The following is a 72,089-nucleotide window of genomic DNA, read 5'->3' as shown; positions in this document are numbered from 1 at the left end:
ACCCTGGGGCATCTCACTTAATTTCTCACTGCCTCAGGTTCCCTTTTTGTGAAAAAGGGAACAATACCTACCTGTGTGATTGAGGGTGGAGAGATAATGTGGGGATAAAATTCACCAGACAGAAAAAACCTTTAAATAAATTGAAATGAACAAAGTAAACTCTTTAGTCCCAAGCCCAACATGTGGGTTCCCACAGAGATGGGAAGGGTCGGAAGAGACATCAAGTTTCTTAATTGGACTCAGTGTCACAGAATGAATCCCCTCAACAAGAGGGGACATGGAGGTGGGTCCAGAGCTCCTGGACTTCCCATAATAGTCACTGTGCTCTGGGGAAGGGGTTTGTTTTCACCATGAGATTATATGGAACAGTGTCCCCCCCCCACCACACACACATGGCTCCCCATCACTATACAGCTATAATTGCAGTTAGGGGAAGCTCTCTGCTCTGAGGCTTCTGATGTCCCCTCACCCCCAGGATGGAGTTACAGCCCCTGTTACTGGAGAAGAAATGTGCTTTATAAAAACGGAGGATAAAATATGCATAACCCAAATCTGCAGTTACACTTTGTAACCAGCAGGTAAATGCAGATGTGGAAAAACATTTTCTCTAATTCCTTATGAGAAAGATTTGAAGCGGGTGTAGGAGGACAGTTCTGGGAGGAGCAGTGACTCAGACAGCGGAGGAAGGCAAGTAGCAGTGAGTGGCAGGGGGCTGCATGTGGAAGCATGGCACTGAATGGGCCGAGCAGCAGCAAGTCTGAGGGGAGGGGGAGCAGGATAGTGGGATATGTCTGGCTCTCCATGTTATGTTCACAGCAGAAACACAGAGAAGTTAGATAAACATATGAAATACTATTTCTGGAAGATTGCAATGTAATGTGACTCTATTACTTAGAATGCAGAACCCTCACACACAAGAACCCCAAAACAGAGAGAGACAAAGTAGACTGCTTCACAAGTCAGAGAGGCACAACTTACCCCACCTAGGTTTAGGTGGGCTCTCTGCAGTCTGTCTGCTGAAGGCCCAGATTGCCAATTCCTTACAAAGCTCTCGGTCCTGAGCCTGCAAACAGGACCAGGAAGCCTCTTACTCTTAAAGTGGCAGCAGGTTGTCATTTTAACAGTTTTCAATACACCACACTCCTTTCCAGGCAGGAGAGGTTGTTGGAGATGGTTGGAGGAGCTGGTGCCAGGGAGAGGTGGGGTGGGGAAACATGTTTTGGTGGGGAAACAAGTGAGTGATGGGGGAGGAGGGTCGAAGGAAGGAGATGGGGTGGTGAGGGAGGGTGGTGAATCACACAGCAGTGAAGGTGCTCACGGTCCACCAGCCCAGAGAGCTCAGAGGGGAGGAGATACCTCATGCTGTCTCCCCAGTGACAAGCCTGACTGGGGGATCAGGGAGTAAAACCCAGGGCCCTTGTGTGATACTGTCCAAGCCAGAGGGGATGGGCTCTGCGCTGTCTGCAACCCTGCTCTGTGTCTCTTTGAAGGTGCTGATGAGCTGAGACTGGTGAATGGAAGCAGCCCCTGTGCCGGGAGAGTAGAGGTTAAACACCACGGTCTGTGGGGGACAGTGTGTGATAATGCCTGGGACATGGAAGATGCTGAGGTGGTGTGTAAGCAGCTGGGATGTGGATCTGCTGTCAGTGCCCCTGGCTGGGCTCATTTTGGAGAAGGATCTGGACCAACTTGGCTGATTGTACCTGATTGTGATGGTGACGAGTCAGCTCTCTGGGACTGCAGACATATAGGATGGGGTGCAGTCAATTACTCTCATATTGCTGATACCGGAGTGATCTGCTCAGGTAAGAACTCCACCAACATGCCCCTGTAGGAAACTCCCCATGAGGGAGAAGGGACAGAATCCATGTGTGACATTCCTGGTGACTCAGAGCTGGAGGGTGCCCTGCACTGAGGTCTGTGTGGAGCTGCCCAGTCTCTCCCTGAGCTGTCCTGGGTAGACTGGGGATGAGCAGGCTGTTTCATCCTCTGGGCAGGTCAGACAGCTATCATGGAGTAAGGGTGGGGCAGGGGGCAGCTCCATTAGCAGGTCTGTGCTGGTAGGTGCCTATGTATAGAAGCCCAGTGTCTCCCAAGGGCAGCAGCAGCAGATGTGACCCTGCCTGTGGCTGCTGGAGCTGGGACGGGAGCCGGGGGGTACGACTGCTGTGGAGATTTCCCTAGAGTTCCCTGAGGCAGCAGGAGAGGAGCCCTGAGCTTGACAGTGGAAAGGGGGAGGGGCCAAAACAGCTGGGGGTAGGTGCAGGGGGCAAAAACTGGCTATGCTTCTCCACATGGCTGCCCTCCTTCCCCGAATCCCCCCACAGGGTCAGGCAGAAAACTCCCACATGGTGCGTAGCTCTTTGTTCTGCAGCCCACCTGGCTCCTGCCAATGTAACTTGCCTACTACACCGACATAATAACTCCACCTCCATGAGAAGTGTAGCACTTAGGTCGATGTAGTTCGATCAACACAGTGTCAGTGTAGATGCTGCATTGCTTACATTGACCGTTGCTGCCTTTCTGAAGTCATCCCAAAATGCTCCACACTGACAGTTAAATCGATGCAAGCATGGGCAGTGGGTATGGTAGGCCAGGGGAGGCTGTCTCCCAAAACAGCCAGCATGGCCCCACCCATGCTCCACTGCAAACCCCCTCCGGCTTCCTGCTGCTTCCCCCTGGTCTCAGCCCAGGCAGGCTGCTCCTCTTCCCCAAGGGGGCTGGGGCTAGCATGTGCCAGCCTGGGGCCCCGGGACTTGGGGCAGTTGGGGACCCCAGTGCTCTGGTGCTGGGGACGCTCGGGTGGGCTGGTCAGGGTGGCCCGGCACTGCAGCGGGGGGGGGGAGTGGCCATGGTCGGGGGTTCAAGGTTCTGGCAGGGGATGGGGGGCGGAAAGGGTGGAGGAGGGGCAGGGCCTCAGGCAGAAGGGGCAGGGATAGGGGCGCCCCTGGTTAGGATGCGCACCACCAACACAAGGAGTGTAGTGTGGACACGCAAAAGCGATTTAATTACAGTGGCAGCTATACATTCACATAACTTAGGTCAACTACATTTTGTACTGTAGACTTGCCCTCAGTGTAGGACATTGGTCGCTGCAGCTGGCTGAACAGTGACAACACCTCTTTGTTCTGATTAGCTCAGTTTGCATCTCTCTGCTAGTCCCTGATCATTGCTAATGGTGAGGTCACGTATGATCACTGGGGTCAGTGCTTTGTATGTCTCCCCCTCACACCCTGCCACTCACTTACCATCCTGTTGTAGCAACCAGGCAAGGTACTAAAAACTTCAACAGGACTTTATTTTTAAAGTGGAAACCTCTTTACCAAGCTGCTGCTGCACCCTCGGTAGCTCTCACTCCGCCTCCTCAACTCCCCCTCTCCTTCCTGTTTCCTGTCCTTTCAGACTCCCAACAGCCAGTGCTCCCAGTCCTAATAATTACAAGCAGCATCTAAACATTACACATCCTCAGTGACAGTATCCCCAGAAACTATGGGGGAGGTCACCCCTCCCCTGTGCCCTCTTGGCCCTGTGTCAGAACACAGGGGCCACAGTCACCATAAGCCCCCCCAACCTTCCTTCAGAAATATGCCGGGCACAGTGGGGGCCTCCTCAACAGGGCCTAAAGTGGAGTAACCCTCAGCACATGGAGATGCATTGGCTCCCCTCTCAATCTCTGTGCCAGGCTCAGCACAGGTGCATGGATCTACTGGGGCTGAGGTGAAGGGTCTCTCTCTGGGCTTCATTCTGGGTTTCCTGTGTGCAGTGAGCTCTGCAGCTGCAGTGTCTCAGCTGAGGTGTAACTGCCTGAGCTGCACCACCCTTATTTCCACTGTTTCTATACCAGAAATGCACAAGTGATACTAAACTGGGAGGAGTGGTAGATACGCTGGAGGGGAGGGATAGGATACAGAAGGACCTAGACCAATTGGAAGATTGGGCCAAAAGGAATCTGATGAGGTTCAATAAGGATAAGTGCAGGGTCCTGCACTTAGGACGGAAGAACCCAATGCACAGCTACAGACTAGGGACCGAATGGCTAGGCAGCAGTTCTGCAGAAAAGGACCTAGGGGTGACAGTGGACGAGAAGCTGGATATGAGTCAGCAGTGTGCCCTTGTTGCCAAGAAGGCCAATGGCATTTTGGGATGTATAAGTAGGGGCATAGCGAGCAGATCGAGGGACGTGATCGTTCCCCTCTATTCGACATTGGTGAGGCCTCATCTGGAGTACTGTGTCCAGTTTTGGGCCCCACACTTCAAGAAGGATGTGGATAAATTGGAGAGAGTCCAGCGAAGGGCAACAAAAATGATTAGGGGACTGGAACACATGAGTTATGAGGAGAGGCTGAGGGAGCTGGGATTGTTTAGCCTGCAGAAGAGAAGAATGAGGGGGGATTTGATAGCTGCTTTCAACTACCTGAAAGGGGGTTCCAAAGAGGATGGCTCTAGACTGTTCTCAATGGTAGCAGATGACAGAACGAGGAGTAATGGTCTCAAGTTGCAGTGGGGGAGGTTTAGATTGGATATTAGGAAAAACTTTTTCACTAAGAGGGTGGTGAAACACTGGAATGCGTTACCTAGGGAGGTGGTAGAATCTCCTTCCTTAGAGGTTTTTAAGGTCAGGCTTGACAAAGCCCTGGCTGGGATGATTTAACTGGGAATTGGTCCTGCTTTGAGCAGGGGGTTGGACTAGATGACCTTCTGGGGTCCCTTCCAACCCTGATATTCTATGATTCTATGATTCTAAGTGCAGAGAGGAGCTCCTTTGCATAATGGGAGGAGCCAAAAGTGGGAGCCTGGCAGCCACACCCCCATTCCCTGCTGGGCCTGTTCTTGTCTCTGCAGCCGCAGCTCTGGGCTTGTAAACCCTGAACTTCTGGGCCTATTGGTGCTGCTTGGAGGATTTGGGGAGGATCCAGAGGGTACAAAGGAACTCGACCAGCTGTCTGGGAATTAGGCACAAGCATTTACAAGGTAGATGCTGAATAAACATGAAATGGAAACCTACTTGTCTGAGAAACCCTAACTCCATCCATCCTACTCCAGTGTACCTCCTGTAACTCATCTTGGTACCAAAGCAACCAATGAACTGAGTGTCCCCTCACAGTTACTATTGACAATAATTTACCTCAGAAATAAAGAATCATTGCTCTGAGGTTACAGAAAGAGACATTTACACTAAAGGAAAAGATTCCTTGGCATTTTAAGTTCCCTGCATGAATGCTCAGTGTGTGTCCTTCATTTTGGGTCTGTATCACTGTCATAAATATAAAGAGAAGGGTAAACCCCTTTAAAATCCCTCCTGGTCAGAGGAAAAATCCTCTCACCTGTAAAGGGTTAAGAAGCTAAAGGTAACCTCGCTGGCACCTGACCAAAATGACCCATGAGGAGACAAGATACTTTCAAAAGCTGGGAGGAGGGAGAGAAACAAAGGGTCTGGGTCTGTTGGTATGCTGTTTTTGCTGGGGATAGAGCAGGAATGGAGTCCTAGAACTTTTAGTAAGTAATCTAGCTAGGTATGTGTTAGATTATGATTTCTTTAAATGGCTGAGAAAAGAACTCTGCTGAATAGAATGACTATTTCTGTCTGTGTGTCTTTTTTGTAACTTAAGGTTTTGCCTAGAGGGATTCTATATGTTTTGAATCTAATTACCCTGTAAGGTATCTACCATCCTGATTTTACAGAGGGAATTTCTTTATTTCTATTAAAAGTCTTCTTGTAAGAGAACTGAATGCTTCTTCATTGTTCTCAGATCCAAGGGTTTGGGTCTGTGGTCACCTATGCAAATTGGTGAGGATTTTTACCAAACTTTTCCCAGGAAGTGGGGTGCAAGGGTTGGGAGGATTCTGGGGGGAAAGACATGTCCAAACTACGTTTCCCAGTAAACCCAGTTAGAGTTTGGTGGTGGCAGTGGATATTCCAAGGGCAAAGGATAAAATTAATTTGTACCTTGGGGAAGTTTTAACCTAAGCTGCTAAAGGTAAGCTTAGGAGGTTTTCATGCAGGTCCCCACATCTGTACCCTAGAGTTCAGAGTGGGGGAGGAACCTTGACAATCACACATTGGCACCACATTTGGCCCTTGGTAGACTGAGAGCTCTGCTCCCCAGACACAGCTGCTGTAAAGTTGCCCTGAGTCTGTGCTAGGGTAATGCTCACATGTACTAGTCTGCACAATGACCCTCCCCACACCTGACAAGTGCTGGCTGGATGTTGAAAGGCCCTATTTTACCAGTCAGTAATCAGCTCAGTGGCTTTGCCACTTTCCCTCTCTCCCACTTCTGATGTCTGCATGGCCCCTCCCTGGCTTTCACACCCTGCACCCACACAAAACCTATCTGGCCAATTGCCTGTATTGCACCAAGGGAAATGCATCACATTTCCCTTCATCTACACACCAGACCGCAACCCTGTACACACCAGGAGGAGAGCAGAGAGGCCAACACACAGCATGGCATTGTTAAATATTGCTATGGAATAGGATCCCTGTCCACCAGCTTTGCACTTCTCTTTTGAGCAGCCTTGTGGCTTCTCCAGTTTACACCATCCACTTACATCCAGGCTCTCATCTGCAAATAAGCACAGTATGGATTTTGCTAACAGCTCCCTTCTGGAGAGTGCCTCTCATCTCACAGAGCCAGCTGGTCTTGCTTCAACTACATCTACTTTTCACAGGCAACAGTCAGCTTAGAGGTGGCGAGTGGGTGCAGTTGACTAGCGGTGATGTGTAAGGCCCACTTTACACCACTGTTACACCAATGCAGCTTCCTACACAAAGCACTATGGAGGACAGAGACCTCTGTGTGCACATAGCCCTGCAGTCACTGCTAGAGTTGAACATTTCTCACACTATTTATTGTCACTGGTGCTCTCAGAGACAGGAGGCCATTGTTCGTTCATTGTGATGAAGGCCAGACTCTCCTTACTGCCTGTGGACAGACAACTTTGCATATCAGTAACTGTGGAATTAAGTTAAAATTCACTAACAAAAATCCTCATTAATGCACCTGGTGGGAGATGAAGGCAGTCTGTGTGTTTAATGATGGGTTTACCTAGGTTCCTGGGGCTCCGTATGCTAGTACCTCAGGGAGAGGCACTGTACCTGGGAGTCAGGGGGCAGACCCAGAGTGTGTGAGGCTACCAAGAGAGAGAGTGGAGAGATGGGTGCCGTGTCCGTGATAGGTGCCGTGTCAGGTCAGGGGAGGATAGCAGTTGTATCTGGGTGGCCACCAGCCCGCTGCTCAGAGGAGGGGCCATGTCTGAGAGAAAGGAGGGGGCAGAGTCAAGTGACTGACAAGAGAAAGCCTGGGAACATGAGCAAATCTGACCAATAGGATATGAGATGCCCAGCACTGGAGAGACAAGAAGCCAATTTCGAGCAGTCTGGAGCCAGCTATGGAAAGGTCAGGACTGGCTGTGTGGTGAGTCCCAGGCCTGCGTGCAGGGTCCCCCTTAGAACTGGCCCCTGGGCAGCAACATCCCTCAGCCTGGGCCTTTCCCTTTTCAAGGTGACTCCCCGGTTGAGGAGTTTTATTGGGAATATTCCCCACCCAGCCAGGCTGAATTAGTGCTTCAGCTACCAAGGTAAAATCCACCACCACATGGCAAACTTTGCTCTGACTGCGAGTCAAAGCTGCCTGCCTGCTATGAGTGTGTCTGAGCACTAGGGAAAGAGACTAAAGTTAGGATTTTTAGTAATGTTATTGCAATGTGCACCTTGAGCCCTGCACCCCTTTGTGATGAGGGGAAATCCCAGGAGCAGAAGCAGCCTGACTCCTGCATGAAGAGGATGCCTGAGAGCAGCGATCATCAGCCCCTGTGCAGTGACTGAGGAGTTTAGATTCATGGGAAACTAATGGGTACTATCAGCATGGGCACCAGTGGCCCTGAGAGCAGTGTTTTACCATGTTGTGCTATATTTACTTCCTGTGAAATGTAATTACTGTATTGAATATGTTGTATGTGTTTGTGTTATTTCTTGGGAGTCTCCAACTGTCTGGCAAGTAAGTGGGGGTTACCCTCTGGTTAGAATTTTCCTTCCAGCTTCCATATGACCCTACTAGGAAGGAGTGAAGAGAGTGGAGGCACTGCCAAATAAATTCATATGGGAAGAATATAAGGAAGTTGAACCCTGCTGAGCTGGAGGTGAGATTCAAAAGAACCCAGGCCTATCCCTCAAAACCTGTAAGGAGATTGGTGCCAAAGGAGGTAATTGAGTGGACAGGGGGTCCTACATAAGGGTGAATGGGTTGTAAGAGGATTTTCACAGGGTAGCTGGTCCCTGTGGATAGGCTAAGCCAGCTACCCTGGACCAGAGTAGGTGAGTCCAATCCAACCAATTGAAGAGGGCTGAGTTACACCTGGGCCTGTAAAGGGCTGCTCGTGGGCAGTTAGGGAAGATAGACTGAGACAGGCTGCAGCCTGGGGAGGGGAAGACACACCAGAGTGGAGTTAGCTCCTGTGGTGTATCCCGCCAACAAGGGGCCAGGGGCTTGTGGAAGCAGCTAGGGTCCGAGAAGGGAGCAGAGGTGACTGAAACTGGGAAGCTGCCAGGAGCAGCAGTGCCAGAGACCCCTGGATGGGGTGGCCCTGAGACCAAGGAAGGAAAAAAAAAAATTCCTGTTGGTTTGCTAACTGGACTATCGAGATGCTCAAAGAGAACTCAAAGACGATAAGGCCTTTGCAGAGAAACGAAATTAATTCTTTGCATCGGTCTTCACTGTTGAAGATGTGAGGGAGTTTCCCAAACCTGAGCCATTCTTTTTGGGTGACAGATCTGAGGAACTGTCCCAAATTGAGGTGTCATTAGAGGAGGTTTTGGAACAAATTGATAAACTAAACAGTAATAAGTCTCCAGGACCTGATGGTATGCACCCAAGAGTTCTGAAGGAACTCAAATGTGAAATTGCAGGACTACTAACTGTCCATCTGTAACCTATCATTTAAATCAGCTTCTGTACCAAATGACTGGATAAGATGCCAATTTTTAAAAACGGGCTCCAGAGATGACCCTGGCAACTACAGGCCAGTAAGCCTCACTTCAGTACCAGGGAAATTGGTTGAAACTATCGTAAAGGAGAAAATTGTCAGACACATAGATGAACATAATTTGTTGGGAAATAGTCAACATGGTTTTTGTAAAGGGAAATCATGCCTCACCAATCTACTAGAATTCTTTGAGGGGGTCAACAAGCATGCGGACAAAGAAGATCCAGTGGATATAGTGTATTTAGATTTTCAGAAAGCCTTTGCCAAGGTCCCTCACCAAAGGTTCTTAAGCAAAATAAGCAGTCATGGGATAAGAGGGAAGGTTCTCTCATGGATTGGTAACTGGTTAAAAGATATGAAACAAAGGGTAGGAATAAATGGTCAGTTTTCAGAATGGAGAGAGGTAAATGGTGTCCCTCAGGGATCTGTACTGGGCCCAGTCCTATTTAACATATTCATAAACGATCTGGAAAAAGGGGTAAACAGTGAGGTGGCAAAATTTGCAAATGATACAAAACTACTCAAGATAGTTAAGTCCCAGGCAGACTGCGAAGAGCTATAGAAGGATCTCACAAAATTGGGTGACTGGGCAACAAAATGGCAGATGAAATTTAATGTTGAAAAATGCAAAATAATGCACATTGGAAAACATAATCCTAACTTTACACATGCCGTGATGGGGTCTAAATTAGCTGTTACTATGCAAGAAAGAGATCTTGGAGTCATTGTGGATAGTTCTCTGAAAACACCCACTCAATGTGCAGCGGCAGTCAAAAAAATGAACAGAATGTTAGGAATCATCAAGAAAGGGGTAGATAAAAAGACAGAAAATATCATATTGCCTCTATATAAATCTATGATATGCCCACACCTTGAATACTGCCTGCAGATGTGGTCTTCCCATCTCAAAAAAGATATATTGGAATTGGAAAAGGTTCAGAAAAGGGCAACAAAAATGATGAGGGGTATAGAACGGCTTCCATATGGGGAGAGATTAATAAGACTGGGACTTTTCAGCTTGGAAAAGAGGCGACTAAGGGGAGATATGATAGAGGTCTATAAAATCATGAGTGGTATAGAGAAGGTAAATAAGGAAGCGTTATTTACCCCTTCTCATAATACAAGAACAAGGGGCCACCAAATGAAATTAATTGGTAGCAGGTTTAAAACAAACACAAGAAAGTATTTTTTCATGCAATGCACTGTCAACCTCTGGAACTCCTTTCCAGAGTGTGTTGCGAAGGCCAATACTATAATGGGGTTCAAAAGGGAGCTAGATAGATTCATGGAAGATAGGTCCATCAATGGCTATTAGCCAGGATGGGCAGGTATGGTGTCCCTAGCTTCTGTTTGCCAAAAGCTGGGATTGGGTGACAGGGGATGGATCACTTGATGATAATCTGTCTGTTCATTCCCTTTGGGGCACCTGCCATTGGCCACTGTCAGAGGACAAGATACTGGGCTTGATGGACCTTTGGTCTGACCCAGTATGGCCATTCTTATGTTCTAACTTCTGTTAAGAAAATAAACATTCTCCCAAAAGACTGGGTGTGACAGTGCATTCTTTGGAGCTGGGGGAGAAGCATGATTGGGTGACAAGGGTGAAAAAAGGTTGTCAAATTTAACAGGTTTGTGGTTCTTTCTGGGGGTACACTGAGTATTTGAGTGTTGGACAGATGTAGGGTTGTGAGTATAGGCTGTTCAGTACAGTTCACCTGAAAACAAGTTGTATCTTAACAAAGAATATGCATTTGCTTCAGTGATACTCTTGTCATGTGCCCTATTCCCTGAGTGATATTTTCAAAGGCAAAGTGTGCATGTTTGTGCTATGGCTGTGTTGGATCACAGCTCAAAGAGGGGAGAGTTAATGTTGCATGGGTGTGCACCTTAACATTATGTTTTCAGGGGGTTGAGTTTACTGAACTCAGCATTCTGGAAGAGCACAAGATACCTCCGGGCAACCTTACCCCTGCACTAATGAAGGTTTCCGTCAGTGAATTTCTTAGGTTTTTTTTTAAAAGAAAGAGAAGTGTTTGTTGTCAGAGTTGGTGATCATTTATACAGTTGTAGTACTCACCTAGGTTTGCAGTTGACACAAACTGTAGCTAGGTAATGACAAAAAGACCTAAATTTTATATAGCGCTTTTCATCACTAGATCACAAACAGCTTTACCTCACTATCCCCATTATACAGATGGGAAACTGAGGCACAGAGTGGTGAAGTGATTTGCTCAAGGACACTTAGAAGTCCAGAGGCAGAGCTAGGAATAGTCGCAGTCCAGGGGTCTCTATACTAGGCCACATGGTTGCTTGGTGATTCCTTAGTGCTCCTACCCGCCTTTGTACCTTTTGTCACAATGGAATGGAAATACTGCTTGTGCTTTGAAATGTTTGCAACGGGTATTTGCTAAGAAGGTCAGTAAGAAAAATTCCATCTGTCTGTCCCAAAACCATTAAAGTCTTTTTTTCACATGGTTGTTACAGTAACTTTGTGTGTGAGAGGAGACTGCCATTTTTCTCTCCTTCTCCACGCCCTGCCCCACGAGTCTCTGTAAAATTTAGTCCTCTTCAACGTTTCCAGCTCCCCCTCCCCTTCCTATCCCAGTAAGCCATTAGTTGGCACTCTAGAAGCCATTAACATGTAAGAAGTTGTTCCTTGCTGTCTCCTGCCCTATGTTACTGCATAAACATATCACAGCAGCAGATCACTGGAGGGCTACACCCTACCTTGGTTATGTAGCCTGAGCCACACATTGAGCTGGGGCCCCCATTCCCCTGACCGACCTGGGACTCCTTCCCCAGCCATGCCCCAGGCCAATCCAGTCCAACCCCCTCCAAACTGCCTCCCCCTGCACACACCCACCTGTGACCTGTACCTTCACTAATCATTTCCTAAATTTCAGAGGTGGAACATTTAAAATGGAACAGCTTCAACAGGAGACATTGAGAGCCTTCCAGCCTGGAATAGTTCACGGCCTGGTGAGTAGCACACTCACCTGTGGATCAGGGATAGAGTACCTGAATTCAAGCTCCTGCTCCTGAGCAGGGATTCAAACCAGTGTCTCCCAGACAAGTGCCCTAATCACTGTCTAAAGGTTATAAGAGGGAGCACACACAGTTTCTGTATGACCTACAATGCACTCTTCTGATTTGCGACAAGTTCCAAACAGTTTCAGGGCTGAATCAAATATTATTTCTGATTTTTCGGTTTTCTGTCTGAACCAAAACAGCAATTACTGCCCTGGATGTAGCTAGGACTGGTGACATGAGAGGACTGGAAGCAGTGGTTAGTATGGGTGTGGAGGTGGACAGAGTTGGTGGGTGTGACACTCATAGCGTCTCAATGCCAGGGGGCAAAGGGCTCACTGGTATCAGGTAAAGAGTTTGAGATGTCCGGGCCAGTTCAGTGTCCCCAATTCACTAATGTCATAATCTGTGTCTGATAGGTGGCATGTATAATATTGGAAAACTAATATGTCACTGATATTGATATTCTTACATATTGTATGTATGAAGTGTATACAAGGAGTTATGAGTACAGGCTGGAATAATGACTAAAGTGTGTTTAAACCAGGCATGTCAGGGGGAGTTGGCAAACAGGTCTGCCAAAGGAATGTGTTTGCTTCTCTGACCAGCCCGGTCATCAGGTAGAGATGAAAAAGGTCCATTTACATATTAGGCAAAACTATGAAGCTCCAAGTTGGGGAGGAGACATCATGGCATCAAATGCAGCAGGCGAGAGAAGCTTGGTCTGAGTTTTACTTCTCAAAGAGTACATTGCAAAGGTTTACTGGGCTATAAAGACAGGGGAGCTGAACCTCAAGCAATAAGCAATTGAATCAACTGATTGTATACAATATTATATACAATATCACTGAGTGAGATGTTCAATGAAAGCCTATGACACACATAATATCATCATGAAATCTCTGTATTACAACTATATGAAGAATTATGGATTCTCAGTGATATTGGGGTTTAAAGTGTGTGTCCAAACAAAGGGTTTCTCACAGGCAGGACGGAAGGCAACTATCTACCTGTCCTCAGTGAAATTAAGCAAAGGGTCCCCCAAAACAAGGGAAGCTCTATTTGCATAGAAATCAGCAGGGGAATGGGAGTCCACAGGAAAGAAAAAACAGCTTAAGGTCATCCTGCCTCTGGAAACAAGATCATTGAACTTTGGAAGATATATGCAAGAACAGAAACCATCTTTGCCATCCATCACTAGACAAACACAAGACAACAGTTGAAAATTGACCCAGGTGAAAACTAGACAATGGTTAGGCTGTTGGTGTGCTGAGAGCACAATCTGTCATGCTGACCATGTACTCCCCTGTCCGTCTGTTTGTATCCCTCTGTTGTTTCTTGCCTTCTACTTAGATTTTAAGTTCTTTGGGGTACAGACTGTCTTTCTCTTCTGTGTTTGTACAGCACCTAGTACAATGGAGCCCTAGACCATGAGTAGGGCTCCCAGATGCTTTGATACTACTACTAATGTGCCTGGTGTGATAAGTGCCTATTGGATGTTGCACAACATCTGTGAGACCCAGGTTGAAATCCTGGAGGATGGAAGGGGTAGGAACTGGATAAAACTTCTCAAAATTATGGGCAGCCAGAGAGGGCCCCTTGCAAAATGGTCCAAGTGGTTAAGGGAAGAGAGTGAGGATGTCTTGTGCTTCTGCTAGGATGCCACAGGAATTTGTGGTTAATGAACATTGTGAGCAAGTAAAGGAGTTTTGGTTTGATTACATTCTGAATTAATAGCATGGGATGGGAGGTATTATGCCATTTACGGGCTGAGCTCTGAGTTTTTCAGACAAAATGGTAGCTAACAGAGGAGAGCAACAAAAGTGATTAAAGGCCTGGAAAACATCAACTACGAGGAAAGATGGAAAAAATGGGCTGGTTTAGTCTAGAGAAGAGAAGGTCGATGGGGGGACATCCTAACATTCTTCAAGTACATAAAAGGCTGCTATAAATAGGAGGGCACTAAATTTTTCTCCTTAACAACTGAGGATGGGGCTAGAAGTAAAAGGATTAAATTGAAGCAAGAGAGATTTAGATTAGACATTGGGGAAAACTTCCTAACCGTAAGACTTGTTAAGCAGTGGAACAAATTACTTAGGGAGGTTGTGGAATCTCTGTCATTGGACATTTTTAAGAAAGGGTCAGACAAACATCTGTCGGGGTGGTCTAGATAATACTTAGGCTATGCTTTCACTGCAGACCTTACAGTGGCACAGCTGTAAGGCATCCCATGTAGCCACTCTATGCCGATGGGAGAGGTCTCTCCTGCCAGCATAATTAAATGAGCCCTAACAAGCACCAGTAGCTATGTCAGTGGGAGAGCGTCTCCTGCCGGCACAGCTCTGTCCATACCGGCGCTTTTGTCAGTGAAACTTTTGTCAGTCAGGGGGGTAGTTTTTTTTACACCTCTGTCCGTCAGAAGTTTCACTGACAAAAATGCCAATGAAGACATAGGTTTAGTCCTGCCTTGGTGCAGGCGACTGGATTAGATGACCTATCAAGGTCCATTCAAGTCCTACACTTCGATTATTCTATGGAAATGAATTTTTTTAGTTTATCAAAAAAAGGAACTGTGTCTTTTAGAGGTGTGAATTTTTCACAGCCATGACCCATGGAGCTTGGGTGACCTAAGTTTTAGGAGTAGATCAGTCCAAAGAATGTTGTGCAAACTGAAAAACTTGGGTATTGAGGGAGAGCCCCACCGAGGAGTATTCACCCCTGACGGTGATGCATCAGAAAGCGTTCTTCTTCTCCATCTCCTGTGGGACTGAATGCAGTGGGAAGGATCTGTGCTAAGGTTGTTTGGAATTGTGCTCTCAATATGGTGCGTTCTCCATAGTTTTCAGGACATTGGAGCGTTGGGACACAGTGCTTGGCTTTTGCAGCAAAAGGTGCTTTATCACAGTTGTTTGCCTCTGCATTGTCTGCATCGTGTACCTCCCAAGGGCTGTGCGCTCCATTCTGACCTTTTGTTCATGCTCCAGGAAGCCTTTCCAGCTGTTTTCAGAGCTGTCTATTGGGATTAACTGTATGCTCCATGGAACAAATCATGTGAGGTAACATCCCCTGTAGACAAGCCATAAGGTTAATTGAGAAGGGCTTCACACTGGAACCGGTTTTCCATGTGTCAGGCTCTGTTGGCGTGAGGCCGACACACGAGATCCTAATTCCAAGCAGTTGGAGCAGCTCTGGTCTCTGGCATCATGCAGAACATTCCCCTGCTTCCTTCCCACTAGTACTGTATCTAGTCTGTTCTAGACTATCTTCAATCACAGTGACTCGGTCACTTCCCCTTTGTGTCTATCCCGCTCTACTCCTTCCACTGCTGGGGACTTATTCCTCCTCTCTGCCCTTTGCTTTTCCCTTCTGAACTCTCAGCCATTATTTTAGTATTTTCAGATAATATGAATTATGAAGCTCCTCCTCTCCTTGTTCTCAGCTCTGTGGAGACACTTGCTATTCCTTGCCCCTTAATTCTCCTTTACTCCCCAGTCTCACACATTGAGCCTCTTTCAAGCCTCCAGGCTTCATCATTGAATAGTTTCCTTTCTTTGAACTTTTGCCAGTTTTTCAATAGCCTTCCTGTAATGAAGGGACAGAAATAAAATATTCCAGCTGAGGATGTACTTAGACCATGTAAACACTCATCAGTCCCACCTGCACATTCTGCTTTGTGTCTATCTGTTCACTACTGAGAATTACTTTGTTGCCTACTCCCACCCCCCAGCAGTGTCACACATTGCCCTTTTATTCAAACTCTCTCTCATCACTGGAGCACAGTGTTGTTACCAGATTTGCCCATTACTTTGGGGTACATTCATTTATTAGGGCTACTCTTTGGGGGGGGCAGGCTCTGTAATTCTATCAATGTACTAGTTGTGTCACTTGTGTTTCTGGGTAAACTGATGGCTCAAGGGAATATTGTTAAAGTTGTTGTGTTCAGGCTAGACAATAGGAACTGCTCTTTCCTGGCTGTGGGTGGTGTTCTTTGGAGGGAGCTCACAATGCAATTAGGGAGCTTCAGTATTTTGGATACCAGGAACAGATTTATTATTAGAATTGGTCTGATAACTACTGAGCTGGGTGTGTGCAGGCGTGGGTTCATTAACATCTGGAGCAGAGATCCCCCATCATGCAGTGCTTCCTTGCTTTTCAGGTCCCAGAGTTCCATGTGGCTCTTGCTTTGGAATCTCTGGTCTCCATTCTGTATGCTAATAGAGATGCCTCCCTGTCCCATCTGCCATGCAAATGAGGCTAGGGGAGTTTCCTTAATCCTGTCACCCTTGTCCCAGGGGTTTAGGTGTGTCTCCCACTTGCCTTTTCATTGCTTTTTGTAAGTCTTTCTTCTGATCGGTTTTGGTTCAATCAGAGGCTGCGGAGGAAGGTCTTTCATGAGTCAGACAGGCTGAGTACTATGCCCTGGTTCCCCAAGAACACAGAGCTGACTGGTAAAGGGCTCCTGCTTATTTAACAATGTCTTTGCTGTTGAGAGAAGAAGGTTCTCTTCATTTCATCCCCAGGAAGGCCTGGGGAAGGTTATGGGATGTCAAAATAACCAACACTGATTGATGGATGCATTGACTCTTTAGGTCTCATCGAGGTCCGTCTGATTGGAGGGGACACTGACTGCTCAGGACGTGTTGAAGTCAAACATGGAAAAATGTGGGAGACAGTCTGTGATTCACACTTGGATTTCAACACCGCTTATGTTATCTGCAATGAATTAGGGTGTGGACAGGCTGTAGCCACCTTGGGAACAGCTCACTTCGGAGAAGGACATGATCTGATCTGGAAGGAAGAGTTTCAGTGTGTGGGGAATGAGTCTCTCCTTCAGAAATGTCCCAGGATGTCCCGTCCCAACCACACATGCTCCCACGCAAATGATGTCGGCGTATTGTGCTCAGGTAAGAATTCAAACTGGTGAACCACTAACACTGTAGACCCTACAGCTGAGTCACTCAGTCTCTTTTCTCCCACTTCCAATATCCCTCACGTGAACCCACATCCCAGAAAATTTTGCGTGTTTCCAAGTTGCTCCAAAGGATTCCTGTCTGCTACAAAGGATGGTTCCACTTTCCCCCCACCCAGGGGGAGCCAAGAAGACATAGTGGGAAACCCCATTATCTCTCTCATATTCCTCTCTATTTCAAGTGTCTCCAGTAAATGGGGACAGTTCTATTTACCTTTCTCCTGATACAAGAATAGGGTCCCAGAAGAGCTCTGATTTCCCTTTTCCTCCACTAGGGATGCATGTTCTCCACTGCTGAGCACTCTCCTCCCTACTCAGATACATCTGTAAGGGGAAGGGGAAAGGTCTAGTGGTCAGAGCACAGAACCAGACACCGGGAAACAGGGGTTTTATTTCCAGTTCTGGTTCTGTATTCAATAATGCCTTGTGCCTCAGTTTCCCCATTTGTGAAACAAGTTAATTTCCTACCTCAGAGAGTGGCTGTGAGGCTTAACTTCACTTGTGTTTGCAAAGTGCTTTCAGGCACTTAAATACATAGTACTATATACGGGCCAGGTTTTATTATTTTAAAACTTTCTTGATGGAATTGGAGCAGTTGTGGCCACTTTTATGTTATTGCCCTGCAACAGGGGTTGGCGTTGTGCCACCCATTCATGCAGATCTGCTTATTAGAGACTAGCTGGAAGCCTGTGCTATTGCACGGGTGTAATTTGTAAAGTCCTGTGAAGCAACAGTGACTGCTGGAAGAAAATATTAAGCAAAAAACATAGAAAGAATATGAAAGCAAAACATGTACATTGTCAAATTGCAATGTACGCACGTCACTGCTTTTTCTCATATCATCTGTCTCAGATATATACACCTCCCTCCCAGTTGTTTTTTAAATTACTTAGGACAGTTAATGTTTACACAGAATTGTGAACCACCCATTTCATTTTTGTTGAAAGCATGCAGCCATTTTCATTCTGAAGCAGACATTAATTGAAAGACAAGTGCTTGACAACTTGAACACCTGACAGCTCTCTCTGATTTGAAAATGAGACTTACTTATTACCAAGGTGCCTTTCACCAAACTGAGTCTATCACTGTACCAATACTGTATTTATTGCTAAAATAAGTTGTCATCCTAGTCTATCTTTGGGCTTTTTAACTGCCCTCTATTCCCCTGCCAGTGTGAGTGTGTCATAATTTCAGGTTGGAAAGTCAACCTTGTAATGCACACACAAAACACCCCTCTCCCTGGCTGCTCAGCTGGAGACTGCACTTGCCCTCTTCTCACCCCTGAGATGGGGGAACTGCCCTTCATTCCCTCTTCACTCATCGCAAGACTTCCCTACCTCCTGCTGCCCTGGGACACCACCTAGAACCCAGCTACATCACTTCCCTGACTCCCCACTCCCCCGCCTCCTGGGCCAAGCAGGTTTGTCTTCTGCCTGGTTCCCAACTGGAACAGTTTACCAGCTTCACCCTCCCTTGCCTCTTGCTGCCCCAGGACCCTCTCTCTGCTCTAGGGATATACATGAAGGCAGGGCTCAGTGGCAGGGCAGGTCTGTGTCCTCAGCCCTGAAGCTCTCGTACAGAGCTTGGTCCAGCCCTGAAAACTGGAGTATTAGAGGAGCTTCTTGTGTCATCACAGCAGCTCCTCTGATTTTTTGTAGGCAGCAAAATCCCATGACTCCCAATCAGCTTGTGAGATCTGGAAACACGGCAAGACTGCCTTCCCCAACTGCTTGGAGGGGACTCCCCACCTCCACCACCAACCCGAGGCTGGTGATCTGCCACCTAATCCCCTTCATCTCTCACCCCCATTGCTGTATTCTGCAGCCCCCTCAGCCTCCCTGAACTTCGCATCCCCCTACATCCCTCTCAACCTCCCGTCCACCTTCACCTCCAGCTGCCCTCTGCCCCCCACGTCCCTCTGCCCCCCAGCCTTTTTCCTGCCCCAAATCCTTCTCCGTGCCATTCTGTTCAAAACCCCTAAATCTGCCTCCTGCCCCTCCCCTCCCTGTTCCCTGCTCCCCGCAGGCTTGTAGCTTGTCCCAACATTTCATGCTGACTCAGCACACATCCTAGGCTTCAGAGTGACTAACAGACAGAGTGACAGACCTGGGATCTTCTTATATGGGTAACAAAGGTCACCTTCTTGTCAGGGCCAGGGTCTTGTCAGGACACAAACCTAAATGGACGAGCTAAAAGAAGGGTGGGGCGAGCTAGCGAGGTGCCTTTCCCAACATCACCGCTAACAGCAGAGCCTGGACAGGATCTGCACTGCCCACTAGCCTGCCTGTGGAACACACCACTGGCCGAAAGCCCAGTCCACGGCAGCCAGCTGGATAGCCTGTCCATGTGTCCATGAGGAGATCTGGCTGGCTCACTGGCCGTGGTCATACTGCCAGGTTGGGTGTTAGGATGGGCTGGGGGAAATGGAAAACAGAGAGGTCTTTTTCCTGAAATTTGAAGTCCTGGACAGGAGAAGCCAGGATTGGAGATGGGCTGCCTTTCTGTATAGGGTGGGGTTGCCACCTCTAAGGCACAGAAAAACTGGCCTGTCTGTGGGCAGGCCCACATCCCAGGGGAGGTGTGGCTGGTCTGTGGACAGGGCCAGGTCCCAGAAGAGGCGAGGCTGGTCTGTGGGCAGGACCGAATCCCAGGGTTGGGGGCAAACATGGGGAGGAGCTCAGTGCTCAGAAAGTGAAGACAAGTTTGGTGGGATTTGTGGTTGGGAGTGTGGCACTGCTCTCCCATTGACTGGTGCCTGCCTTGGCCCACTGCACCCATGCAGCTCAGGATGAGTGTGCCAGGCGGGAGGCCATTGTGTGTTTCCAGCTGTGACACGCATAGCTGGAGTTCCGAGATCGCTGCATGCCCAGGCGCATTTGTGCACAGCTTAGAAATCCTGGCAACACCAACCCCTCCCCGTCCCCCAACCAATAACACCTTTGGACCAGCTACTGGCAAGCCTAAAGAAAAACTAGTCAGGCTACTCAAAAACCAGCCAGGTAGTATATGGCTCGTGGTGGGGAGAGAGGGAGACCTCAGCCCCATGGTGCTCATTCCTTCAAATTTCTTGGTGTGAGCTTCTAGTGATAATAGAGCTTTCACCTCTCCCTCCTTTATCCCTTCATTGGTGTGTTTGACTCACTTTGGGTCTGATCCAGGAGTGGCAGCTGAGGGTGCTCAGCCTCTCACAGGATCCCCTCAACACCTTGTGAGATTGTGTCCTGTACTTGGGGGACCCTCCCCTGCTGAGATCAACATTCTGAAGGCACCCAGGGTATCATTGGGCAACCTTAACTCTGCATTAATGATGGTTTTTTACCATTTAATTCTACTCAAAGTCTGCTCTGAATCCCCAATTTTACCCACAATCTCAGAACAGCTCTACAACTTTGGGCAGGGAGATAATTCAAAAAGCAAACATTGGTGACTGTCATCAGAAAGCCCCAGCTTGAGCACTGTTGAGTTGACTGAGGCAGTTCACAATTCTTAGAGTTTCTGTTTCAGTGCCACCAATTGAAGCCCCAAGCAGCTCTTAGAATCATAGAATATCAGGGTTGGAAGGGACCCCAGAAGGTCATCTAGTCCAACCCCCAAAGGGATCTTCACCAAGGGATCCTCCTGGAGCTGGCAATAACCACGGAGCGTATCTGCTCTCCAGCTGCAGTCACTGCATTAGGTGTGGCTGTACTGAATGGTGGAGGAATACACTGGAGCAGCTTTGGAGAGCTGTGGTTGTAATATGAGGAGATCTGGGGATTAGTTTGAGGAGCATCAGAGAACTGTGAATGTGATACGAGGAGATCTGGGCTTGAGTGCTCGCTTGTGTGTTATCAAAGGAAAGATGTGCACATGGACCTTGAGGTTGCAGTCGGCATCATTTGTGTAGGCTGTGTCAGGAGCAGGGCACTGGGTTCATCTTGCCATGGGTACTGTCAGTAGTGAGTTGGGACATGAGAGCTGGGTGTGGATTTAATGATGGGTGGGGGAAAGTATATGTTTAGGTGATATCTTGTGTTGATGTGTCAATGGGTGGTAAAAGGGTGGTTGTTATATTTTGCAAGTGTGGAATGCTCTCGGGGGGCAGGCTCAGTGTTTGAGCATAGGGAAAGTGCAGATAGTGCCTGACTATGACAGTGAACAGGCAGAGTGGGAGTGTGTGTGCATTAACTCTGCATTAACAAAGATTTTTGCCATTTAATTTCCTAGGTTTTTAAACTGAAAGAGAAATGTTTGTTGGTAGGAGTCAATGGTTTTTCTCAACAGTTGTAGTTCTCACCTAGGTTTGCAGCTGTGACTAATAATCTAAAGACCCAGTTTTTCTATAGAGCTTATCATGAGTAGCTCTCAAAGTACTTACATCATAATCCACATTTCACAGATGGGAAACTGAAGCAGAGAGCAGTGAAGTATCTTCAAAGAATCATAGAAATGTGGGGCTGGAAGAGACCTGGAGAGGTTATCAAGTCCAGCCCCCTGCACTGGGCCAGGACCAGTTCAATCTAGCCAGAAGTGTATCCATCCTGTTCTTAAAAACCTCCAGTGATGTGGATTCTACAACCTCCCTTGGCAGCCTGTTCTAGAACGAACCGAAAATACCCTTCCAGTTAGGATGTTTCTCCTAATATCTAACATAAATCTCCCTTGCTGCAGGTTGAGACCATTACTTTTTGTCCTACCTTCAGTGGACAGGAAGAAAAAAATCACCCTGGTTCTCTGTGTAACAGCACTTAGTATATTTGAAAACTGATATCATGTCCCCCCAAGTCTTCTTTTCTGAAGACTAAACATGCCAAGTTTTTTTAACTTCTCCTCATAGGTCAGGTTTTCTAAACCTTTTATCATTTTTGTTGCTCTCCTCTGGACCATCTCCAATTTTTTCAATATCTTTTCTGAAGTGTGGCACCCAGAATTGGACACAGTACTCCAGCTGAGGCCTCACCAGTGCCCCCTAGATCAGGACAGTTACATCCTCTGTCTTACATAGGACATTCCTGTTAATACACACCAGAATGATACTGGCATTTTCAAAATTGCATCACACTGTTAAATCGTATTCAATTTGTGATCTACAGTTACCCCAGATCTATTTCAGCAGTACTACCACCAAGTACAGTTATTCCCCCTTTTGAAGTTGTGCATTTGACTTTCCATTCCTAAGTGTAGTACTTTGCCCTTTTCTTTACTGAATTTCATCTTGTTTTCAAACCTGCTCTGCAACTTGTCAAAGTCATATTGAATTCTAATCCTGTCCTCCAAGTGCTTTTGATCCCTCTCAGCTTGGGTCACTTGCACATTTTATAAGCATTCTTTCCATTCCATTATCCAAGTCATTAATGAAAATATTGAATAGTACCAGACCCAGGACTTACCCCATGGCAACCCACTAGATACACGTTCCCAGTTTGACAGCAAACCACTGATGACTACTGTTTGAGTACGGTTATTCAACCAGTTGTGCACCCACCTTAGAGTAATTTCATCTAGACCACATTTCTCAGATTTGTTTATGAGAATGCCGTGTGCCACTATATCAAAAGCCTAACTAAAATCAAGATATCTCCCGTCTGCTACTTCAGCCCTAACCAGGAGGCCAGTAAGCCCGTGAAAGAAGGAAATTAGGTTGGCATGGCATAATTTGTTTTTGACAAATCCATGCTGGCTCTTCCTTACAACTCTATTATACTGTAGGTGCTTATAAATTGATTGTTTAATAATTTGTTCCAGTATCTTTTGGGTATTGATGTTAAACTGACAGGGTCCTCTTTATTCCAGTCTTTATAGATAGGTATTTGCCCTTCTCCAGTCCTCTGGGACGTCACCTGTCCTAGATGAGTTCTCAAAGATTCATAGATATTAAGGTCAGAAGGGACCATTATGATCATCTAGTCTGACCTCCTGCACAACGCAGGCCACAGAATCTCACCCACCCATTCCTGCAATAAACCTCTCACCTATGTCTGAGCTATTGAAGTCCTCAAATCGTGGTTTAAAGACTTCAAGGAGCAGAGAATCCTCCAGCAAGTGACCTGTGCCCCATGCTACAGAGGAAGGCGAAAAACCTCCAGGGCCTCTTCCAGTCTGCCCTGGAGGAAAATTCCTCCCTGACCCCAAATATGGGGATCAGCTAAACCCTGAGCATATGGGCAAGATTCACCAGCCAGATACCCAGGAAAGAATTCTCAGTGGTAACTCAGATCCCACCCCATCTAACATTCCATCACAGGCCAATGGGCCTATTTACCATGAATATTTAAAGATCAATTAATTGCCAAAATCATGTTATTCCATCATACCATCTCCTCCATAAACTTATCGAGTTTAATCTTAAAGCCAGATAGGTCTTTTGCCCCCACTGCTTCCCTTGGAAGGTTATTCCAAAACTTCACTCCTCTGATGGTTAGAAACCTTCATCTAATTTCAAGTCTAAACTTCCCAATGACCAGTTTATATCCATTTGTTCTTGTGTCCACATTAATACTGAGCTTAAATAATTCATCTCCCTCTCTGGTATTTATCCCTCTGATATATTTATAGACAGCAATCATAGCTCCCATCAACCTTCTTTTAGTTAGGCTAAAAAAGCCAAGCTCCTTGAGTCTCCTTTCATAGGACAGGTTTTCCATTCCTCGGATCATCCTAGTAGCCCTTCTCTGTACCTGTTCCAGTTTGAATTCATCCTTCTTAAACATGGGAGACCAGAACTGCACACAGTATTCCAGGTGAGGTCTCACCACTGCCTTGTATAACGGTACTAAAACCTCCTTTTCTCTACTGGAAATACCTCGCCTGATGCATCCCAAGACCGCATTAGTTTTTTTCACGGCCATATCACATTGGCGGCTCATAGTCATCCTATGATCAACCGATACTCCAAGGTCCTTCTCCTCCTCCGTTACTTCTAATGGATGCGTCCCCAGCTTATAACTAAAATTCTTGTTATTAATCCCTAAATGCATAACCTTACACTTCTCACTATTAAATTTCATCCTATTACTATTACTCCAATTTACAAGGTCATCCAAATCTTCCTGTATGATATCCCGGTCTCTCTCTAAATTGGTAATACCTCTCAGCTTTGTATCATCCGCAAACTTTATTAGGACACTCCCACTTTTTGTGCCGAGGTCAGGAATAAAAAGATTAAATAAAATTGGTCCCAAAACTGATCCCTGAGGAACTCCACTGGTAACTTCCCTCCAGCCTGACAGTTCACCTTTCAGTTGGACCCGCTGTAGTCTCCCAGTTAACCATTTCCTTACCCGCCTTTTAATTTTCATATTGATCCCCATCTTTTCCAATTTAACTAATAATTCCCCATGTGGCACAGTATCAAACGCCTTACTGAAATCTAGGTAAATTAGATCCACTGTGTTTCCTTTGTCTAAAAAATCTGTTACTTTCTCAAAGAAGGAGATCAGGTTGGTTTGGCACGATCTCCCTTTTGTAAAACCGTGTTGTATTTTGTCCCATTACCATTGACCTCAATGTCCTTAACTACTTTCTCCTTCAAAATTTTTTCCAAGACCTTGCATACTACAGATGTCAAACTAATAGGCCTGTAGTTACCTGCATCACTTTTTTTTCCCTTTCTTAAATATAGGAACTATGTTAGGAATTCTCCAATCATACGGTACAACCCCTGAGTTTACAGATTCATTAAAAAATTTTGCTAATGGGCTTGCAATTTCATGTGCCAATTCCTTCAATATTCTTGGATGCAGATTATCTGGGCCCTCCGATTCAGTCCTATTAAGCTGTTCGAGTTTTGCTTCTACCTCAGATATGGTAATATCTACCTCCATGTCCTCATTCCCATTTGTCATGCTACCATTATCCCTAAGATCTTCTTTAGCCTTATTAAAGACTTAGACAAAGTATTCGTTTAGATATTGGGCCATGCCTAGATTATCCTTCACCTCCACTCCATCCTCAGTGTTTAGCAGTCCCACTTCTTCTTTCTTTGTTTTCTTCTTATTTATATGGCTATAGAACCTTTTACTATTGGTTTTAATTCCCTTTGCAAAGTACAACTCTACTTGACTTTTTGCCTGTCTCACTTTATCCCTACATGTTCTGACCTCAATAAGGTAGCTTTCCTTGCTGATCCCTCCCATCTTCCACTCCGTGTAGGCTTTCTGCTTTTTCTTAATCACCTCTCTGAGATGCTTGCTCATCCAGCTTGGTCTACAACTCCTGCCTATGAATTTTTTCCCCTTTCTTGGGATGCAGGCTTCCGATAGCTTCTGCAGCTTTGATTTAAAGTAATCCCAGGCCTCCTCTGCCTTTAGATCCATACGTTCTTCAGTCCAATCCACTTCCCTAACTAATTTCCTTAATTTTTGAAAGTCAGCCCTTTTGAAATCAAAAACCCTAGTTGCAGATTTATTTTTGTTAATCCTTCTGTTCAGTTTGAACTGAATTAGCTCATGATCACTTGAACCAAGGTTGTCCCCTACAACCATTACTTCTATGATGTCCTCACTACTCACCAAAACCAAATCTAAAATGGCATCCCCTCTAGTCGGTGCAGCAACTACTTGATGAAGGAATCCATCAGCTATCGCATCTAGGAAAATCTGAGCCCTATTATTATTACTAGCACTTGTGCTCCAGTCTATACCTGGGAAGTTAAAGTCTCCCATGATCACGCAGTTTCCATTAGTATTTACTTGATTAAAAACATTAAAAAGGGCTCTATCCATATCCAAATTAGATCCCGGTGGTCTATAGCACATCCCAAGCACTATCCCAGGGGAGGCTCTAATAGTTTTCTTCCCCAATGTAATTTTTGCCCAGACGGACTCTGTCTTATCCATTCCATCGCTTCTTATTTCTTTATAGTCTACCTCATCATTGATATAGAATGCTACTCCACCATCTTTGCCTTTACTTCTGTCTTTGCTAAACAGCACATACCCTTCAATACCCATAGTTCAGTCATGACTACTATTCCACCATGTGTCTGTTATCCCTATAATATCTGCTTTCACTTCCTGCTCCAGTAGCTCTAGTTCCTCCATTTTGTTACCTAGGCTCCTCGCATTGGTGTACAAACATCTTAATTTTTGCTGTTTGGCCTCGCTCACATTCTGTACCTGATTAGGCACGGTCATTCTACAGCCAGTATAACCTATTAGACTGGTATTCACACTGCCCTTCCTCCTTATATCCATTCTCCTACCCACGGCTGTATCCTTTCTTACTTCGTTTTCTTCCCTCTCAATGCTAAAATCCAGCGTGGCGATTACCTGGACATCTCCCAACCATCTCCCCCAAATTCCTAGTTTAAAGCTCTCTTAATCAGTTGTGCCAGCTTCCATCCTAGAAGTCTATTTCCTTCCCTACTCAGGTGAAGTCCTCTGTCCATGAATGCTCCCCAGTGGCCATACATCCCAAAGCCCCCCTTATAGCACCACTGCCTGAGCCATCTGTTGAGCATCATAATCTTGTCACACCTTAGTTGCCCTTCTCTAGGAACACGCAGAATCCCACTGAAGATCACCTGAGCCTCAATTTCCTTCAGCGTCTTCCCCAGCCTAGCATAGTCTCCCTTAATACTTTCCGGCGAGAATCTAGCCATAAAATTTGTTCCCACATGAAGGATAATTAGGGGATTCTTTCCTGCTCCCTTTAGGATCCTTTTCAACTTCAGGTCTACATACCGTATGTTAGCACCTGGAAGACAGCACACCCTTCTATTCTCTGGATCAGCTCTGGTTACAGGCCTGTCCATTCTTCTCAGTAAAGAGTCCCCGCTCAAATAGATCTGCCTTTTCCTGGTGACGATGCTATTCTCCAGTCTATCCCCTGTTCCCTTTGGCTGCAAGTTCTCTCCATTCCTATTCTCCCTTGCAATCCTCTGCAATCTATCCCGTATCCTCCTGGGGCTCATAGTTGGTGTAGTCTCCATTGACTCTTCCCCGTTTTCTATAGGACTAGCTGCTCTTCTCTTCTTCCTTGCCCTTCCACCTTCAGTGACTACCTGCTGAGCCCCTTCTTCATTTTCCAACTCCACAAACCTGTTCTTGAGCTCTATTTCTCCTTCACTAGCCCGTCTTTTCCTCTGCCTGGTTCTTTTAGTCACATGCTTCCACTGACCACTTTCCTCAGCAGTCTCCCCTCAGAATTCCTCAGTCCTGCTTCCATCTGCAAGTCTGAGCTTTTCCCTTCAGATATCTCATGTCTTTGCTCCATAATCTGCTCGAACCCCTTTCTAAACTCAACCAGACTTTCCACCTCCATCTCCAAACCTCGGATCTTTTCCTCCATCAGCTCTATCAGACGGCATTTCATGCCGACAAAACTCTTACCAGGTACCCCTCCAGGATCATGTACATACCGCAGCTTCCACATCCAGTCATCTTCGTTGTGTCCTCCACGACATGGGTCACTCCCACTGCTGCCTCTGTATCTCTCATAGCCTTCCCACCTAAATCCTGTTAATCTGGGAAACACAAACCACACCAAAACACCACCCCCCACAGCAAAAACAAACCCTGAACGAGCACCACAAGAGAAACTCCCCTTTCAAACTCCCCTGTTTACCCCTCTGTTTGCTGGCTCCTGTGCCGCTGCAGCTGTCTGTGTATCATGGCTGACGGTTCCACCAACGCTTCAGCTAGATCCTTAAGTATCTTTGTGTGACAATCAGGGTCCAGACACCCCAAGGGGAGAACAAGGGGCCTGAAACCCAAAGAATAAGCAGTTGAAACAACTGTTTGTATACAGTATTATTGTACTATAACAGTGTACTGGGTAAAAAGAAAAGGAGGACTTGTGGCACCTTAGAGACTAACAAATTTATTTGAGCATAAGCTTTCGTGAGCTACAGCTCACTTGGGTAAGATATCATATAAAAACTGGAGACATGCTGGTTATGGATATCATTGTGTGAGGCATATACAGATGGCGAGTAGAGTTATCTCTGTGTGATGGAAAGATGCTCCTAAAATATGTTTTGGGGACAGACTTGAGAAACAAGTTTGTCCCAGACAAAGGGATGTTGTTTTACCTGTTTGCCTGTGTCTCCAATGTAAACTGAGCAAGGTGAAGCCAGAGACAGTGGAAATTATGTTTCATATGAGCCAAGAGGATGATGGGAAGTCACTAAGAAGAGTCAAATAGCAAAGGAGAAGAAATTTATCTGGGGAGGCACTTTAGACAAACATTTCAAAAGGTTACTAGAGTATACAAAGAAGGGGAGAAAACTCGTTAGTTACCCATCCTTTAGTGGGCAAAGAGGACAGCACCCTCCAATTCCGTGAATGTTGGAGCCTCCTGCCGGAAGGCTTGGAGATGCTGGCAGTTTGATGTGAGAAAGCTGTTGAGGCAAAGATCATAGTTTGCTAAAGTAAAGTCTTAGACACTAGAAAGTGTTGTATTTTGTTTTGTTTGTAAGCATTTTCTGCTTCTGTTATCTCTGCTTAGTATCATTTAAATCTATGTTCTTTATTAATAAACTTATTCCTGGTTTTACCATAAATCAGCTCCATGCTGTGTGTTAAGGTAAAGAGTGTGTCCTCAGCTGGGCTTGCTACCCAGGGGTTTTAGAACCCAAATCAGTGGTAATTTAACTGGTTTTCTTCAAGAAAAAAATAATATGGCCATAACTCCTCTGTCTGATAAATGATTGATACAAACCAGAGTGCTTTACCTAAAACTACTTTATTGGGTTTCAAGCGTGGGATCACTATGTATGCTGTAGCAGTAGGGTGCAGAGCATTCCAAATATTTACAGTTATCTAAAAAGTCTGAAATGGTCTCAAGAAATTAACAGCCAAGCTACTGGGGGCCCCCTCCTTCCATCTGACTATTGGGGAACTTAGGTGTAAAATCCTTGCCAAAAGGAAAGCTTCCCCAGACTGCTCCAAAGCACACTTTCTAAATAATTTTTTTGTAAATTTTCTTTGGATAAAGCACACAGCTCATAATAGCCTCTAATGGGCTAATAATTTCCCCAGCAACAGCCAATAACAATTCATTATTTTTATTAGCAAAATATTCCTGGTAATAACAATGATAAAGCTTACATGTTAGAGGCACCTGAAACCAAGGTCGGTTGCCCAAACATTTGTTTCTATTTTTACCGTACGTTTATTTTTTATTGTATTCTTCCATTTTGATTAGAAAAACTGCAAGCATGGAGCTATTTGGCCTTGCCTCTCAGGGTCATAAAACTATTATCAGCTATGTGATGTTTGGGTTTCAGCTGGCAGTGGTTGAACATACAAAATGACTGACTCCAGTGCTGTCCAATTGTGGGGTACAGGCAGGAATGTCAAATACAGGGCTACAGGCTAACAGGCTAGTGTGTGTGTAGTGTATCTGTGGGGACAGTCGACTTAATTTCTGTGAGGTTTGCATTCCTTCCCCCTCATTGTTAATATTAATTGTGTTGAGTATCTGCTCACCATTAACCTATTTAGTAAAGGTTAAAGCAAAATAGAAATTAAACACCTCAGCCTTCTTGATATCACCCCTTATTAGCTCTTCTTTAAACTAAGTAGAGGACCTGTACTTTACTTCATCTTTCTCTTACCCCCTAATGTATTTAGAGAACTTCTTATTAGTATTATCTTTTTATGTCCCTTGCTGGGTGTAACTCATATTGTGCTTTAGCCTCTCTGATTTAGTCCCAACATGCTGGTGCTGTGGTTTTGTGCTCATCCTTAGCAAGTGTTTCACATTTCCACGTTCGGTACGATTCCTTTTTGATTTTCAGTCCTTAAAGAGCTCCTGTGGAGCCATAATGTTCTCTTACGATTCTTTCTGTTTTTCCTTCACATCAGGATACTTTGCAGTTGTGTCTTTAATATTCAGATACTGTCAGGTCTCCTGACTTCCTTTTTTCTCTAAGATTTTCTTCCCAGGGGAACTTAGCTATCCGTTCACTATGTTTGTTAAAGTCTGGAGTTTTCGAAGTCCTTTTTACTTATTCTGTTTCTTTCACTCCTTCCTTTCCTTAGAATCATGACAACTATCGTTTATGGTCACTTTCACCCAAGTTGCCTTCCGCCTTCTGATTCACTAACAATTCCTCCCTCTGGGTCAGAATCTAGTCTCAAATGTCGGTCCTCCTGGTTACTTCCTCTACTTTTATGGAACAAAAAGTTTTCCCCAACACATTCCAAGAACTGATTGAACATTCAGTGTTTTGCCTTATTACTTTTCCAACAGATGTCTGGGTAGATAAACTCCCCTGTTACTGTCAGGTCTTGTGTTTTGAATATTTATGTTTGTTGTAGAAATGCCTCATCCATTCCTTCTCCTGATTGGGTGGTCTATACTAGGCCCCTACCATTACATCACCACTATTTTTCCTTGCTTTTATCTTTGCCCAGAGACTTTCCGCTGGTCTGCCTCTCACCACCTTCTGGGGCTCAGAACCTCAGACTTGCCCAAGGTCAGACAGCAAGCCAGTGGCAAAGCTGGGGATAGTCCCAGTCCAGTGGTTTTTCCACTGGGCCACAAGGTTGCTATGTGATTCCTGAGTGCTCCTCCTTGTCCTGTACATTTTGTTAGAATGGAATGGGGATAATGGTGGTTGTATAGTTGCTCCCGGGGCTTGCAAAGGGGTAGGGCTCCCGTAGATTGCAGCACACACACGGAAGGGGAGAATTCATGGCTGATGTGCCTTACTTCAACCCCTCAACTTTTTCTGCTACCCTTCCTAGTTTGCAACCCCTCATGTGTTTTCCCTTCCTCCTCTCCCAATCCTTACACTCTCCCCCTTCCCTGAGCCCACCCCGCAACTTCTTCTCTCCCCTATCACCAATTCCCATTTGTCTCCCTCCCCATAATAAACACATCCCTGGCTGAAAACCCAAACATTTCCCCCTGTTACCATCTACTCTTGCACCCCTGATCCCCCCTACCCTTCCCAGTCAACATTCACATTTGGAAGTTGTTTTCTTTTCAAAAGCAATTTCAGCACATTCTGAATATGTTGCTGCACTCAGATTATATTTACACCAAACAAAATCCCCCATGAGAGAGACCAATTGGAGCAATAAACCTGCTTTTTTAACATCACGTTTCTTTTCTGAGCTGGAGTTGCGCTCACAGTGCCGGGGTTGGGGGTGCCTAGCTGTAAAGGCCACAATTTACCCTCAAAGCCACCCACATCTCATGCTGGATTGTCAGGTTTCCAGACAGCTATCCTCTCTCACTGCACATGCTCAGTGTAGTCCATTAGATGTGTGTGTAGGCGCACAATCCTTCGCAAGCACCTAACTGGAGAAGCAGGCTCATTTTGAAATAACATCTGAATTTGATTTCCCCCAAAGGCTGGTGGATGCCATATCCTCTGTTGGGGGTAACCCTCAAGTGTCTGAGACCCTGGTGCAATGATCTGAGCCTTGGTTTGATCTCTACCTGTGTGCAAAAATAAAACGCCAGAATCTGTCAACTTTAATATAAGCTGGTTTTTTTCCTTCCTGGGAGCTGTATCTCGGAAACCCCTTGGTGAAATGGCCCCACATTTGGATTACTAATACAACCCTGTGCTCTATGTGAAATACTGTATTTCAATCCAATCCAATCAATCAAGCAGATATTAGAGCACTTAGAAAAAAATAGCTTTGAAGGAAAGCTGGTCTCAACCTTAACTGTTGCAGAGCTGTCACTGAGCTAGAATATCACCACTGTGTATGCTATTCCCAGTCAGACCCCTGAGTGCAACTGTTCTGATTCAGTAAGCTTCCAGTAACCTAGGACTCAGCACCCTTGAGAACCCCAGTTTCTTCCCATGGCATTTGTGTGATAACTTAGGGGCAGCCGCTCCAGACTCCTGACCAGCACTCTGGAACCACCGAAGCAGAGACTGGCCTCAGCCAAAGACAATCTGTCCCAGGCATGACCCTGTCCCCAGAGCAGTAAATGTCAGGGTGGAGTTTGGTGGGTGCTGTGTGACTTCCCACAAAGGGCAGATATGAGCAATAACGCCTGCACTGAAAGAACCTGATAATCAAATCTGAACATCCTCATTTACAAAGTGCCCAGTAAACTGGGAAGTAATTATTAGTTAATTATCCCAGGTCACTGGGGCTCCTTCGTCACATCTTTGGATACAATTGTGCAAGAGAAATGTTCTTCTGATCTCCCTTCTCCTTCTTCTCAGGGTATGCCGGGTACAGGCTGGCAAACGGCAGCACAGGGTGTTCGGGGAGAGTGGAGCTTCTCCACGGAGGCGCCTGGGGAACCCTCTGTGACTCCCAGTGGGATTTACAGGCTGCCCACACCCTCTGCCAGCAGTTTGACTGTGGATTCGCCCTGTCGATTCCAGCAGGGCAGCTCTTTGGCACAGGAGACGGGCCTGTCTGGAACGGCAAGTTTGGCTGTGAGAGGAATGAATCCCACCTGAGGGACTGTCTTGTAACTGCGCTGGGCACAACTGAATGTCCCCCTGAGAGTGAAGCCAGCGTGGTGTGTTCAGGTGAGCAGCTGCAATGGGAAAGAAAAGGACTGGGGATTGGGGAACATCCTCAGCCAGATCTTCACAGTGTGTCAATCAGCCAAGCTCCATTGGGTTCAGTGAGGCTATGCTGATTTACACCAGGTGGGGACTGGCCCATAAATTGGAGCCCTGTCCCTGCACCAGCCAAGTCTGTTGGAATTGATCCCTCAGTGAAATGCTTGTGGTGCCTTGAGTATGGAATGTACCAAGGGAGCCAAATTCTTGTCCCTTGTCCTGCCTTCGAACTAACAGATGTGGATCGAGTATCAGTTTGTGAACGTGCAGGTGTAGAATAGTCCCACAGCCCCCACAGGGTAACTGCTAGCATTGATCATGAGCAAGAATCCCTTCCTGTTCCCCACTCCCCTCCCTGCCATTGCCATTAACACTGATCACTGCACCTCCTCGACACTCACTTTCCCTTGTGCTCAGGGTGCCTGGGCGGCAGGTTAGTGAACGGCACCGAGTGCTCCGGGAGAGTGGAGATCCAACATGGAGACACATGGGGAAGCCTCTGTGCCTCCCAATGGGATTTGCAAGATGCCAACGTCCTCTGCCATCAGCTGAACTGTGGATACGCTGAGTCGATCCTGGGAGGAGCCCATTTCGGGGAAGGGAGCGGAACCGTATGGAGCGACACTTTTCATTGTGAAGGGACTGAACCCTGTCTGTGGGATTGTTCTCGCATGGCCCTGGGCAATCCAGCCTGCTCCCCCAGAGACACGGCCAGTGTTATTTGCTCAGGTAAGTTGAATATAGATGTGTATATGTTAGTTACAGTGCAATGTACTGCCCAGCTTAGGATCATCATGAGTAGTCCCACTGACTACAGTACTCAAGGTAAGTAGGGGTATCGGAGTGTTGCTCTCTTTGTTTAAGTTCCCCAGATCAGAGACACCTCCAGGTGCAGTGAGGGGTGGCGAGGTGGATCCTAGCACTAGGCTAGAGTGAACCGGAGAGAATGGCTCTGTGCTATAAACCTGGGGTTTGTGATTCACAGATTCCCTCAGTCCCAGCAGGGCTGACTCAGCCCTTCATCAGGTTGAGGTTGGTGTTGCAGAAGCAACCTGTACACAGAGATTTCATCCATGCTGTGTGTTAGAGAGCTTATGCCTTCACTCTCCCACTTCCCTGGTCCTTCTCACATGAACAGAGAGCAACAATACCCGAAGTCCGAAGGTGCAAACAATTCGATGTTTATTGGGGTGAACTTCCAGCAAGCTTAAATACAAGTTCCTTTTCCTTATTTCCGAATCCCAACTTACTTCCTGTTTGCCCCTAATTTATATAGTAATATTCTTAGCTATACCTTAAGCAATCATTCTACTGAAATTTAACTAACCAATCCTAACATATTGTAACATGATTATGTAACCAATTATATCCCACCACCTTAATTAGTTTACACCCAGCAAAATTAATTATACAGCAGACAGGAACAATCACAGAACCAGACAGAGATTATACAGACAAACAACAGCAAAGTGGGAACTATAATGACAAGACAATACAGAAGTGAGGATTTCACATCCCAGTATTGATAAGTGAGTTCTTGCCAGACAGGATGCTATCAAACTAAGTTTTCTTTTACATTTTCTAGGCACTTCCCTTTCTCTGGAGCTGATAGGAATACAATCCTGTCCTGATAGTGCCTAACAGCCCAATAGCACCTTATTTCAATGTGACTAGTTTGGAATGTGAGGATGTGACCGTTCGCTTCCCAGGTTATGGCTGCCTCTGCTGCTTAGCCAAAGGCCTTAGCCTAAGAACAGGGCCCCAGACTGTCACAGTAAGAGAAGGACCTTACATTGGCAGACAGTGATTTTGATTCTTTCTTTTATACCTCTAACTAGCCAAGTGATAAGAATACACCTACATTCTTAAAGTACAGGCCTTTACAGGCAGGCCTGAATATCTATATCCTAACACTGTGGGCCCATTACAATCCCATTACACTCTCTGGAAAAGTAAGTGTTTGCCCTGGTGTTCCTGGCCAAAATGCTTCCCCCGTTGCCCATCCTGGGTTGTGCGCTGGTGGGCTGCAGCCCTCACCTACAGAGCTTGCTCAGTGGGTGTCTATGTTTGTAGATCATTAATTCCCCACAGCTTTCTACTTCATAGAAATAGTCATTTCTTTGCCAAAGATCCCAGTTTTCAGGAAAGCGTTCAAATGGCTTCAGAGCTTGGCTTCTGAGCCAGCTGGGAACTTTCACAAAGATCCTGCTCTTCGTGAGAGCAGCTGACGCTTTGATGAAGATCCTCCTCTACAATGCAACACAAATACTGCTGGGATCCTTTTTCCTGCAGGCTTCTCCAAAGATCTTCATCGGCTTCCCCATGCCACACCAGGGAACTGCCATAGCTGATAGATGGCAAGTCGTCTGATTGCTATCCATAGTGGCTAGGCCCAGATTTTTACAGCTGTTTCGCTGTTGCTCCATTCAGCATGGCAATGCCTAACTGATTTAAGAGCCTACGTTTCATTTTCAGTAAGGATTTAGGCACTTTGCAGCCTTCATCAATGAGATCAATAGGAGTCACATCCCTGAGTGACATAACTGTGCCAACCTCACCCCCACTGTAGACAACAATAGAAGAATTCTTCCATTGATCTAGCTACCACCACTTGGAAAGATGGATTACCCACAGCAATAGTAAAACCCCTTCTGTCGCTGAAGGAAGCATCCACACTACAGCGACATAGCTGCAGTGAAGTTCTGTGTCACTGTAGCACTCACAGTGTAGACATGGCCTTAGTAAACCAAACATTTAATGCACACAGAAAACATTGTATGAATAAGTACTCCCAGCTATCTCCGTGACACCACTGATTTCCTGAGAAAACTACAGTGCATTGGTGATCTTCCAGAAAACACCATCCTAGCCACCATGGATGTAGAGGCTCTCTACACAAACATCCCACACATAGATGGAATACAAGCTGTCAGGAACAGTATCCCTGATGATGCCACAGCACAACTGGTTGCTGAGCTCTGTAACTTTACCCTCATGCACAATTATTTCAAATTTGGTGACAATATACACCTCCAGACCAGTGGCACCGCTATGGGCACCCTCATGGCCCCAAAATATGCCAGCATTTTTATGGCTGACCTGGAACAACGCTTCCTCAGCTCTCGTCCACTCACGCCCCTTCTCTACCTACATTACACTGATGACATCTTCATCCTCTGGACCCATGAGAAGGAAACTCTGGAAGAATTCCACCACGATTTCAACAGCTTCCACCCCACCATCAAACTCAGCCTGGACCAATCTACACGGGAGGTCCACTTCCTAGACACCACGGTGCAAATAAGTGACGGTCACGTTAACACCACCGCTATACCGAAAACCCACCGACCGTTATGCCTACCTTCATGCCTCCAGCTTCCATCCCGAACACACCACATGATCCATTGTCTACAGCCAAGTGCTGAGGTACAACCACATTTGTTCCAACCCCTCAGACAGAGACCAACACCTACAAGATCTTCACCAAGTATTCTCAAATCTACGATACCCACACGAGGAAATAAGGAAACAGATGAACAGAGCCAGACGTGTAGATCAACAGAGCCAGAAGCCTCCTGCTGCAAGACAAGCCCAAGAAAGAAACCAACAGAACTCCACTGGCCATCACATACAGTCCTCAGCTAAAATCTCTCCAACGCATCATCCGTGATCTACAACCCATCCTGGACAACAATCCCTCACTTTCATAGACCTTGGGAGGCAGGCCAGTCCTCACCCACAGACAGCCTGCCAACCTGAAGCATATTCTCACCAGCAACTACACACTGCACCACAGTAACTCTAACTCAGGAAACAATCCGTGCAACAAACCACAATGCCAACCCTGCCCACATATCTACACCAGCGACACCATGACAGGACTGAACCAGATCAGCCACACCAATACCGGTTCATTCACCTGCACATCCATCAATGTCATCAAGTTGTATTGGGGGAGGTTTAGGTTGGATATTCGGAAAAACTTTTTCACTAGGAGGGTGGTGAAGCACTGGAATGCGTTACCTAGGGAGGTGGTGAAATCTCCTTCCTAAGAAGTTTTTAAGGTCAGGCTTGACAGAGTCCTGGCTGGGATGATTTAGTTGGGGATTGGTCCTGCTTTGAGCAGGGGGTTGGACTAGATGACCTCCTGAGGTCCCTTCCAACCCTGATATTCTATGATTCTATGATTCTATGATAATATACGCCATCATGTGCCAGCAATCCCCTCTGCTATGTACATCAGCCAAACTGGACAGTCCCTATGTAAAAGGATAAATGGACACAAATCAGATATTAGGAATGGCAATATACAAAAACCTGTAGGAGAACACTTCAACCTCGCTGGACACACAATAGCAGATTTAAAGGTAGCCATCCTGCAGCAAAAAAACTTCAGGCCCAGACTTCAAAGAGAAAATGCTGAGCTTCAGTTCATTCGCAAATTTGACACCATCAGCTCGGGATTAAACAAAGACTGTGAATGGCTAGCCAACTACAAAAGCAGTTTCTCCTGCCTTGGTGTTCACACCTCAGCTGCTAGAAGAGGGCCTCATCCTCCCTGATTGAACTAACCTCGTTATCCCTAGACTGATTCTTGCTTGCAGATTTATTCCTCGCCCTGGAAATTTCCACTTCATGCATCCGACAAAGTGGGTATTCACCCATGAAAGCTTATGCTCCAAAACGTCTGTTAGTCTATAAGGTGCCACAGGACTCTTTGCCACTTCAACAAAAGCTATAGGAAAGTAAATCTATGGGTTCTCCTTACACAGACCTTCCTCCATTTGTTTCTCTTACAACTTAACGTGTTCCATACTTCAGCACAAACATCCAAACACATTCCCCACTGATCTTCTCTTAGAGATGATTTCTCAGGCTTTGCAGTGTGGTTGTAACATGTAGTGGGTCTTCAGAGCTTGAGAAATGGCAGTACCTCAGCCATTTCAAACACTTCAGAACTCGGTGAGCAATGAAACAGTCTGGGGACCTTAGCAGCTAGCAGCGCTCCAGCCCTAGGCTTGGGTTAAGAGTTGACTGGGTATCTCAGTTGCTGGTGAAACAGAAATCTGTAGCCTGTATTCAATGTGGTACCAGGATTGGAAGCAGCCTCTACAATATCTCTTCCCTGGATCTCTGTGAGGCTCTCACTCCATGGAGCACTGTCTTCTCCCCATAAACCCAGCTAAATCAGGCAAGAATTCACAAATCCTCACCTCACCAAGTGCTGCCCCGTTCTCTCTCTTTAACTGAGACAGAATCCCAGTTTAGAGCAGTCAGCTGATAGCTAAATGTAAATTCCATAGGCTCTGTGGTCTCCACAGCAACAAATACTGCCCCAGCTCTCCCTCTACGTCCATAGACCACACCATGGTGCACCAAACATTATCTCAATGGAGAGCTTCCTTAGAAAATAAAGCTGGCATAGCACTGCCCTGTATCCACGGTGGTACAGGGGTTGGGATCAGCCCTCACAGCAGATACATCTCTCAGCCACTGAGTCCACAGGGCTGTCTTCGACACGGTATACATTAAAAAGCTGGGTTGACCCAGCTAAATCACTCAGGAATATGTTTCAGAGTAACAGCCGTGTTAATCTGTATTCGCAAAAAGAAATGGAATACTTGTGGCACCTTAGAGACTAACCAATTTATTTGAGCATAAGCTTTTCGAAAGCTTATGCTCAAATAAATTGGTTAGTCTCTAAGGTGCCACAAGCACTCCTTTTCTTTTTTCAGGGATATGAAAAATCCTCACCCCTGAGTGACACATTAAGCCAACCTACCACCCCCCCCCAGTGTAGACAGCACTAGGTAAACAGAAAAATTCTTCTGTCAAGCTCGCTACCACCTCTCCGGGAGGAGGATGAACTATAGCAATGGGAGAACCCCTCCGGTCGGCATAGGTAGGGTCTACACTAAAGGGCTACAGAGGTACAGCTGCAGCTGTGCCCTTGTAGCCTTTCAAGCGTATAAAAGCCCTTCAACTCCTGTATTTATAACCTTCCCCCCCCCCCGACCCTGCACTCTAGCTCTGCCCTCAGAGGGTGACTAGGGTGTGGGGTTGCCCATAACGTAACAGAGGCCCAGAGTATCCAGATAAAATCTATGTCCCCTCCCCATGGCATCTTTCGCTTCCTGTCACAGAAATAAAGTCAAATGCTGCAGTATAAGGAATGTGGGTCACACTGACACAGAGATTCTGTGCAGGAAGTAAGGGGAGATTACACTGGGCCTAATTCTTACTAACCCTAAGGGCTCATTTACACCTGCTCAGAGTATAGGAGTCTTAATGTGAGATTCAGACCATACAAAACTTTAATAAAAAACAGAGTAGTTAAATACCTGTCTTAAGTGTATTACTAATCTCATCTATAAATATGGAGTCACTACTGTCCTCTGTATGTATATTCTTATAACTGTTTGTATATTTAGGAAGATTTGACAGGTTTACAGATCACATTTTGGGAGCACTTTGGCTCCTTTGAAATGTAAGGTGCCGCATTCACTGTATAAATCTCCAACGACCTAATCACCAGAAAGGGTCTTCGCTTCTCCCACAAGGAACTTCAACATCTTTATGTGCTCACAGTGAACAAAGTTTTAAAATGAAAAATATATATGTTTAGAAAAAAATGGGATCTTCTTCCCCATTGCCCAGAGGTCACTCTCTTCTCCAGCATCATCTCCAGCCAAGCCAATAGCTAGACTTTGTGAGAAAGGTAACTCAAGCGTCCACAGTTGCAGACCTGGCCTGGAAAATCCTTGCTGAGTGCAGAAAAGCCTTTATTGTGTTAGCTCCTTATGGGTTTGGAGCTGACGCCGTGATCGCAGACCACCAATGTACATTGAACGGGGACAAACAGGGCAAGGTTTTCTTTAAAGGAGCCATGTGTCCTGGCAGTCTGGATCCGGGAATTGCAGCAGTGAAGTGGGGCGCTTGGTGAGCTCATTGCAGGCCAATCCCTAGACTCCTGTTGTAAATCACAGCTACCTCACAGCGCTGACGCTATCAATGTGCGGGGTGAGCACTGAGCACTTTTGCACAGACCATTTTGGAAACCAGGGGCCTGATCTGCCAGGTGTTCCTGAGCACTCTCCACTCACATTGACTCCTTAGGGAGGTGAGAGCGCTCCACATCGTGCAAGATCTGATCTCAGAGCTGGGGAATTCTTTCCTTCCATCACCTCCTGCATTTCTGAGTAGACAGACAAATGAAACCCTTGAAAGAGGCTGTTCCCTGTATCACTGCACAGCGGTGAGAGTTACCTTCCACTCAGCACAGAAACCTGTGTTTCACATCACACCTGTGTATTATTTCTAATGCAGTACCAGCAGGGAGTGTTATTCAGCATATTTTTTGTCTCTGTGAGCCCAGGTCGTTCTGAGGCGCTCAGACTGTTGAATGGAGAGAACCGATGCAGTGGGAGAGTTGAGATTTCCCTCCGTGGTGTGTGGGGCAGAGTTCTGGATGACCAGTGGGACATGGACGATGCCAGCGTGGTGTGCAGACAGCTCCAGTGCGGAGTTGCTGAGAAAGCTTATAACCCCCCTATGTCTGAGCGAGGAAGGGGCCCCATGGGGCTGAAAAGTGTCCGATGTGGAGGAAATGAGACTCGTCTGACTCTCTGTGACATCTCCCAGCCTGAAACAACCCAGGCAGGAATTGCTGAGGACGTTGGTGTGGTTTGCTCAGGTGACTTAGTGTGAAAATCTTATAAATATCCTGTCCTTGTTCAATGGAACATGACCCACTCCAGGGCCTGCCTCCACCCCACCTTGTGCTGTGATCTCGGCAGTCCTTGAAATGATGTGGATCTGATGTTCAAACTGGGACCGATTTATAGTAAAAATATATTATATACAGAACAAAGCATAGCCATGGTATAGGCACTATAGCAACCTCTTTCTCTGTCTCTCTCTCATATTTTTATGGATTAGAGCTGTTCAAAAAAATTTCATCAAAACTTTTTTCCTGTGAAAAATCTTCACCATAAGATTACAAATTTTCTCAAATAGTTTGTTTTCATTGAAAATGTTCAGATTTCAGTTGAAAAACTTGGGCTGTTCATTAACCACAGTTAACTCACGCGTTTAACTAAAAAAAATTAATCGAGATTAAAAAAAATCATGATTAATCACAGTTTTAATTGCACTGTTAAACAACAGAATACCAGTTGAAATGTATTGTTTTATTTCTGAATGCAGTTATTTTTTGTACATAAATCTACATTTGTAAGTTCAGCTTCCATGGTAAAGAGATTGCACTACAGTACTTGTATTAGCTGAATTGAAAAATACTATTTCTTCCATTTTTTACACTTCAAATATTTGGAATAAAAAAATATAAAGTGAGCACTGTACACTTTCTATTGTGTTTTGTAATTGAAATCAATATATTTGAAACTGTAGAAAACATCCAAAATATTTAAATAAATGGTATTCTATTATTAACAGCACAATTAATCACGGTTAATTTTTTTTTAATTACTTGACAGATCTATGAAAATCCCAAATTTATTTGTGGAACATGAAAAATATTCATGGTCATTCATATTTTGTGGGGAAAAGGATGAATTTCCAAGCAGCTCTAGTGTATCTAGTGGCTTCTTTATGTTAAAGTCTTAAAAAAACATGCTGTCTTGAATCAGAAAAGGATTAATTTCCAAGCAGCTCTTGTAGCACCTTAGAGACTAACCAATTTATTTGAGCATAAGCTTTCGTGAGCTACGGCTCACTTCATCAGATGCTCATGAAAGCTTACGCTCAAATGAATTGGTTAGTCTCTAAGGTGCCACAAGTATTCCTTTTCTTTTTGCGAATACAGACTACCACGGCTGCTACTCTGAAACCAAGCAGCTCTTGTGTATCTAGTGGCTTCTTTATGTTAAAGTCTATAAAAAACATGCTGTCTTGAATCAGAAAACAACAGTAAGAAAAGGAAGTCACATGCAACCTGTTTTGACCAAGGCTGCCATGGATAGTAGCTCTGGGCTAGATCCCCCAAAGGCCTTGGGCGTTGCAAGGCCTGACTCCTAGGTGCCTTGCCATCGAATGGGATCCTCAGCCATGAGTCACGCGCCCAGCTCCACGTACAATGCATGGGGAGAGTTAGGCACCAGAAGCCAGAAAGCTGAACAGGGAACCACCTACATTTGCCAGCAATGAAATGCCAAGGAAGGGAGTAGGGCCTAGATACACAAAGTTATTTCGTTGCCAACCTGCCATTGATCGAAGTCTTAGCCCCCTGACACACAGGTAGAGGTAGGCACCTATCTCTGCTCAGGGACCTCAGTCATGAACCCACTCCTGGAGCTAGGCACGTAAGCCAGGTCAGCTCTCTCATCTCCCCATTTTACACGTGACCCAGTGGTTACAGCACTCAACTGGGAGGTGGGAAATCCACATTCAATCCCTGCTCTGCCTGATTTGGAGCAGGGACGTGAACACAGGTGAGTGCCCTAGTCACTCTAGACTGTGCTGGGGTGGGTCTCTCCTGCTGGAAATGTTCCACTTTGTACAAATAATCAGTCACTGAATCCGAAAAAAAAGCTAGAGATTGATTCTAGCTGGTGGCCAGGGCACTCACCTGGGATATGGGAGAGTCAAGTCCCTGCTTCAATAAATACGTAATGATTTATATATTATGTATTTATAAAGAGGCAGTTAGGTAGCTACGTTCCTTTGTGGCTCTAACCCTCTGTCACTGGGGAAGTACATCAAAGTTGCTTTTATAATGTGACCTTGTGAAGTCCTAATCCTATAACTGCAATTTTCCTTCATTTAAAGGTTAAAAAAAAAAATCTGTGATGGGATTTTTTCATTGTTCTTGGTTGTACATGACTATTGTACAAAATAATTCTATTGTTCTTTTGGCTGGTATATATTTACAGTAAGTTCCAACAGTAAAAGTAAACAAGTAACAGATATTTTAACTATGTCCCTATATCATGCACTGTACGTTACTGCACTGATAGTTTTCATGCCCATTCCAACTGCAGGGTAACTACAGCACATTAAGGGCCCATTTCTGTTCCCATTGTGTCAGTGGGAGCTTCACAGTTGATTTCAGCAGAGTAGAATTAGGCCCTAAGTGTCTGGGACATTATTGTACACACACAGAGACAATTTGCCTGTCTTTCCCTTTATTTGTAAAATAAAGTGGTACCAAGTCTCCTTTTCTCTAATGTTCTGGTACCGCCTGTCATGCTGTCTGGAGTGGCTCACCACTGTAAGTGACTAACTCAGGGCAGACTCAAAAAACAAGGGCAGATACCCCAAACTGGTGGTGTGTTCTATCATTAGATTTCGCCTGCAGAGTCCTGCACTTAGGACGGAAGAATCCAATGCACCGCTACAGACTAGGGACCGAATGGCTCGGCAGCAATTCTGCAGAAAAGAACCTAGGGGTTACAGTGGACGAGAAGCTGGATATGAGTCAGCAGTGTGCCCTTGTTGCCAAGAAGGCCAATGGCATTTTGGGATGTATAAGTAGGGGCATTGCCAGCAGATCGAGGGACGTGATCGTTCCCCTCTATTTGACACTGGTGAGGCCTCATCTGCAGTACTGTGTCCAGTTTTGGGCCCCACACTACAAGAAGGATGTGGAAAAATTGGAAAGAGTCCAGCGGAGAGCAACAAAAATGATTAGGGGACTGGAACACATGAGTTATGAGGAGAGGCTGAGGGAACTGGGGATGTTTAGTCTACGGAAGAGAAGAATGAGGGGGGATTTGATAGCTGCTTTCAACTACCTGAAAGGCAGTTCCAAAGAGGATGGCTCTAGACTGTTCTCAGTGGTAGCAGATGACAGAACAAGGAGTAATGGTCTCAAGTTGCAGTGGGGGAGGTTTAGATTGGATATTAGGAAAAACTTTTTCACTAAGAGGGTGGTGAAACACTGGAATGTGTTACCTAGGGAGGTGGTGGAATCTCCTTCCTTCGAAGTTTTTAAGGTCAGGCTTGACAAAGCCCTGGCTGTGATGATTTAATTGGGGATCGGTCCTGCTTTGAGCAGGGGGTTGGATTAGATGACCTCCTGAGCTCACTTCCAACCCTGATATTCTATGATTCATCAAGCCAATCACAAACGTGAACTCCTGGATCACTATACAAGTCTCACTGTGGAGTCACAGACCGCCTAACCTGCCACCCAGACAAACTGAAAGTTGTGATAAAATGTCACTTAATCCTAACATCACACCACACCAAGTTTCTCCCAGTCCCAAGAGACCAGTCAGTCACCCAGAACTTCCTCCAAAGATAACGCTGGCAGCCAGTTCTATAGTAAATAACTAAAGGTTTATTAGCTAAGAAGAAAGAAGGAGGGTTATTGAGAGGCTATAGCAGGTAAAATATAACAACAGGGAAATCAGTTTGTAACTCCAAATGGTGGCAGTGATGTAATAAACTGTCAGTTTCCCCAAAGTCTTTTACAGGGTGTTATGAGGTACTCCACTCACTGCCAGACTGGCATCTCCTCCTGGTCACTCTGAGGATTAGCTCTCGAGGCCAACGCCCATCCAGTTTGCACACCATCGCTCTCACTCTGGTCTGCAGCTCCTCTTGCTCCAGGACCTGCAGCATCCTCTTTGTCACTTAGCCCTCCAGCTAGGTCACTCAGTGTTCCCCCTGACGGGATTCAATCCATCAACAGTCCTAGGCCGTCTTCCCATTCACTGCCCTGGTGCCACTCCCTCAGTGGCTGAAAGGGGAACCCAGGCCTGCCCTCTTCTCTGGGATCCAGTCCAGGGACAGCTCAGCAGTTCTGGGCTTCCTCTCTCTGCCCACACTGCTCCTTCCCTGGACTGATTTAGTTGGGGTTGGTCCTGCTTTGAGCAGGGTGTGGGACTAGATGGCCTCCAAACCTAATCTTCTATGATTGTATGACTGCTTCCTATACTCTGGTTCCCCCCCTCACTCTGGGTGTGCCAGCCCCAAGAATCCTCCTCCCAGGGAATAACTACAGACTATCTCCCTGCAGCCCCCAAACACTCCTCCCTCTTCCCAGGGCATGACTGCTGTCTGCCTTACTGCAGTCTTTCCCAACAGCCCAACCCAGAGCCACCTTCCTGGCTTTATAGGTCCCACCTGTTCCTGAATAGGTGAGACTCTCTCTAACCAGCTGATTCCGGCCTAAACCTCCACCCTTTGCAGTGTAATTAGCTGATTGGGCCCACCTGGCCCAACCCAGCTCTTACAAGGCTAGTGTGGGGAGCTCACCCCATCACACAGGGCTACCCAGAATAACTCTGGGGATCTCTGTCTTCTCATTCAGTTATTCTTCTCTGTTCGAATCCAAACAGTCCAGAGATACAGGATCTTTCTTTGAATCCATATTTATATCTTCTTCTCACATAAGAACATAAGCTCACAGAAAACAAGCTGACAATCTACCCAGGTGGGCTTTTCCTTTGATGACAGGGAGTGAGAAATGCACTCAGATTTTTGACCTCAGACCTTATTCATAATGGCTATTTCCTTTGAAATTAGCATTTCCTCTTAAAGTCCTTAAATCCTTAGCATTTCACAAAATTTATTTGGTGTGTTATTTAGCTACAAGTGTATTTATCATGTAAATGTTTGGCATTACATTATGACAGCAATAGACACGCAAAAACAATACCCATAACATGCCACTAGTTTTCATAAAGTTTAAACGTCTGAATACACACGTATACATCTAACCATTACTTTAATCTACACAAGTGAACTGATCTAACTACACTCTAGCATGACCTGGTCAGCCAGTGTCACCCCCTCCCCATTCTGTAACAATTGAAAAGAATATTTGGTTTTGGATAAATTAATTGCCTAATAATTCCCTGAACACCTTGATGCTTATCCTTTAAGAGTTGTTTGAGAATATTCAAGATTTTGAGTAAGGGCTGTTTCCGCTAACCCTTAGTCTCACAAATAGTTCTGACCCATGTGACGAGTCCCTTAAGGATTACTCCGATGAGTAAGGAATTCAGAATTAGGCCCTTACACTCACATGCTGTTTATCAATAGTGCTCTGTAAGAAGTATTCCTCATTTCCTTATTCAGCTTTTCTCCTTTTCTGTCTTTCTTGTTAAAGACAGATTTTAAAAAGCATTTCAATATCTCAGCCATTGTAGCATCATCATTGATTTGCATGGAAGCTATTTAATAATCATCGTATTGCATATTAACAGCTGGGATCTATCCCTGCAGGGAGCCGGCGGATCAGACTGGTGAATGGGGCAGGTCGCTGTGCTGGGAGAGTGGAGATGTATTACAATGGCAGCTGGGGGACAGTCTGTGATGATTCCTGGGATCTGTCAGACTCCAATGTCGTTTGCAAACAACTGGGATGTGGACGCGCCATCAATGCAACTGTCTGTGCTCATTACGGGGAAGGATCCGGGGGGATCTGGCTGGATGATGTGAACTGCTCTGGAAACGAATCCGATCTTTCGGACTGTCCTTCCAGGGGCTGGGGCCAGCACAACTGCAGACACAAAGAGGACGCAGGAGTTCTCTGCTCAGGTCTGGTCTGGGAATGCTCACGTGAGCCTGGTTACCAGGGGATTTACTGGAGGGGGCAGACATTTGAGGAGAGAGCTGAGGATGATAGAGCCTTTCCCTCACTGTCTTTTCTATAGGGTGCCCATACAGTGCGTTTTGGCCAGGACACACTCTTTTTTAAGCCTGCCCTGGCCGTCCCGACTGTTTTGGCAAAACTGGGCATTTCTCTCGTTTCCTCTTGCCAACGGATCACGAGTTGGGAAGAGCAAATTGGACACATACACAGTTTTGCCAAAAAAGTGGGATGCACCCCCCAGCGGAGTGAGGCTGGGTGGCAGGGGGGCTCAGGCTGGCCCACGTGCTGAGGGGATAGGGGAACCACAGGCTGTCCCTGTGTAGGTGGGAGGTAGGGTAGGCCCCACCTGTGTGGGGGAGAAGAAGGGAGGTTTTGGGGTTGGGTACCCCGTGGGGTGTTCCGTTTTCCCTTTGAGAAAATATGGTCACTCTACTCTTCTACCTACCAACTGGGGTCATGATTAGAAAGTCACCATTTCCCATCGGTTCCCACCCAGGAGTATTGGAGATATCGCAGCATTTCTCTAGCGTTGGGAGGGCAGTCACTGCTGTATTGCAGGTGTCTGTGTGTGTAACTGCTGGGAACTGGTGACTTTTCAGAGGTGACCATTGTATTTCTAATAGTCCATGGTGTCCAGAAGAGTCTCTCATTCTTAGAGTGATTCTCTCTGCACTTGTTCCTGCAGAATGATGTGACTATACTTTTGGGTTGAGCAATTGCTGGGATTTCACTCTTCACCCCAGTTCATTTCAGAATCAGACGATTTAAATTCCCTTTTTGTGCACTTCCTTCTAGAATTCACGGATTTGAGGCTGGTGAGCAACAGTGATTGTGCTGGGCGGCTGGAGGTTTTCTACAATGGGACGTGGGGCAGTGTTTGCTCCAATCAGATGTCTGGAGTCACCCCAGCAATTGTCTGCAAACAGCTGAACTGTGGGGATGGAGGGCAGCTTGCAAGAGACTTGGCATATGGAGCAGGTTCTGGTCCCACATGGCTGGACCATGTTGCATGCAGTGAGCAGCACAGGTCCCTTTGGCAGTGCCCATCAGGCATATGGAAACAGCACTCCTGTGATAACCGAGCAGAAGAGATCCATATTTCTTGCCGTGGTAATTCTGAAACTCTGTGCACACACATGCACACACCCACTCCATCTTTTACTCATTGAAAGGCTGTGATAGAAATTTTGAATGTATTTACTTTTCAGTAGAGACAGTTTTACATTCACAGTAGTGACAGACATATTTTCATTGTCAATTCTCAATACAGCACCTGGAAAACAAAATGGGAGTTATTCATACAAGCTGTGTGTTACACGGTGCAATCACCTAGTGAGAGCCTACAAATGCCCGTAGGCACGGGAACTTGGGGTGCAAAGGGTCCCGGCTGCCGGCCCCACGCTCCACTGCTGGTCCCAGACACGGGGTCCCGCTGCTAGCCCCGCAAGGTGTGGTCCCAGCCTGAGTCACCTTACCCCGATCCACAGCCCAGTCCTGGCCTCAACTCGGGGGAGAGGGAGCACAGACAGGGTAAGAAGGGGCAAGGTAAAAAGTTTGGGAACCACTGACTTTCAGCACCCCAACTGTAAAAATTGTTCCAGCACCACTGCAAATGCCTCCCATTAGCGAGCATCATTTGGGAATCTCTGTGGCTGTACTTTTGGGATGAACAATCAGAGATGGGCCCAAGGTCAGTGAATAGGACGTGAGTCGTCATGTTGAGTGGTTGGAGCAGGAGTCATATCCAATGGTTAGAGCAGGTAGCCAGAAATTGGAGCCAAGGGTCAGAGCCAGAGGCAGAAATCAGAGCTCAGGACCAGGTTACCAGGAGCAAGGCAAGGGGTAAGTCTGGAGTAAAGGTAAAAGCAAGACTGAACAAGACAGGAAAATGAGATATCTTAGGTGTGGGAAATGCTCTGAGCAGTTGCTGAATGCTGGTGTGGCTGCTGGACTGCTGACCTATCAGGCAGTATGACCAGTCAGGCAGCCTAATACAGTCCTGCTGCTCTCATTAAGTTGCCTAGAGACTAGCTCCGCTGCAGCCCCTGCTTCCTGACACCCAGGCTGTGAAATCTGGGTCAGGATCAGAATTCCCAAAAAGTGGGTTTGTGCGTGTAGGTGAGTCTGTTTCAGATCTAAAGTCCCATTTAGTCCTTGTAACCGGGGCACTGACTCACCAGCGGCGCCTGCTGCTGGTTGTCCTTGGGATTTAGCGTTCCAGCCACCAGAGCGCCCTCTTCAGGCCAGTGTCTCACCTTGCTGCTGGCTCCCGTTTCCCTCCCAGGACCTTGGAGCCCCTTTCACTGGGTGCTGCCCCCTGGCAGTACCCCACAGTTCTGGGTCTCCCCATCCCAGGGGAACCCCCCCACCCACTATCCCTACCTCACCTCAGTCATAGGCTCCTGCTAGTCACCAGCTAGTTCCTGCTCCCTGGGGCAGACTGCAGGATGAGCCACTCATCACCAGCAAGTTTGGGTTTGGACCAGCTGCCTCTGCCTACTCGTGGCTGCCCCTGCAACCCCTGTACCTAATAGAGCTTATCAGGCTCGCAGTCTGGGGCTTTCCTAGGCTGGAGCTCCCCGGCTCCCTTGGCCTTTCCCAAACTAGGTCCTCTATTCAGGTCTCTACAGCCAGGTCTCTCCATCTCAGAGCAAGAGAGTGGTCAACCTTGGCTTCTGGCTCACAGCCTTTATAGAGCCAGCTGGGTCCTGATTGGGGCGTGGCCCCCAGCTGCCACCACTTCCCCCAGTCAGCTGGGGTTTTACTTCCTTCCCCAGCGCCAGCCCTCTGCAGGGCTTTTCCAACACTTTCAGGGCTGGACTGGGTGCCCACTTCCCATAACCCAATAGGTACAGTCCTCAATTCTAATACCACCATTTATTGTCTCTGGATCCTCACAATAATGTGGGTGTGTTTCAGCTGACAGATCTGTTTACCTTCAAACAGGGCCAAGAGCAGCTGTACACAGGGTGGATGGAACAGACTCAGATACCCACAAATGCGCACACACCAGCAGATTTCAACATCCAGAGAATCCACTGAGGAACGAATCCATTAGCTATGAAACAAAATAGATTTTAGATTTAAGTTTATCAAATTGCTGAAATTTAGGGGTTTAATACACAGATAAGCCCTACTCTCTCCTACATCATACACTCTTCTCGGTCTGTTCACTTAATCATTTTCTCTGCATAGGAGAAAGAGAGAAACCACCCCAGACCCTGTTTGTCGACTGCCCGAACTCGACAAGCTGCACAGGTATTTCTGCTTCTCACTGTCTCACTCTTGGTCCCGAAGGACTTTCCCAGCTGTCCCAGTAACATGTGAGGTTTCTGCATTTCCAGATCAGGAGAAGTTACGCGTCGTGGGAGGAGAGGACAGATGCTCGGGGAGAGTGGAGGTTTGGTACCGTGGCTTCTGGGGAACAGTTTGTGATGACTCCTGGGATATGGCGGATGCTAACGTTGTGTGTAAACAACTGGGCTGTGGATCTGCTGTACCAGTCCCAGGCGAGGCTGCATTTGGTGAGGGGACTGGTCCCATCTGGGTGGAGACGTTGAATTGCAGAGGGACAGAGTCATCTCTCTGGGACTGTCCTGCCAAGCCCTGGGGTGAGAGCAACTGTGGTCACAAGGAAGATGTTGCAGTGAATTGCTCAGGTGAGTGACAGGAGATGTTTCTGCTACATGCTGTAATTTTCTGGAAAGAGGATGGGTCCAAGTACCCGCCCGCCCTTGGTCACAGGCCAGGCCCTCCCATCTCCTGTTTGCAGAAGCATCATGGATGCTGTGGGGTGGAAGCTTTGTGGGGCCATATTGGCTCAGACATCAGCCCACATAACCCCTGCATCCATCACAGACCCCAGTGTGCTGGTTTGTTACTAGTCAGCCTAGGGGGACGTGGGCCCTAAATCACTAACAGACAGACCCTGTGCTGCTCTGAGGGAGTTTGTAGAAGTGATGTCTGGAGGTCTGAGGGGGACGCTACCCAGTGACAAACACATCACCTCCCCCTCGCTCCAGACTCCAACTCTCCTCCCTTTCCCCTTGCAGGTGTGACAGAGACGACAGCATCACTGAGTAGAACAGGTAAAACATCCCCCGCTCCCATCAAGAGTTAAAATTTACCGGGTGCTGGGTCACGAGGATGAGCTGCAAGCTGTAGCCTAAGGACAGGAGCTCCTTGCCATGAGTAAGCAGGGGAATGGTCCCGCTGTTGTGGGGAACTTTCCTGGCTTATACACTACCCCAGTGAAATGGGCTAGCGAAGGGATCTGAGTCCTCGCTCCCCATTCCTTTACCCAGAGGCCTGCCTGACATCAAGGGCTCCCCTTCCACGCTCCTGTCTGGCAGAGTCCTTGTAACCCCGACAAGGCTGGGCCCAGGATTCCTGGGGGGTCGACCCCCAACCCTGTCGTGGTCACTTAGGGCAGGGGCTAAGGTGTCCCCACTCCCAGATGCTCTCTCTGCACTGGATGCTTCCCTGACCCACTGATCATTACATGCAGTTCAAAGGAAATACAGTGTATTAAACGGCAATCGATTTTAAAAAATAAGGAAAAAGTGGGAAAGGTTAAAGGAAAACACGTCACCCTGCTCTGTGGCACGGGGACGTCACAACCAGCGTCTCTGGACTGTAAGGAAAGTTGAGTCTGTTCCTCACACGTCCCAGGCCTCCTGCCCAGGCCCTGGCTGTGCTGCAGGGATACTGCGGGTCGGACACTTGCTCTGGGGGTGGTCACACGCCTTCAGGCTGAACGAGGCAGGACCCTTCTTCCCAGCATCGCCCCCGCCCAGTCGGGGTTACGATCCCCCTCCAAGTCTGGCCTGCCAGGCCTCTTGGCTGGGGGCGTCTCCCTGCTCTGGGCCCGCTGCCCAGGGTCCCCCTCCCTCTCCTCAGCTCCTCACCGCACCTGGCTTCAGACTGCTCCAGCCCCAGCCCCAGCTCCTGCTCCTGCTCCCCTCTGCCTCAGCGCTGCTGCTGCTCTGCCTCCAGCTCTCTGGGCTGCTTTTTCCGGCCCCTCCGGATCTGGTTGCTGCAGCTCTGCTCCCAGCACAGGTCTCCTGTGACTCTGCTCCCAGCACTGACCTGCTCCCCCCGGGCTGCTGCTCTGGTTCTCTCTGGATCTGGCGCGGCTCTGCTCCGCAGCTCAGCTCAGGCCCCTGCTCTCTCCGCAGCTCGGCCCCACTCTGTCTGACCCAGGCAATCCAGCTCACAGGGAGGACAGGACCCACCTTGTCCTCCTGACTCCCTGATTAGCCTGCCCGCCCTGTCAGTCAGGCTGACTTGGGGCATTGGCCTCTCCCCATTGTTCCTGGGGACTGTCAGTCTCAGGGTCCTGCTTTCCTATCAACCCTTCCCCTTCCTTCTGGTCCTGGGAGCTAGCCAACCGAAACACCCCCACCGAGTTTTAGTAAGGGGCCAACAGTCCCCTTACACATGGCCTGTGAAATCTAGGGGCGAATGACACCTGGGTGGGAGCTGCAGGCTGTGCTGAGCCAGAGAATTCCTGTCTGCTGGCTCCAGCTGTCAGGGCAGGGCCCATGATTTAAACAGCAGCCTGTGAGCTGCCCCCATGGCACACAGACTGTGTCCCAGCCCCTTACCCTGCTGCCGTGCAATGAGTGACTGGGGAGATCCCTGGGCCCCCCGGACTCTCACAGGATAATCCCTCCCTCTTCCATGTTCATTTCCTTCCAGCTCCCCCGCGCCGCCCTCCGACCGACAGTGGAAGAATCACGGTGCCCGTGGTCATCTGCATTGTCCTGGGAGCCCTGCTCTGCCTGGTCTTAATCATCCTGGGGGCGCAGGTGCGAAGTGCCAGGGCAGAGCGCAGAGGTGGGTCCTGCTTGGTGTCACTGTGTGAAATGCCTCTGAAATAGCAGGCAGAGCTGTGCCTAAGGGGCGTGGGGCGTTGGCAGTGTAGTGGAAGGTTAAATTGTATTATACTGTTCAGCCACGAAGTGGTGTTGCATGTAACAACTTACATTCGCGAACCTCAGCCATGCCTGGCAGAGCATTAAGGGATCTTATTGTGAACACATCTGTTGAGTATCTCTCCGGAAAGGAAGCTCTGTAGCCAGTCCATGTCTGGTACAGAAGCCTGACCTGCTTATAGCAGCCTTGCCACCTACCATGTCCAAAGTGTATGTGACATGGTGCCCCAAGTTAAGCAGTGCCAGAGGAGAAGAAAAACAGAAGGAAGAGAGCAACAGAAGTTGCAGACAGAAGGAGGAGCAATGAAGGATGCAGACAGGGGAAAAAAAAGCAACACAGGTTGCAGGATTTCATCAACATCTCCCTCTTCGTTGACCAGAGAACTTCAGCTTTGACAGACCTTCACAACTGACAGACTAGAAGCAGCATTTTGCAAGATTTCAGATTGCTACAAAACTCCATAAGAAACTGAAGCTGTACAGGTATGGTGATTACTTTGTGCTGTTTGGAAGCAAGCAGAGCATTTCTTTCAATCCTTTGATTTTCCTGAAGACAGGCACAAAGATGACTATGAAAGGGTTCTGGCTTTGTTTGATGCGTCCTTTATACACTGGAACCTCAAAGTTACAGAACTGACCAGTGAACCACACACCTCATTTGGAACTGGACGTATGCAACCAGGCAGCACCAGACACCAAACAAAAAAAAAAAAAGAAAGAAAGAAAATACAGTACAGAAGTGTCTTAAATGTAAATAACTAAAAAAATGAAAGGGAAAGGTTGAAAAAAGATTTGACAAGGTAAAGAAACTGTTTCTGTGTTTGTTTCATTTAAATTAAGATGGTTAAAAGCAGCATTTTTCTTCTGCATAGTAAAGTTTCAAAGGTGTATTAAGTCAATGTGCAGTTGTAAACTTTTGAAAATACAACCGTAACATTTTGTTCCGAGTTATGAATGTTTCAGAGTTATGAACAACCTCCATTCCAAGGTGTTTGTAATTCTGAGGTTCTACTGTACCCTCAGAGAAATGTGGTTTATGAAAGGGCATGTTTTCACCAGAGAATTGAAGGACTAGGGGAAAATGCTGAATAGTTTATAAGAGCTCTGCATGCCTTGGCTGAAAACTGTGATTCAGAAACTGCAAACATGAAAATTTCAGAGAGAGGCTGGTTATTGGGTTAACAGAAAAAAATCCTTCACAGGACCTACAATTCAAAACAGACTTCACCCTACACACTGCGATTCAAACGGCAAAGCAATCTGAGCTCATGAGACAGCAAAACCGAGAGCAACTTGTCAAACTTGAAAAATGAGAAACTAGCTTAGAAGCTGTTAACAAACGCAGCCTGAATGAAACAAGTTAATACCATGAAATTGGTGAGGTAAAGAGGGAGAACTCCCTGGCTAAGAGGAACAAATTCCACTCAAACATTCAGGATATATTAAATGCACGAAACATGGACTTTTTGCAGTTGTTTGCCACATGAACGCAGTCAGGGAATTGATTCATATTCCAGACAATCAAGAGCTATCGTTTCTTGGATCTATCCTGTGTGAAGATACAGAGCCTGCCTGGAGAGTGAAACTGATCATTCAGAGAAACACTATGGACTTTAAAATGGACTTAGGAGCAGATGTAACAGTCATCTCAGAAGGGCCTTACAATCACCTTCAACCCCTCCCAGAGATGAAGTTACCTGCCAGAGCTCTGACTAACACTAGAGGCATTCTGAACTGTATGGGACAGTTCACCACAGAAATCTCTTTCAAAGAGAAAAACTTCTCATTCAGAGTGCATGTGATCAAAGGATCAAAGACCAACAGCGTTCTCCACCTCAGTGTGGCAGCCATGATGGGCCTCATGAGAAAAGCGGAAGAACTTGAAAGGGATATTTGAAAGGAGACCCAGTACAAATAAACTCAAGATAAAATGCTGGAGCATACAGATATATAGTGTACCTCAGAAAGAACAATCAACAGAGCAAACTCTACAGATGGCAGATGGAGAACAAGAGGAAGAAAACTCAGAGATTCCAAACAGGCCTCAGGTGCTGCTGATGGAAAGCCAGATGACCAAGTTGTTACGTGTTTGGGTTGGGTAATTAGAAAACTAGTACCACTGAGAGATGTTAGGACTTTTTCCCTCACCCCTCTCTTGGTTCTTATCACGCAAACAGAAAGCAGAAGACCATAGTCCGAGTGCAGGCAATACAATGTTTAGTGGGGTTAATCAGGCAAGCATATCCATAGCTCTGTATGTCACAGAGTTTTTCCTGTCCTTTTTCCTACCTTCTTTTTCTTAGCAGGTTTAATTATATCCCTTGGTCCCACCCCTTACAATTTATGGTCATGTTCTGTTTTGGAGGATCGTAGTATGGGGACTTGGTACCACTTCTTTTGTACCCTACGGGTGGGGTAAGGAGTAAGGTTATGTTTCAGCCAGGGACACCTTTTCTCTGGCTTTTTAGTGTTTCTTATGTTTGCCCACCACCCCCCTTGCCCCTCCCATGTGGTTGCTTGACCTTGCCTTGAGATAAGGGTTGAGGCAGTCTTCAAGTGTACACTTGTATATTAAACTCCCACCATACCCAGCAACACTTTAACTATTTTCCTTATTTCTTTTCATTGTGCTATATACACCATCTGGAAGCATCACACAGTGTTTTCATTCTTTGTTCATACATATTCGTAAGGAGGATATAAAAGTATCAAAAGTCAAACCCAAAATTTTATCCAAGGCTAAGAGACAGACCTATATACTAACAAGAGACACTTAATAGACTGATCTGTGCTAAACTGTAAAGATACCATGATAACTTAAATGTTGTAAATGGTAGGAATGTAGAACTCAAAGGCGGAGACGTAGTGGAAGGCTAAACTGTATTATACTATTCAGCCACTAGGTGACACTGTGTGTAATATACCTTGTTTAAACTAACTTCAGCCATACTTGTCGGAGTATTATGGTAGCTTACGGTGAACACATCTGGTGTGTACCTCTCTTGCACGAAAGCTCTGTAGCCAGTGCGTGTCTGGTACAGAAGTCTGGCCTGCTAGTAGCAGCCCTGTAACCTGCACAAGGTGTACATGTCAGGGAAAGCTAGGTGGGGGATCCAGGGACCATCTTAAGTCCTATCATATCTAATATGATATGTTAGGTTGGATATTAGGAAAAACCTTTTCACTAGGAGGGTGGTGAAACACTGGAATGCGTTACCTAGGGAGGTGGTAGAATCTCCTTCTTTAGAAGATTTTAAGGTCAGGCTTGACAAAGCCCTGGCTGGGATGATTTAATTGGGGATTGGTCCTGCTTTGAGCAGGGGGTTGGACTAGATGACCTCCTGAGCTCCCTTCCAACCCTGATATTCTATGATTCTATGATTCTAATATCTTCAGCTATGATCTGGCCATGGAAATGAATAGCACAGCAGTGACACTTGCAGATGACAATACATTGGGAGGAGTTGAAACTAGTGGGGACGACATAGAAATAATACAAAGGGGAAATGCAGTGGTCCCTTGCTCTCAAGTGGAGAGGGAGGCCACACCCTCTCACTGTGTCAGGCAGCAGCACTCAGGCTCGTGTCCCACTTGCTGGGCCGATCTGTAAGAAGTCTAGAGTTCGCAGCCTCCTGTCAGAGCTGCCGCCAATCAAGAGTCTAGAACCCTGGCATTCTAGGCAGGGTGGAGTATAAACAGTCTTTAGTCCACAGCATCCTGGCTGGGACAGCCAGCAGTTCATGGTTGATAAGGGAAGCTGTGGCCCTCTGGGCAGGGCAGAGTGGGAAGCAGGCTTTGCCTAAGCCTCTTGGCAAAGGCAGCCAGCAAAGACACAGTCTGGGGCTCTGGCTCCTTGGGTGGGGAAGAGCAGGGAGCACCAAACAATCTAGGGATTCAGGCCCTCAGGCAGGGCAGAGCACCAAACAGACAGTTTGATGACCTGGCTCTGGCAGACAGCAGACCTCTTGGCCTAACGTGGGTAGGCTGCCACCCCAGGGATGGGGTTGGCAGCAGGGGATGGAGGGACCTTGGCGCACCCTACTCCACTGCGTCCCAGCCCTGGGCCCAAACACTGGCGGACTGTTCCGCCACTGGGTCAGCAGGGATTCAGCTAAAACATGTTGACTCGGGTTTTGACAGTGTAACGGGATCAAAGTGCAGTTTCCTTGGGCTACTTCCTTCCAGCGTCTGGTTGAGGGGTTCCATAGTGCCCGGGTCTTTGGTCTCGTCAGGGTACTTGGCTGATGGCAGTGCCGGCAATTTCTCTCCAGGGTCGGTCTCCTTTGGGGACAGGATGCTGCCCGGTGCAGATCCAGCTCCAGAATTCTGCAGCAGGCTGGAGACTTCTGTCTCCTTCCCTAGCTCCCACTCCAATGAGATGCAAGACCCTCCCTTTATACTTCCTGTCCTGCCCTAGTAATTCCGGCGACGGGGGCAGGGCAGGTTTGGCTCCACCCACCAGAGGGAGTGTAGTGGTCCCTCACTCTAAAGTGGGGAGGGAGGTCACTCCGCCTCACTGGAGAAAATAATACAAAGAGACTTCAAGTATTCTTAGAAAAAATAACACGTTGAGATTCCATTTAGAAAAGTACAAGAAAATCCATGTGAGGGAAAGATCCGGAATAGAGAGATACAGCAGGAGGGAGGGTACGAGGAAGGAGAAATGCTGCAAAAGAGCTTGGGTGATTATGGCCAAAGAGATCAGACAGTTCTACTAGGCATTTAGGGCATATCTACACTGCAATGAGAGGTGTGATTGCAGCCCATGTAGAAATACCCAAGCTAGCTTTTACCTAGCTCGGTGAAAGCTAGCTGGCATAACAACAGCAGTGTAGTTGCGTCAGCATGGCTGTGACGTGGGCTAGCCACTGGAGCGTGCACCCAGGCTCCTAGGCGAGGCTGTACACGGCAGGTTAGCCTGTGCTGCTGCATGTGCTGACACAGCTATGTGGCTAGCTAGCTCAAAGCCAGCTCAGATGTGTTTATGCGTGCTGCAATCACTCCTCCAGATTGCAGTGTAGATTTACCCTTATATAAGAACGTAAGACCGGCCATCGTGGGTCAGACCAAAAGTCCATCTAGCCCGGTATCCTGTCTTCCAACAGTGGCCAATGCCAGGCACTTCAGAGGGAATGAACAGAACAGGTAATCATCAAGTGATACATCTCCTGTCGCCCATTCCCAGCTTCTGGCAAACAGAGGCTAAGGACACCATCCCTGCCCGTCCTGGCTAATAGCCATTGCTGGACCTATCCTCCATGAATTTATCTAGTTCTTTTTTGAACCCTGTTATACTCTTGTCCTTCACAACATCCTCTGGGAAAGAGTTCCACAGGCATTGACTGTGTGTTGTGTGAAGAAATACTTTCTTTTGTTTCTTTTGACCCTGCTGCCTATTAATTTCATTTGGTGACTCCCAGTTCTTGTGTTATGAGAAGGAGTAAATAACACTTCCTTATTCACTTTCTCCACACCAGTCACGATTTTATAGTTTCATATCCCTCCTTAATCATCTCTTTTCCAAGCTGAAAAGTCCCAGTTTTATTAATCTCTCCTCATACGGTAGCTGTTCCATACCCCTAACCATTTTTGTTGCCCTTTTCTGAACCTTTTCCAATTTCAATACATCTTTTTTGAGATGCGGTGACCACATCTACACGCAGTATTCAAGATGTTGCATTTATCAGCATTGAATTTCATCTGCCATTGTGTTGCTCAGTCACGCAGTTTTGTGAGACCCCAGTGTATTTTTTGCAGTCTGCTTTGGATTTAACTACCTTGTCTAGTTTTTTATCATCAGCAAATTTTGCCACCTCCCTGTTTACCCCTTTTTCCAGAGCATTTATGAATATGTTGATCAGCACTGGTCCCAGTACAGACCCCTGGGAGTCACCACTATTTACCTCTCTCCGTTCTGAAAACTGACCCTTTATTTCTTCTCCTTTTTTCCCTATCTTTTACTCAGTCACTGATCCATGAGAGGACCTTCCCCCTTATCCCATGACAGATTACTTCTCTTAAGAGCCTTTGGTGAGGGACCTTGTCAAAGGCTTTCTGAAAATCTAAGTACACTATATCCACTGGCTCCCCCTCGTCCACATGCTTGTTGACCCCCTCAGAGAATCCCAGAGGATTGGTGAGGCAGGATTTCCCTTGACAACAACCATGTTGACTCTTCCCCAACAAATCATGTTCATCTATGTGTTTGATCATTCTATTTTTTACGGTAGTTTAAACGAATTTGCTTGATTCTGTAGTTTGGGTTACTGGCCTGTAATTACTGGGATCACTTCTTGAGCCTTTTTAAAAAATTTGCATCACATTAGCTATTCTCAAGTCTTCTGGTACAGAAACTGATTTAAATGATAGGTCACAGACTACAGTTAGTAGTTCTGCAATTTCACATTTGAGTTCCTTCAGAGCTCTTGGGTGAATACCATCTGGTCCTGGTGACCTATTACTGTTTAGTTCATCAATTTGTTCCAAAACTTCTTCTCATGACACCTCAATCTGGGACAGTTCCTCAAATTCGTCACCTAAAAAATATGTAGATAGTACTTTCCATTTTTAAAGCACTGCACAAATATTAGCTAATTATTCCCCACACAGTCTCTAGGCAGTACATATACAAGTACTATTTTGCCCATAGGTGTGAGCACCAGGATAGGAGAGGAACGATTTTGGGTGGTAGTAGGAGTAATAGGATACATTTATGAAGGGACCATTAAAGTTGAATATCAAGATAAACTTAATAACTGTGAAATAGTCAATAGAACAAACATGACAGGGACATGGTCCCCATCACCTGGGATGCTGAAATCTAAACTGGAGAGAGCAGTGGGAATGTGCTGTAGGAACCAGTCCTGCACTGGAGTCGGGGGGCAGGGGCTGGATGATCTCATAGGGTTTCCCATCCCTAGCTTCTCTGAGCCTGTGCAAACCCTGCCCTTTGTTTTCAGGCTCCAGAAGATCCTTGGACCCTTTCTCTGAGGCCGTGTACGAGGAGATCGATTATAACCTGATGAGAAAGAAGCAGGAAATGTTTGATCGCTCAGGTCTGTGTGTGTTATTCCTAACAGGGAGAAAGTCTCTAATGCACTCTGCCTTCTAAAGCTCTGACTTAGAGCTAAATCTCTGCAGCCTTCAAGCCTGTGAGTCCTGGATGGCTGCAGATGCTGGGTCTGTGAAGAGACCAGCCAGTTACTGGACTGAGATGAATGAGTTTCCTCCCTAGCAGACTCTGCTAGCCCCATTCTGAGGACAGTCAGGCCCATCTGTACATCCTGCAGCCGTAGGGGGTAATTAGTTTTGGGTCAGGAAAGTGACTGTTCACGTCATTTTGACTGAATGTCAATCAGGGGGGAAGATGCTGCTCTCAGTTTAGCACATTGTGGGGCACTCTGAGCATGGTCAGTGCTTCTTCCTGAGGCTACTTCTGAGATCCACATTCTCCTCTCTAGTAATGGTGGGGGTTGGTCACAGACTCTGATCATAGCAGGGGTGTGGCCTTATCTGTCAAAAAGTCGGGGGAGGGGGAGTATCTTCCAGAACAAAATGGAAGTCATGTCTGTTGCTGAGGAAATCTGGACCAGCAGCCTCAGCCATAATTTTCTGCTGGATCAGGCCATGAAGCAGCAACATTCAGGAGGAGAAGATAAACATTCCTCTCTAAAGAGATTCTTACACCCTGAGTGTGACTCAAAACAGGCTCCCCAGTTCATGAGAAGGATTTGAAAGAATCCCACAGGAGGGGGTCCCATGGTAAAAGGCTCATTCAGTTCCTGCCTCACCTCATGAGGTCAATATGGCTGTTCCCAGCATCTTCCCAGTCTGTATTATCCACCCCAAAGCCTCATTTACTACAAAAAGCTGATATTTAGCTTAGAAAGTCTGTGTCAGCCTCTCACCACTCAGTCGCTGTGAATTCAGCATCTTCTCTTGAAGAAGCAATATAGTGAGACCATAAATCTTGCTCCAGGACCCGGATGCATTGCCCATCAGCCAGTTTCGCTGCTCTCACTGTGATAACATCCCATTTACCCTTTCTCCAGTTTCCTATTCAGATGACTCAGTGACAAAGCTGCAGTATTACACCGGGGACAGCGAGGGGGAAAATGATCCTGGATCAGAGCAAGGTAACAAGGATGGGGGTGGACACAGAGACACACAAAAGATTTCTGTCCAGCTCTTGATGGAAATGTGAACAAATCCTGACCCTTTCTGTGTGTGGTTGACTGTGCTCTCTCCCAGGGGAGGAGCTGCAGGGAACCGGGCAGAGAAATATTCACACTGTATGAAAGAATCTGACTTCCACAGCTTACACGTGTCACTGTACAACCCCTGATCTATGCCCCATGACCTTAGCCCCCTGCCTCCTCGACAGGAGCATATAGCCGAATTCACGATCCAGCCCATATAATGTAAGGACTTTAAACCATGTCTTTATAGAGTTCAGTTGAATTCACAATGGTCAGCTCTGGTTTGGCAGCTACTATCGCCCAACAGCCTGTGATGGGATGTTAGATGAGGTGGGATCTGAGTTACTACAGAGAATTCTTTCCTGGGTATCTGACTGGTGAATCTTGCCCATATGCTCAGGGTTCAGTTGATCACCATATTTGGGGTCGGGAAGGAATTTTCCTTCAGGTCAGATTGGAAGAGGCCCTGGAGGTTTTTTCGCCTTCCTCTGCAGCATGGGGCACTGGTCACTTGCTGGAGGATTCTGTGCTCCTTGAAGTCTTTAAACCACGATTTGAGGACTTCAATAGCTCAGACATGGGTGAGAGGTTTATTGCAGGAGTGGGTGGGTGAGATTCTGTGGCCTGCATTGTGCAGGCGGTCAGACTAGATGATCATAATGGTCCCTTCTGACCTTAATATCTATGAATCTATGAAATAGGTCCAGGGTTAGCTCAATACCAGCATAGATCCTGATCTCATTGAAGGGCATGACAAAGTTGGTATTGGATGCTGTGGGGCAGGGCTGGGCCTTAGTTATTTTTGAGGAAATAAAGGTGGCACAATTATTGTTTGAGAGAATGTCCATGACTCTCCCTTTTCCCCTGGGTCACCCTGTGACTTCCCCTGAAGACTCTATGATGAAAAGCCCAAACTCGAAAACAACAGGCCTTTAATGGGGAACTAAAACCTGCTGGGGAAATGGGTGTGTTCAGGGGAAGCTGACCGTAATGTTTGCTGTTCCAGAGGGAGCTTCCCCAGGGGGGTCTCAGTTGGATTACGATAATGTGGAGGAGTCTGCCTTGAGGAATGTCCTCCAGACTCCAGACAGCCGAGGTGAGCAATGATGAATCTGCCTCCTGGAAGCCACATTACCCCTTGGCTACTGCTGCTCCACCCCCTTCATTCCCTAGTCTGCCCTTTGATCCTGAGCTCAGGGCTGGGAAGAATTAACCCAAAGTAGCCTGGCTGGAGCCAGCGAAGGGCTGTCAGGGTTCCCTCCCCACTCTGAACTCTAGGGTACAGATGTGGGGACCCACATGAAAGACCCCCGAAGCTTATTTTTACCAGCTTAGGTTAAAAGCTTTCCCAAGGCACCAATTGCATCTTGTCCTTGAACAGTATGCTGCCACCACCAAGTGATTTAGACAAAGACCAGGGAAAGGACCACTTGGAGTTCCTATTTCCCAAAATATCCCTCCAAGCCCTTACACCCCCTTTCCCGGGGAGGCTTGAGAATAAACAAGATGAGCACAAACCAGCCTTGGATTTTTAAGACCCAAAAACCCCAATCAGATTCTTAAAAGAAACCCAGAACTTTATTAGAAGAACAAAAAAAGATAAGAGAACAACTCTGTAAGATCAGAGTGGGAAGATAATCTTACAGGCAGTCAGATTCAAAACATAGAGAATCCCTCTTGGCAAAACCTTAAGTTACAAAAAGACACAAAAACAAGAATAAACATTTCCTCCAGCACAGCGAATTTCACAAGCCAAACCAAAGAAAACCCAAGACATTTTCTAGCTAGATTAGTAACTAACTTTACAGGAGTTAGAGAGCTTGCATCCTTGATCTGTTCCCGGCAAAGGTATCACACAGACAGACAAAAGCCTTTCCCCCCAGTCCAGATTTGAAAGTATCTTGTCCCCTCATTGGTCATTTTGGGTCAGGTGCCAGCCAGGTTACCTGACCTTCTTAACCCTTTACAGGTAAAAGGACTTTGCCTCTGTCCAGGAGGGATTTTATAGCACTGAATACGGAAAGGTGATTACTCTTCCCTTTAAATGTATGACAAGGGCTGTCATAAATATAAAGGGAAGGGTAAACCCCTTTAAAATCCCTCCTGGCCAGAGGAAAAATCCTCTCATCTGTAAAGGGTTAAGAAGCTAAAGGTAACCTCGCTGGCGCCTGACCAAAATGACCAATGAGGAGACAAGATACTTTTAAAAGCTGGGAGGAGGGAGAAAAAACAAAGGGTCTGTGTCTGTCTGGGTGATGCTTTTGTCGGGGATAGAACAGGAATGGAGTCTTAGAACTTTTAGTAAGTAATCTAGCTAGGTATGTGTTAGATTATGATTTCTTTAAATGGCTGAGAAAAGAGTTGTGCTGAATAGAATGACTATTCCTGTCTGTGTGTCTTTTTTGTAACTTAAGGTTTTGCCTAGAGGGATTCTCTATGTTTTGAATCTAATTACCCTGTAAGGTATCTACCATCCTGATTTTACAGAGGTGATTCCTTTACTTCTATTAAAAGTCTTCTTGTAAGAAAACTGAATGCTTTTTCATTGTTCTCAGATCCAAGGGTTTGGGTCTGTGGTCACCTATGCAAATTGGTGAGGATTCTTACCAAACCTTCCCCAGGAAGTGGGGTGCAAGGGTTGGGAGGATTTTTTTGGGGAAAGACGTGTCCAAACTACGTTTCCCAGTAAACCCAGTTAAAGTTTGGTGGTGGCAGTGGAAATTCCAAGGGCAAAGGGTAAAATTAATTTGTACCTTGGGGAAGTTTTAACCTAAGCTGGTAAAAGTAAGCTTAGGAGGTTTTCATGCAGGTCCCCACATCTGTACCCTAGAGTTCAGAGTGGGGAAGGAACCTTGACAAGGGCATTCCACAATTAACAGTTTCCCTCATTGTTGCCTTAAGGAGCCACGTCTTTGTTATTTTTATGTTTCCTGTTTGCTTCCCCTCCAATGGCCTCCTTTGTTTTTCCCTGTGCAGTCTGGCAGGATAATATCAAACAGCTAAACTGAGGTGTATGTGGCATTCATTCATAAGAAATAATACACACAAGTTCCTCCTTTGCCACACCTGGCATGTAGCTTATTTCTCTATTCAGTGGAAAGCCTCTTCTCATTACCATTAATTCCCATCATTATTTCAGAGGTCCCTGCCCTGCCTGGAGATGACCCAGGGGACGGTTATGATGATGCCAGAGAAATTTCTGACCCTGAAGACGACCCTGCTTCTGGACCGAGTGCCCAGGAAGTCACGGGGGCCCATGGGGAAAGTGTCAGGAACAGGGATTCACAGACAGGTGAGTGGAGTGTGGAGAAGTCACCGGGAAGAGCCTTTACTGGCCACTAGAGCTCACTGTCACTGCACTGAAATACAGTTATTGGTGACCTCTCATCTGTGTCCCCTCCTTGACTTCTGATAAACAGAGTTAAATGGATTGAAATCAAGACAGAGAGAAGATTTCCTAGATAAGGTCCCTGATCCTACAAATACTAGATCCCATCTGTCAGTCTACTCACATGAATACTCTCTCTGACTTCAGTGGGACTGCTGGCGTGTGGTCCCTTAGGGACTATATCAGATGTCAGGAGTTACAGCAGCTCCCAGTGGCCTATCAGGGAGTTGTCACCAGCTCACTGCCATCCCCACACTTCTCCTGCACCAGGGAGGTCTCAGAAGAGAGAGAATCCGCGCCCACATGTTTTCTTTGAAGAACAGAGAGAGAAATCATGGTTTAAACATGTCAGAGGCCCACTAAGAGGAACTGTGGGTGGGGGCTGATTCACAGCCCATGCTGTATTTTGCCCATCCATTACGTGAGTGCACATGGGTGGAGAATGAATACATTGACTGTAATGTGACTTGCTTGCTATTTTCAGGCTGGAGTCTGCACTCGCTAAGAAGTGAAGGGGCCTCTGGGGCTGAGAGGGAAGCCCTGTCCCCACCTCCTCATGACCCGGGTTATGATGACATTGATGATGGCATCTCTGGGACATCAATATAAGAATGGCTGGGTTGAGATCAAATATCCTGTGAGGATGTAAATGCTGTATGGTTAGACTCTTCCTGTCCCAAATGCTCATTGACCCATCGGGGTATTGGAGACAATCCCTACCTGGGAACTGCTTCAATTAGCTTTTTGATTTCAGTTTTGTTTAGATGCAAGAAATAAATCTGACTGAGACAGGGGCTGTGATTTCCCCTCTAATTTCCCATTGATCAGACAGTTTGGAACTTCCCTGCTTTTTTGTCCCTAACACTTCTTCATTGTGAATTTTTGCTTTTTCTTATTAAACCCTTTTTGAAGATCTGTCCCTGGGCTGATGTTTCTCTCATGAGGTGTGTTGGGTGGCTCCATGTGGACCAGCAGTGAGAGAGATGGAGACTGAAGTGACGGGTTCGGTCACAGAGACCCCCTTGGGACTGTCACCTGACGTGCTGAGACTACCTCTGAGCCCGTTTTCCCTGCCAGTTTGGGACTCCAGAACCCTGCCTAGTTGAGCCAGACACACTAGCCTGCTACAATACAGACTCAGGTCTGGTCCACGCCCCCAAAGCTGCAGACTTTGACCAAAAACTGCTCAGCAGGTCTGCTATCTCCAGCACCCAGACACCCAGCTTCCAATGGGATCCAAACCCCAAATAAATCCATGTTACTCTATATAAAGCTTATACAGGGTAAACTCATAAATTGTTCACCCTCTATATCATTGATAGAGAGATATGCACAGTCATTTGTTCCTCCAGGTATTAATCACTTACTCTGGGTTCAATAATAAAGAAAAGTGATTTTATTAAGAACAAAAAGTAGGATTTCAGTGGTTTCAAGTAATGACAGACAGAACAAAGTAAGTTACCAAGCACAATAAAGCAAAAACACACAAGTCCAAGCCTAATACATTAAGAAACCGATTACAGGTAAAATCTCACCCTCAGAGATATGCTAATAAGCTTCTTTCACAAACTAGACTCCTTCCTAGTCTGGCCCAATCCTTTCCCCTGGTGCAGACTTGTTAGTTCCAGGAGACATTTTAGGTGGAAAGCAGGGGTGTTCTCATGACTGGCAGCCTCCTTTGTTTTGTTCCACCCCCTTTTATAGCTTTGGCACAAGACTGGAATCTTTTGTCTCTCTGGGTCCCTACCCCTCCTTCTAAATGGAAAAATACCAGATTTAAGATGGATTCCAGTGTCAGGTGACATGCTCACGTGTCCTGTGAGACCCCAGCCTCCATTCTTCCTTGGCTGGCTCCCAGGAACACTTGCAGGTAAATAAACCATTTACAACCAATTGTCCTAGTCAATGGGAGCCATCAAGATTCTAAACCACCATTAATGGCCCACACTTTGCATAGTTACAATAGGGCCTCAGAGTTATACTTCATATTTCTAGCTTCAGATACAATGATGATTTATGCATACAGATTGGATAAATATATTTTATATAGCTTTGTAATGATACTTTACAAGAGACCTTTTGCATAAAGCATATTCCAGTTACATTATATTTAAACTCATAAGCATATTTCCATAAAACATTATGGAGTGCAACTTCACAACTGAATCACCAAAAAGTAGTAATGCTAAAATATCACTTCTCAGGTATCGCAGGCTCTAGGATGGGGCACTGCACTGAAAGTGAATGCTCTATCAGGGTTGTGGTAACAGTGAGAAAGCCAGCAACAAAATATTCCTAACTCCAGAGAGGGCCCTAACCCCCAATCCAGACTCTAGGCTTTCCTCTGAAATCCAGGAGGATAAATGGGAGGTTATTTACAGGTATCTTAATGAGCACACACACACACGACTAGACAGTGACAAGAGGCCCCTAATCTCTTCTCTGCCCTACAAATTCTGATACTATGCCCTTCACTGTGGCATCAGAGCATCGTATAGAGATGCATGAAGTGACATGATTTTCTTTCATCCCATGTGGGTTGTTCTCCATCCTTCCCCCTAGGGAAAAAGTGCATGTGGATTCTTATGGAGGTTTATTTTATGACATGCTATGAGCTTATGCTACTGAAGGCAGATTTCAGAAGCTCACTTTCAAGTGGAACAGAAAGAGGGCTCAGGTGATTTTGTGATCCTGTGGGAGTTGGGTCCAGAGTCTCAGATCAACCACCAGGAAAACTGTCTCCTGAACAAATGAGCTTCCCCTGGCTGGCGACAGCTCCACTGTGCCTGAGGGACAGCGCTGATCAATGCAGTCCTGGAATGGGAAGGAATCTTTCATTTGTCAAAGGCCCAAATGCTAAAGACTCAGATCCTCAGAGGCATTTAAACCCCCTAATGTCCATTGATTTCAATGGAGCTTAAATACTTCTACAGATCTGGGCCTAAGTGGCTTGAAGATAAGGACTGAGACCTTCCATGAAACATGATAGTCTAAGCGAAGGTTGAAATGCTTTGTTTAGATAAGGTTAGATTTGCTCACCTTTGTTCAAAGAAGGCATCTTTGTACCATTTTGACTCTTATGTTGCATGGTGCATTGTGGGTGTGGCACATCATGGCAGTGTGTGATGGTATCCACGTGGTGGTGGTGTGTTATGTGATTTGTACAGAGTGTGTGGTGGTTGGGTATTACATGTGATGGTGTGTATATTATGGCGGGGAGTGATGCGCTGGAGTTGTACGTTGTATATGTGCTGTGTGGGGTGTGAATGATGTGTGGTAAAGGATTGTGTTGGGCATGCGGATGTGACTGTGGATGTGATGTGTGGGTGCTATGGTACAATTTGAAAGTCAAAAAGATAAAGTCAAAATGAAACTTTTTAATAATTTCCTCTCAGAAATGTTCAGGAAATCTATACTTCCGACAGAATGTTTTGATTTTGTGGAATCAGCATTTTCTGATGGAAAAATATTCCAATTGGAAAAAATGCAACTATCTGTCCTGGTTCTCTTTCGAAAAGATACGCTTTAGGGGCTTGATGTAGGAATTCCTGTGTGAAATGTGTGTTATTCAGGAGCTCAGATGAGATGATCATAATGGTCCCTTCTAAGCTGTGAAAGTCAAATATGAATCTCTGATGTGAGATAACATAGCCAGATCCACCCACTTCCAACAATCCAGGGAACCGTACAACACCCTTCCACCAAAATAGTCAGACAACTGTAGCAGTGTCACTAATGAAAGAGCAAGGAAATGGCAGAAGTCTGCAGGAGATTAAAACAGCCCTACTGGGTTTTGGTTACAGTATGATCATGTCCACTCCCTGAGGGTAACAGAAAGGGGATGTACTGGAAGCAAAAACATACAGAGGTAAATAAGCATCCTGGCTGAGTTCTACAATATCTAGCAACTGACCCAGGACTGGATTAACTTTTTGTGGGCCCGGCCCCAAACATATTTGTGGGCGCCCTTGGGGAATGAAGAGGCCAGGGGCAAGAGCACAGCGGGGAGGGTGGATTTGATTTAAATCACTAGTCAGGAAGACTCAATATAGTCATGGTTTTCTACATAAAAGTGCATTCTTGTTGGTTGTTATAACCTTAGTACATATTCTTCACAACTCAGAGATAGATGTAGGTTTCATTTTTAGAAGCTACACACTATACATTTTTAAACTGTGATTTATTTTGAAAACTTTTCAGATTAGTTTTACAGGTATATTACAAAACGAATGAGTGTTTGGTATGTCATTTCCCAAAGGTAACTGAAGCAGATATTTATGAAGTTATTGGGAGGTGAACTATCTCCAATTCAACAGGTTAATCATTAATATTTGGAGGATTTTCTTGCCAGGTTGTATTAGGAGGAGAACATCACCAGACAGATATTTAAATTGTTTTATTTAACTAAAACAACAACGTTAAGTAAGTATTCTGGATATTTTTCTTCAACAAGAAACAGAATAGTTTAACAAAAAGGCAGATGTCCCTCACTTCTCATCTTTATCTCCAGACTTCTTTTGCTTGTCCAGATCTATTCCGCCCCCAACAATCTTCTATTCATTGAACTTTTTGAAACTTTTCACTTTTAAAGAGAGGTAAGGGGTTGACCCTGTGTACACAAATTTGCAGAGGGACAATAGAGTTGAGGTCTGTTATTTCTCACCTCTATATATTATTTATGTATTTAGTTAAAACATTGTTGCTGTTAACAAGCATGTTCCCTCTGGAGACACCAATCCACAGTTTGAGAAGTGCAAAACTCAGCATCTCTGATGGTATCTTCTTAGCTGAGCACTGAGTCCCATTGGGTAGATAGAAAAATTAACCTAAATAATCTATACAGAAGCCTGTGGAACCCCATCAGATTGGGTCCCTAATCCATGAACTGTTAGAACTCATTTACAAAACTTTTCTTAAACATTACACGAATATATTGTCTCATACTATAGAATTATGGGGGGAGGGATAGCTCAGTGGTTTGAGCATTAGCCTGCTAAACCCAGGGTTGTGAGTTTAATCCTTGAGAAGGCCATTCAGGGATCTGGGGCAAAAATTGGGGATTGGTGCTGCTTTGAGCAGCAGGTTGGACTAGATGACTTCCTGAGGTCCTTTCCAACCCTTATAGTCTATGACTCTATTAATTAAAATTTATAATCCTTATTCCATGATGAGATGTAGTGTACCTTAATTAAAACTAGCTTTAGGTTTTTTTCCCTCAAAAATCCACTTTAAATTTAAAAAATCTGATTATTTGATTTTTTTTAAGTCATTGATTTTTATCCACCCTGACAGTTGGGCATGGTGTGTCGGGGGGAAGGATTGGTCCCCAGCTGGAGCAAGGCAGGGGCCAGGGCAATATGAGCACAGCAGGGCATGCAGGGAGGATTAGTCCCTGTTGACTGGAGGAAAGCAGGGGCTGAAGGTAAAAGCAAAGTGGGATGGGAGCTAGGGTTGGTCCTTAGAGCTGGAGAGGGGCTGGGGGTAAACTGCACAGAGTGGGTACCTACCTTCACCCTGGTTCTAGCCCATTTTCTTCATCTTCCTCTGCACCAAGCTGAGGGTGGGGGTGCACCGAGCACAGGGCTGGGGGTGCAGGAGTGTAGGAGAAGGCTGCAGTTTGGGGTGCAGGGTCTGAACAGGAGCTAGAATGAGGGAGGGGGCTCAGGGTTGGGGCAGGAAGTTGGGGTGGGGAGCGCTTACCTGGGGCAGCTTCCATTCGGTGTGAGGGGTGCAGGTGGGTATGTGGGGGGGGAGGGTGCAGGATCTCCAGGTTGGTGCTCAGGGTGGGGGTGGGGATGTGTGGGGGGTGCAGGAGTCAGGGCAGAGTATCTGTGTGTGGGGGGGGGTGCAGGAGACAGTGCAGAGGGCTGGGGGGGGGCTGGGTAGGTGTGTGGGGTGCAGAAGCCAGGGCTGGGTGTGTGGGGTGCAGGAGTCAGAGTAGGGGGTTTGTGGGGGGGGGGTTCAGGAGTCAGGGCTGGTGGGGTGTGAGGGGCTGCAGGAGTCAGGGAAGGGGGCTGGGTAGGTGTGAGTAGGGTGTAGGTTGCTCCCATCCCCCTGCCCTGAGCAGCTCAAGGCAGGGGGCTTGTCATAAATATAAAGGGAAGGGTAAACACCTTTAAAATCCCTCCTGGCCAGAGGAAAAATCCTCTCACCTGTAAAGGGTTAAGAAGCTAGGATAACCTCGCTGGCACCTGACCAAAATAGGAGGAGGGAGAAAAACAAAGGGTCTGTGTCTGTCTGTGTGATGCTTTTGCCAGGGACAGAACAGAAATGGAGTCTTAGAACTTAGTAAGTAATCTAGCTAGATATGTGTTAGATTATGATTACTTTAAATGGCTGAGAAATTAAGTTGTGCTGAATAAAATGACTATTCCTGTCTGTGTGTCTTTTTTGTAACTTAAGGTTTTACCTAGAGGGATTCTCTGTGTTTTGAATCTAATTACCCTGTAAGGTATTTACCATCCTGATTTTACAGAGGTGATTCTTTTTACTGTTTCTTCTATTAAAATGGTTCTTTTCAAGAACTGAATGCTTTTTCATTGTTCTAAGATCCAAGGGTTTGGGTCTGTGGTCACCTATGCAAATTGGTGAGGATTTTTACCAAACCTTCCCCAGGAAGTGGGGTGCAAGGGTTGGGAGTCTTTTGGGGGGAAAGACGTTTCCAAACAGCGTTTTCCCAATAAACCCAGATAAACGTTTGGTGGTGGCAGGGGAAGTCCAAGGGCAAAGCGTAAAATAGTTTGTACCTTGGGGAAGTTTTAACCTAAGCTGGTAAAAGTAAGCTTGGGGGGGGTTCATGCAGGTCCCCACATCTGTACCCTAGAGTTCAGAGTGGGGAAGGAACCTTGACAGGGCTGGAGGGGGTATGTCCCAATTCCACCCCCTTCTCCAAGGCCCTGCCCCTGCCTCTTCTCTGCTTCTCCTGCTCCCTGGCTTTGGCAAACAGCTGATCGGTGGTAGGGAGAGGGACAGAAGTAGCAAGCTGGGGGAAGAGGCGGATGGGGGGGAGCTTGGTTGCTGGCAGAGCCTGCCATGCAGCAGCAAGATAGAACCCCGGGAGCCGGCAACACCAAGCTTCCACCCCTTCAGGAGAGAGCCGGGGCAGAGAAGCGCAGCTGGCCGGGGCCCCTTCGGAGCGTGGGCCCAGAGCCCTGGAGCCCGTGGCGCTGTGGTAAATCAGCTACTGTCTCGGAAACAAGCCGGCTAGACAGTGAAACATCAGATGCTGCTCCCAATGCTGCACTCAGTTTTTCAGAAATTAGTCGACTTTATGGCCAGAAGAGACCATTAGAGCATCTAATCTGACCCCCTGCATATCACAGGACTGCTGGATGACACAATAGCTACTTTTTAGGCAAACACATTCCAGAAAGGCATCTAGTCTTTATTAAATGACATCAAGAGATGGAGAATCCACCCCTTTCCTTGGTAGCTTGTTCCTGTGGTGAATTGGTCCCGCTGTTGAATATTTGTGCCTTATTTGTAATATGAATTTGTCTCTCTTCACCTTCCAGCCATTGGGCCTTGTTGTGCCTTTCTCTGCTAGATTAACGAGCCCTTTAATACCCAAAAGTTTCTCTCCATGAAAGCACTTCAACACTTCAATGAAGTCACCATTCAATCCTCTTTTGATAAGCTGAACAGGTTGAGCTCTTTCAGTAGCTAACTAGAAGGCATTTTTCTCCAGCCCTCAGAACATTTGGTGGCTCTTTGCTGCCCCAGCTCCAATTTCACAACATCTTTTTCAAATGAGGACACCAAAATCAGATGCAGTTTTCCAATATCAGTCCCACTGATGCCGTGTCACCTCCTGTGATGTTACTGACAGAATCTGTAACTGTGTAGATCACTGTTGCGACCACTGTTATATATTTGCAGCCAATATTGTATAAAGGTTGTCATGTAAGCGGTCTAGGGAGAGGTTATGATTGGCTGATGAAAATTATGCTCTCTGTGTCTGTGCATCATTTTTGTAGTTGAAGTTATGAATATTGGCTCTATACTGTCTGTATTTCAAACTTGTGCTATGCTTCCGGGGAACACCCCAGACAAGTTGGTGTCAGCTCTGCCTAGCCTGCTGGATGGCCCATTAAGGACCATCGGCTATACAACTGACCCATTGAGAGAAGGCAGATACGCCTTCTGACTCAGCAAGGTATGCAGGGACCTGCCTACGGACAGAACTCTGAGGTTTTTCTGTGCCACGTGCTGGATAGAGTGTCCTTGGGACAAAGAAAGCAAAGACCACATGGCAAGAGACTAAAAGGCTGATGCCTCCCCTCCATCTTGTCTTCAATCCTGCTTCATACCTCTGGAGGGACTTTGCTACAAACTGAAGCTCTGTACAAAAGACCGAATGACCCATCCCAGCTGTGAATGTACTCCACAGACTTGATTTGAACCTGCAGTTTATTCTATCACTGCTACAAGCCTGAACCAAGAACTTTGCCATTACTGTATGCAATTAATTCTAGCTCTCATCTATATCTTTTTCCCTTCATGAATAAACTGTTAGATTTTGGATTCTAAAGTATGGCAACAGCGTGATTTGTGGGT

General features: G+C 46.4%; 1 protein-coding gene across 1 annotated transcript; it reads left to right on the top strand.

Annotated features, from left to right (window-relative positions):
- Positions 1-16,858: 16,858 nt before the first annotated feature.
- On the top strand, positions 16,859-64,428 carry LOC140907283 (antigen WC1.1-like). Its single transcript, XM_073332873.1, has 15 exons — positions 16,859-16,916; positions 32,100-32,414; positions 32,868-33,179; positions 39,826-40,143; positions 45,642-45,956; positions 46,807-47,121; positions 49,207-49,269; positions 49,356-49,670; positions 50,064-50,099; positions 51,712-51,849; positions 58,907-59,002; positions 59,999-60,082; positions 61,152-61,241; positions 63,285-63,437; positions 64,018-64,428. The coding sequence occupies exons 1-15, from the start codon at positions 16,859-16,861 to the stop codon at positions 64,140-64,142; spliced, it is 2,733 nt and encodes a 910-aa protein (XP_073188974.1). The 3' UTR covers positions 64,143-64,428.
- Positions 64,429-72,089: the final 7,661 nt, after the last annotated feature.

Source organism: Lepidochelys kempii, chromosome 1, assembly GCF_965140265.1.
Source record: "Lepidochelys kempii isolate rLepKem1 chromosome 1, rLepKem1.hap2, whole genome shotgun sequence".
In the NCBI taxonomy this organism is placed as follows: Eukaryota; Metazoa; Chordata; order Testudines; family Cheloniidae; genus Lepidochelys; species Lepidochelys kempii.
Note: the sequence above shows the minus strand (reverse complement) of the source record. Positions and strands in the feature narration are given on the sequence as shown.

Bases quoted from the DNA above. Each gene is read 5' to 3' on its own strand.
- LOC140907283 (XM_073332873.1), top strand. From the start codon at position 16,859: ATGTCCCGTCCCAACCACACATGCTCCCACGCAAATGATGTCGGCGTA. The intron at 51,850-58,906 runs GTGGGTCCTGCT...CTTTGTTTTCAG, and splicing joins TGCCAGGGCAGAGCGCAGAG to GCTCCAGAAGATCCTTGGAC. The intron at 60,083-61,151 runs GTAACAAGGATG...TTGCTGTTCCAG, and splicing joins TGATCCTGGATCAGAGCAAG to AGGGAGCTTCCCCAGGGGGG.